At 51.9% G+C, this 59,148-nt stretch overlaps 3 protein-coding genes across 6 annotated transcripts in view; 2 read left to right on the forward strand and 1 right to left on the reverse strand.

Annotated features, from left to right (window-relative positions):
- Positions 1-2,461: 2,461 nt before the first annotated feature.
- ZBTB49 (zinc finger and BTB domain containing 49) lies at positions 2,462-28,562 on the reverse strand. Its single transcript, XM_054581931.1, has 9 exons — positions 28,455-28,562; positions 21,750-21,911; positions 20,773-20,941; positions 17,520-18,622; positions 14,029-14,075; positions 7,697-7,770; positions 6,497-6,579; positions 6,246-6,407; positions 2,462-3,563 (listed from the first exon to the last, which is right to left on the reverse strand). Exons 2-9 carry the CDS (start codon positions 21,757-21,759, stop codon positions 2,887-2,889), a joined length of 2,325 nt encoding a protein of 774 aa, XP_054437906.1. The 5' UTR covers positions 21,760-21,911; positions 28,455-28,562; the 3' UTR covers positions 2,462-2,886.
- Positions 28,563-28,613: 51 nt separating this feature from the next.
- LYAR (Ly1 antibody reactive) lies at positions 28,614-44,233 on the forward strand. Of its 3 annotated transcripts, none has more exons than XM_054581932.1 (9): positions 28,614-28,768; positions 34,450-34,624; positions 36,187-36,301; positions 37,750-37,857; positions 37,974-38,057; positions 41,226-41,655; positions 41,944-42,033; positions 43,335-43,420; positions 43,912-44,233. In XM_054581932.1, exons 2-9 carry the CDS (start codon positions 34,503-34,505, stop codon positions 44,044-44,046), a joined length of 1,170 nt encoding a protein of 389 aa, XP_054437907.1. In that variant the 5' UTR covers positions 28,614-28,768; positions 34,450-34,502; the 3' UTR covers positions 44,047-44,233. The 3 variants fall into 3 exon arrangements, with proteins under 3 accessions (XP_054437907.1, XP_054437908.1, XP_054437909.1); XM_054581933.1 differs by having other exon boundaries at positions 28,616-28,679; XM_054581934.1 differs by lacking the exon at positions 28,614-28,768 and adding an exon at positions 34,276-34,318.
- Positions 44,234-53,834: 9,601 nt separating this feature from the next.
- TMEM128 (transmembrane protein 128) overlaps positions 53,835-59,148 on the forward strand; it is a 10,214-nt gene continuing 4,900 nt past the window's right edge. For both annotated transcript variants that reach the window (XM_054581936.1, XM_054581935.1), the window contains exons 1-3: positions 53,835-53,944; positions 55,267-55,408; positions 59,053-59,148. The exon at positions 59,053-59,148 is cut by the window's right edge and continues 63 nt beyond it. In XM_054581936.1, the coding sequence (XP_054437911.1) occupies positions 53,848-53,944; positions 55,267-55,408; positions 59,053-59,148 (335 nt within the window). In that variant the 5' untranslated portion in view covers positions 53,835-53,847. The remainder of the gene's footprint in view (positions 53,945-55,266; positions 55,409-59,052) is intronic.

Consider the following 59,148-nt stretch of genomic DNA (forward strand, 5'->3'; position numbering starts at 1 on the left):
GTCCATTTATATGCAAATCAGGACTCCAAATGCACAGTTTAATTGGCCCAAAAAGCACTGTCCTGATTTGTCATTTTGGAGCCACTCTGATTGAGCCACTCCGATTGGTTTGTAAAGATGCTGTGCAGCTCTGATTGGGCAGGGCTGGTATCAGCTCATTGGTGGAAATATGACTCCAGGAACTCCTTTACGAGGGTGGGGCTCAGGCAGCAGCACCCAGGAACACGGTTCGGGAGGCCTGGCCACTCCTTCCCCAGCTCCCTCCTGATGCGCAGTGTGCTGAAAGCTCCCTCCCCCACCCCAAGAACGAAGGCTGCTAGACTCATTATGAACTCAGGCCTTAGCAGGTATGCTCTTTCCCCAGGGGGAAACCCCGAACTCATTAGCAGTCACTACCCATTACCCGCCTCCCAGACCCTGGCAACCACTAATCTGCTTGGTCTCACTGTGGACTTGCCTACTGTGGACACTTCATATAAATGGAATCCTACAACGGGTGACTGTTTGCATCTGGCTTCTTTCGCTTAACGTCACATTTTCAGGGATACCCGTGACTTGGAGCTATTTTTTAAGCCGCTTTGTACAGAGGAGACACAGGGAGCAGCAGGAAGGGTGCTGAGTTCGGGAGGCTGTGCGTGGAGCCTCCTCTTGGAGCTTCAAGGGCAGAGGCCTGGGCTATGGCTCCACCGGGACACCTCCTGCGGGAACAGTGGAGGCTGGGGTATTGTCAGCACCCAACACGGGCTGAAAAATAAATCAACAGTGATGTCTCTTCTCAGGACACATTCCTCCAAACTGGGGAAAGAATGCTACCTGGCCAGCAGGTTTCCTGGGAAGCTTGAGCTGGTTCAGGTGGGCGATTGCGCTTTGCGATTTACTGTGAAGGGCTATACCGCCACCTGGTGGCTGCAGGGAGCTCGACACCAGACCGCCGCAGGCCCGTAGGCTTCCTTGCAAAGTCAAGGAAAAGAGGACGTTTTTGTGGAGCGCCCCTACCTGCCCAGAACCGAGCTGGGCCCTTCGCAAACCCCCTCAAGCCGAAGGGAGCAATGGGAATGCACGCGGGGGCTCTGAGCGGCGATGTCAACACCCGTTTTCTTGACGAGGGAAGATGTTTATGATAATGTGAAAAGGCAAAGAAGTATGTGTGGCATGAGCTGATTGAAAAACGTTGAAGTGGTGAATTTATTTGTATGTGATTGCAGAGGAAAACGTCTGGAAGGAAATACTGAGAAGTCAGAGGGCAGCAGCTCCCGCGGTGCCGAAGGGTCTAAATGAGAGCACGCCTGGGCGGCACCCGATGGTTTGCTGCCCGAGCTGCGTCCCCGCCTCCAAGCCTTCCCACCCCTTCTAAGTTTTCCGTTATTTAGGTTAAGGCTTTGGGGCAGACTCGTAAGGGGAGAAAGGGAAGAGGTGGGAAACACGAATTAAAAGAGCTTTGGTTTAAATTATTTTCCTAAGGTTTTCTTCTACAACAACAAACTATTGTCCTTGTCAAGCAGACGTATTTCAGGAGCCTGGCAGGTGGTACTTTTGAGTCTGGGGCAAACCCAGCGCCTGGCATGCGGAAGGCAGTGGGGCATGGGAAAGGGGCGGGAGGGAGGAAGGAGGGAGATGACCCTTCACGTGCAGCTGCTGTGCGTCAGGCCCACACCTGGGGCCTCGGCTCTCGCCCGCACCGGCTGCCTGTTTTCACGCAAGTTGCCACGCCCACAGGAGCTCAGGCTCTTGCTGCACCAGCCTTGCAGCGCTGGGTGCAGTGCATGACTGGGAGAAGCAGGAATCGAACCTTGATTCTCTCACCTGCAACTGTGCTGTTTTCCCTGGCAATCCCCACTGACCACGTTTCCCTCGTTGGTTGTCTTGCTTTGATGATTCTGAGCGAGCGCTGATAATAATGGTGCGTACGGGTGCTTTCTCACATTCTGGTCCTCTGCGCCATTTCACAGGCAAAAACCTTCTGTCGTGCCCCCAGGAAACCACATCTTCACGTGCCTGACCCCACTTAGTTCGATCTTACAGCCCCGTGGACACGATTCGTTGTTTCACACAGGCCTGCTGGGCAGGTGGGGAGGAAATGCGCACCTGGGGGCCATCGAGCCGCTGGGCCCCCGCAGGCAGGGGGGCAGGGCATGTGCAGAGGACAGCGGGAGTGGGAGCGTTGGCGGAGTGCAGAGCAACTCACCTCGGGCTAGAAGGGCAAGCCCGCCCCGAGAGGGGCCTGCGGCCGGCAGCTTGCCCGCGGCCCATCCGCAAGTGGCAGCCAGGGTCCGGGCCCGGCTCCCGCGGCTGCTGAAGCCGCTGGCGCAGGGTAGCCAAGCCGAGCCCGGGGCCTGTCCTGGACAGGGAGCCCATTATGTTTATACCATTGCGGTCTTTAGAGTAGGAGAAATGCTGGAGGAAACACACGTTATATAGGAAGGCAAGTTTCATTTATTCAAATTAAATTATAGTATGAGTTTCTTATACAAATAAAATCTGTGTAAATAAAAATACAAAATGCGACAAATTTCAATCATATAAAAATGCAGAAATATTTGTATTACATATATTTTCCCCTTTAGCATGACCATACGGTACAGTAGTTGGTGCCATCTAACGCTATCATGTCGGCCACAGTGAGCGAGTGGCTCCTCCAGCCTCTGGCCCCTGTTGGTACCCAATCCCACGCGCGCGTCTGCTTCCCCGTGAGCCCGCGGCCTTTCCTCCCAAGCCCTGAGCTCACAAGGCTTCCAGCTAAGCCACATGGGGGGGGGGCGCGGGGAGGGGAACGATCCAGCCGGGCCTGGGCTGGTCAGAGAGGGCGCTGCCGGGAGCGGCGCTGCCCTGGACACGGGCCTGCTGAACTGAGCCGGCCCCGGGCGCCGAGGGGCACGGGCGTCGGCGTCACTGCTCCAGCTCATTTTCGTTCTGCAGCGTCTTCATCGCCAGCCCCCACAGCGTCATGCTGGAGAAGAACTGGCCTTCTGAGTTCCTGTAGGCTGTGGCCGACACCCGGCCACCCAGGGGGTCGCCGCAGTGATTGTCCAAAGTGGCCAGAGAGGAGCGGATGGTGGCCATGCCGTCGGCCGGCAGCGGCCCGTCGCTGGTGGAGGCGTCTGCGGCCGAGTAAGCAAAGGCCTGATGCTGCGCATGCTGCCCCGGGGCCTTGGCAAGTTTGCCGGGATCCAAAGTTAGCTTCTCCTGGTCGCCGACTCCATGCGGCTGAGCCGCAGGCCGGAATTTACAGTAGGAGCCGGCGGGGTGGCCGTCCAGCTCTGCCATCGACTCTTCCCCCGGGGGGCCGGGGAGCTTAGCAGACGCGGGCACCACAGGTACAGACACGTCTTGGGAAAACGAATCCGAGAGCTGGGCCCTGTCCAGGTCGGAGGCCTCGAAGGCGTGCGCGAGCTCCTGCAGGGCGTCCCGGCCCTCGTCGTCGGCCGGGCAGTGCATCCGCCGGTGCCGCCGCAGCACCGCCGAGCGGGTGAAGCACTTGTCGCAGATCTCACACGTGTACGGCTTCTCCCCGGTGTGCGTGCGGACGTGCCTGCGGAGGTCCCCGGATCCCCCGAAGCATTTTCCTGGATAAAGGAAGAGGGATCTTTTCAGAAGTGGGCACTGGGAGTACCCCCACTCCTTCCAGAACGTGGAAGAGCTTGCGTGAACGGGGCGGAGTCGAGCCTGCCACCACCTGCTCCCTCTGGAAGTCCTCCCACCGCCTGTAGCCTCTTGGTTCGGGGTACCTCTGTGGGACTCTGTCCCCTGCACAGGGGCGCCTCGCTGGGTAGGCCAGGCTGCCCACCCCCGCCAACTCTGGGTGCTGGGAAATCTTGTCAGTTTCATTTAAATTTTTGTGAATCTAGCACAGCCAACCTACAATGTAGAAACAGCTTTTCTAAAGGAATTTGTGTAGTCAGCTTTGGACATAATTTTACACATATTTCTCCTGGTTCAATTTCCCTTCCCTGTGTATGTGAGGAAAGCAGGGGACGCTTCCGTGATGAGAGAGGTAAGGGGATCAGAGGAGGAGAATCCATCGATGCCCTTACACACGTCGTCACGTGTTCACAAAGCGGTGAGAGCGGCACGGTGTATGTGCCCATATATTTCACTCCTCCCTTATTGTATGTAACTCATTTGAATCCTCGGCTCTCCAGCCCTGGTCAAGAATGGTGGACTTTCTGAAAAGAAAACCAAACAAAAAAAAAACCAAAACAAAAAACCAAACAAAAAAAAACCCAGCCTGCTCTGGCTGGTATGGCTCAGTGAATCGAGCACTTGCCTGTGAACCAAAGGGTCGGCGGTTCGATCCCCAGTCAGGGCTTTTGCCTGGGTTGTGGGCCAGGTCCCCAGTGGGGGGTGAGCGAGAGGAAACCACACACTGATGTTTCTCTCTCTCTCTTTCTCCCTCCCTTCCCTTCTCTCTAAAAATAAATAAATAAATTCTTTAAAAAACCCAGCCTTTGAACAAACTAGACGTCAATGCCCACGTGTGGGCCCGCAGTCCCCGGAGCACAGACGGGAGTGTTTCTGCCGGGACCGGGGACGTGGTGGCAAGAGAATGGACCTGGAGCCCCTTCACATCCAGCGTCAGAGGACCGCCCAGAGGGGCCACCGAGACCCCAACAAACAGGGTCTCAGACGAACCTGCGACAACACCGAGGGGTGGAGGAAAACAGATGCCCACATCTTAGAAAGTGCAGCACAGCACTGGGGAGCGGGGGGCGGGGGGAGGAGAGAAAGGCTGTAAACATGCAGAGCCCAGAATGTGAAGCCATCCTAAAACAGAAGGTGTCTTTTGAATTTAAGGAGGTGAAAACATGCCCACACAGAAGCTTGTACAGGAGTGTTCACAGCAGATTTGCTAAGTGAAGGACGTCAGCTACAAACCCCCAGTGTGATTCCCTTCCCATGAAATGTCTGGAACCGGCACATCCCCAGAGACAGAACGAGACAGACGGTCGCCTACGGCTGGGGGTGAGACTGGGGAGGGACAGCGAACGGGCGGAGTTTCTCTGGAGCTGTGAGACGGTCTACAGTCTGCGGTGGAGACTGCCCAGCTCCGCGACGCGAACAAAACCTCTGAACGCTCACTTGACACGGGGGGATTTTAGGGCACCGGGCTTTTACTTCACTAAAGCTGTGCCTAGCGTTTGGACCTGCCGCTCAAGAACACCCTCGCTCCCCTCCCCCCGCGGGGCGCGGCGGGAAGAGGCCCTGCTTTGCTCCCTCCTGCAGGGGCTCAGCCAGCAGCGGGTCCCTGCCGGGCAGCGAGGGGAAAAGGGGCCTTAAGTCAAGTGGATGGCGGTAGGAACGGTTCGGAACCGACTCTGTCATCGGGGATTAGAGGCTGCATTCGTGACAGAGAGCGACATGACTCTGCTTTCCAACAGTGATCAGAATAGTCAGGGAGCTGCCTAAATCTGTACCCAGGAGATCTGCATGTCACTGAAGTGGAATTAAAAACAAAGTGGTCTTCCGGTTGCATCTGAGGTCCTGCCCTACTTTAGATTCCAGTTACAGTTAGAATGAATGAGCTTCCCACAGCTGGGCTCGGGGCGTCTCCCCCACTTGTTCCATTCACACTGTCAACTACTTCCTGTCACAGGTATGCGCACACACACGCACACACACGCACACACAGCTCCAGTTCGTCAGAGGCTGGAACGCGCTGCGATCACAGGCGCCAGGCGACTCGGGTCGGGGTCCCCGTCTCCGGGTCCGCACAATCAGTGCCTCAGCAACGAGGGCCGGCAGCCTTCCCTCTCCTTCCTCGGCGACTTCACTGATGTGCCAAATGCCCGTGGCAGTGACCCTGGCTTCATAGCGCAGGACCCCACGAAGCCCTCCCTCCCGACCCCAGCGCGAGCTCCGGTACTCAGAGGGCGGACGCGCTGGCCACCCCGCACCCTGCTGCCGCCCGCCACGCTCTCCCGCGCCTCCCGCGGTCTGCGCCCCACGGACCGGGGCCGGAAGCCCCTCCTTGGGACTCTGTCTCAGTCACCCTGGAACCTGGGGCATCTTACCATCATTCTGGACACCCCAAAGACACTCAGCAAACGTCTGATACATGAACCCAGAAGTGAATGAGGAAGACCGTGTGAGCTGCTAGAGAAACAGTGTGGCTGCCATTTTACCCACGAAAAAGGGATGACTTATCCGAGACACCAACACAGCCAAGAGCGGAGCGGAAGGGAGACTGGCAGCCTCCCCACACCGGGGAGGACCAGGAACCGCCTGGTCTGCGACCGTCTGACGCTCACCACAGGCCGAACAGCTGTAGGGCCGCTCCCCCGTGTGCCGGATCCGGTGCTTTACCAACTTCCTCTGCATGTTGAAAGACTTCCCGCACTCGTCACAAGTGAACACCTTGTCGGCCGTGTGTGTCTTCTTATGCTCCTTCAGGTTGCTGAAGTTGCTAAACCCTGGGGAGGCCGAAGCAGGTGTTCAGGTGAAGGGCCGGGAACATTTCAACCCGCGATCCTCAAAGGAAAGGGAAAGCACGCAGCCATACCTCGGCCACAGATGTCACACAAGTGCGGCTTCTCCCCCGAGTGAATAATAATGTGACGCTGGACGTCACCAGAGGCTGCAAACCTGCAACGCAATTTGGAGACGCAGTTTAGAGCCTTTCCACGGTCCGCCCGTCTTCACAGCTGGGGGCCGCCGAGCGGGAGCAGGGAACGGCCCCGTTTCACCTGGAGTGTGTGTTGAAAAAATCTTTACTGTCTCCTTCTTTTTAAAGGCAAGTAGAAAACACTGCTGACATTTTTTTCTACCTAGTTGCATTCACCTTCCTCCCTCTGAGAGGCCGCCACCGGCTCGCAGCAGCTCCTGGGCGTGGAGAGCCAGGCCCCTCCCCTTCCGCCACACCTGACAGAGGAGCAAGGAGCACCGGGCTGTGCCAGCGGAAGGGTGTGAGGCCTTTGTTTTCTACCCACCGCAGCGACGACTGCTTTCCTGGGACCAGGTCAGGAGCAGCCCCTGCGCCCGGCGTTCCCGCAGGGAGCACAGCGTCCTGCTCCAGGGGACTCGGACCCGTCCCCGTGGGCGTCCCTCCCTCCCAGACCCGAGGATGAACTTGTCAGGGGCAGAGAACTGGTACTGTTTATTTGTACGTTCCTATCCCAGCACTGACACCCAGCAGCAGGCGGCTCACGAAAGCTGAAGGAACGCGTGGTTCAATGACTGTAGGGCCCATGACCAGTACAGCCCTGGCCGACGCCTGCTGTGTCCACGTGACCGTTAGGCAAGAGCACGTGGCCTCCCGTAAATGGCCCGGGGAGGGGGAGGGAGGGCTGGCTCCGCCGGCCCGGTCCACAGCACGGGCGAGCCCCCGCTCGCGTCCCGAGGCGGAACCCCACGGGGCCCACAGCGGGGCTCTTCCCGCCACCCTGTCCTGCCGCCTGGGCACTCAGGCTGCAAGTCTCACACTCCACGCTGGACACTCACCTGCGTGGGGCGTTTGTCTATGTTCTTAGCCATTGTTAGAACAAATGGAAATTTTAGTATAAAACAATTGTTTCATGTAAAATGCCCTAGATTCTTTCTTCGAATTCACACCTTTCCCTGTTACTCTCATGGGTCGCCCGCAGGCTCTGCGGAGGGCGGGCGGGGCACCGCCGGGGGCTCGCGCACCAGCGGTCAGAGCGCGCTGCTCTCCAGGGACCCGGCCCAGAGGCTCCCCACGGGTGAGGGGCCGGCCCGCACTGACCTCTTGCCGCAGACTTCGCAGATGTACGGTTTTTCCCCGGAATGCCGGCGTAAGTGAGTCTGCAAGTTACCTGCCTGCAAAAAAGGAGAAGAAGAGCATACGGATAATGAAAGGGCTTATAAAAAAGTTATATACATTCAAAGGGAAAACTGACAGATCCGGCCAGGGTCCCGTCCGACTTCCAGAGGAAGACTAGTCACGCACAACCCAGGAGGAGCCACGTGCAGGAGGAAGGACCAGCGTCTGTGGGCCTGGCGGGCCGCGCCTCCTGGGCCGGGCCGAGGCTGCACGGGAGCCCGGCCCCACCACAGGCCTGCCCTGTGCTGCTTCTTTCTTAAATGTGGAGGTCGCTGAGCTTGTGTTTTAAACAGACCCTGATGTATTACTTCATGTATTTTTAAAGTTGGGCCATCTACATGCAAGTATCACTTGGGAAAAAAGTAGCACTTGCACATGGCTATTTCAAATTAATTGTTTCTCCCTAAAAACATGCTTTTGTTCATAAAGACAAGACATTTCTGACAGTATTCCCTCTGCAGTACAGCTGTTCTGCCTGACACTTTGGTTTGCGATTTTGCTCTGTGTGCAAAAACGCGTAGCAGGAGAGTCACAAGAGTCCTCAGCGGCAGGGACTTTATGTTCCTAATTCCTGACACTAGCGGGACTTTACAAAGGGTAACTCATTTAAATGGAGGTCACAAAATGGACTTCCAAGTCCTAATCAATAGAAAATCAATCTTAAGTTGCCTACACTACAGTGAAGTTGAGGCTGCAAATGCCTCAGATACTAAAACTGCTCCTGGCTCGTGCTTCGTGTTAGGGTTTGGAGGCGAAATCGTCCCCTGCTGTACGGTGACGGTCTCAAGCTGTCACACCCACTTGATTTTTTATAGTGTTCTGTTAAAAAAAAACACTTGAGTTGAGCAAATACACCCAAGGGTAACAACGCACAGGCATTATGCACAAAATAAGCCACAAAGGGAGAATGACCAGCAATCCCCAACTAACACCTGGCTTTGTAAATTTGCAAATTATATTTTAAATAAAATGCAAGCATCGTTCATGGTTCTGTTTGAAGATAGGTCTGAAGTCCACGTGTGGGTGGAAATGCACAGGAATAAAAAGTGTGGTCTGGATTTTTCTGTTACGACGTGGAAGATTCTTTGTGTCTGTCAGACCCCGGGAAACACTGCGTTCAACACCACCATTTAGGGTGTGACATACGGGTCCAGCGCAAATAACGCCCCTGTTCATTACAAAATCTTTTATTACACCCTAAGCATGTAATTCTGTATGTAACATGACAATATCACGCTCCAGCACACCATGTGACATTTTAGGTGAAATGTTCAAATTAAAACTATAAATTATTATACCCACATTATTACTCTACCAACCACACTCAAGCAAGCCTTACACTGCATATGGTTTAGACAAAAAAAACCTCAGGTTTATTTTAGGTAACCAAAAAGAAAGAACTTGGCAAAATATTGGGAAATATTTTAATGAAATAACTATGAATCACAAGAATAAAGCAACAGCCGTCAATAGCAACATGTATGTGGTCTACGGCCTTTACCCGCATTACCGACTTACCCTTAGTAACGGGGATCAACATCTCTATTTTCTAGATGAAAAACTGAGGCTCAGACAAAGTGGCTGCTCCAGTTACGCGGTTGGGCCAGGAGTTAATAATTTTGGCTTGTGTGAGTCTGACCCTGAGGACGCGCACGTCTCTGTGCGTAAACCAGCTCGTGCCGCGTGTCAGCGTGACGAGGCACGCTGCCATCAGGAAAGGGCCGGAATTACGGTAACGCGCCACTGGCTGTTTTAGACCAGCCACTTCCAAATTCCAGGAAAGCGCATCGGTCGTCTAACAATTCAAACCCCACCACCTGCTCAACTGTTAAATCAGATCACTTGTTCCGAGTTATGTTGCAAACTGTGTTTTGAGACCAGATTTCAGCCTCTGAATCGATTCTTCATGATGCTGCATTTCTCCTTTTTACGGAAAGCACAAGCCTTGCTTGTTTTCCAGGCAATATGGTCAGTCTTCCACTCAATATTACAATAAGAAATAGTAAAATACTTTACAAAGTGTTTCTGTAACTATTTAATAATGGGCATGAATAATGAGAATACTGGTCCTTCCCCACATAAAGGAGCACGTATTAGTCTGATCTATGAGCACGTATTAGTCTATGATATAAAAGTAGATTAAATAATGAAAAAATTCTGGCAAAAAAGTCCAATAATGCACCAAATTACATGACAAGCTGGGGCCCAGACTGTGTGACCTTCAGTTGTGTTTTTAGTTACAGTAGACTTTGCTCTGCTCTAATTATAGGCTAAGTTCATAGATCATGCCTTCGAAATCACCTGCAGTTGGCGCTACGGAAAACTCTAGCGAGTGGCACAAATAATAGGGGCCGTCAGGCCCTACGACGTTGCTGTGAAGGAGGCACTGTGCTGAGCGGTCGCCAGCAGCACCTCGCTCAATCATCGCGACACCCTTACACAGCGGTGCCCTCACATGTTACGCACAGGCAGCCCCCGGGGGGCCAGCCTCGCGCCGTGGGCCGCACACTCACCGCGGGGCGCCCGCGGGCAGCGCAGCCCGGCTGCGGGCCATGCCGGGTAGCTGCGCTAGGGAAGGTCAACAGCCAGGAAGGGGTACTTTTCCTAAGCAACAACGGTTTTAAATCAGGATGCAGTTGTCAGAATTTTGAACAGAAACACTCCACTGTAGGAAAGAATATCTGATTTGTTGAGTGATTTTTAAAATGCTCTGAACTCTTTCTAATAAGTACTGGAACATCAGTTTTTGAACATGAACCAACCAAGCATGTTATTTATTCCCTACCAGAGTGCCTTTCTAACGGCAGCTGATTGTTTACACAAAAAAAGTCAGGAAATCATAAAATTTTAGAGATAAAAGGGGTCTCAGATCTTACAGGTCACCGGGTTCAGTTTTAAGACTTCAGTTTCACAAAGTAATAAAATTAAAAGGGGAAAAATCTGGTGATTAACACAGAAATATTGCCAAAACAAAAACAATCATTACACTGATAAAAGCACATTTAACACCGGAAGTGTGGGAACCATCACCTCAAGAGTCGAAAATTTAGTAACTTGGGGAAAGTTCATTAAACTCCTTATTTCTGTGTTTTCTCTGTGGATGGGATGCACTTTGTCACCTCTGGCTTGAGGCCACATCCGTGCCTGGGGACCACGCATCTAGGCAGCCTCCCACCGACGGCCGCGTCCCTCCCACCTCGCAGGGACCCTGCTGCCTCCACAACCCGCCCCAGCACCGCGGCCCCGAGTTCCCTTCTGCTTCCTGGGAGAGACAAGCCACTCGCTCCTCCCCGCACAGCCAGCCAGGTCCCCAGGGCTCCTCCCCCACTTCTCATGAGACAGGTGTTCTGTGCCTGTCACTTTCACCACCTTGGTTTTCTTCTCTGGCTGTGCCCAACGGTCCAGCTTCCTCTCCACACAGGAGGCTCTTTCTTACTCTAAAGCAGGACTCTTACTCCTTGAGACCTGGGCAGATGGTGTCCAGAATTTATTAACACACAGGTATATTCTGTGGCCCACCCTAGGATTATAGTAGCTTCTTAAAGCCCATGTCTCATTCTGCTTGTTCATTCATTAAGATTGTGGTTGACTTTTTTAAAAAAACTAACCCTACTAAATACTAAATGGAGCAAACAGCATAAAAGATCAATTCTCGCTGGTAAATCTATTATCTGACTTTCAAATCTTCCAGAAGGGAAAATAATTGCAAACTCACTTCTACCCAAGCAAGCACTGTGCCGGCTGCACGGGGCCATTCCGATCCACTGCAACCACGGGCATTCATTCGGGTTCAGTGTGAGAAACAACGCCGGCGCGAGGCCGGGACGGGCGGGGGGCGGGCCTTCCTACGCATCTCCGGGCGGATGGCGGGACCGCCCCAGGAGGGCCGACCAGGTCGGACCTTCAGGCTTACCCACTGTCTCCCCGTCCTGAGGGCCCCCTATATAAGCAGGCTCTCTATTCGCCTCACGTCCCCACCGCACACACGGCGTTCACGGAGAAAGCACCACTCTTTCCTCCACACACTCTTCCCTGTGGGGACTCCCGCCTCAGCACTTCTGAAGTGCCGTTGTGCCGTATGCTTTACACGTCTGTTTCTCCCTCTATGCTGGGCTCATCTTTCCCTCATCTCTGTCCCCTGCAGAGCTCCCAGGGCACTCACTGGAGGCTTGCAACAAACACGTACGGAATGAAGTTTTTACAGAGTCTTGGTTCACAAAAACTTCATCATTTCACTATGAAATAAAACTATACACCTGAAAACTGTAACTATATGTAACTCTGCATTCATAAAAATCTGACAAAACTATAGACACCGGGAGAGAAAAGGGGGACTTCTGTAGTGTCCACCAGACAGGGCTGCCCGGGGAAGGACTCGAGAGGGAAAGGCAGGCGAGGTCTGACGTGGTCCTCCACCTTAGCTGCACATCGGAGCTGCTGAATTAAATCCATGCCCGCAGCAGACGCCGCCCCGAGGGAGCGGAGTCAGAGCGTCTGAGGGCGGCCCGCATGGGGCGGGGGAGGAGGCTGAAGGCAGACCGCGAGGTGCCTGGAGGTCTGCTTTCATGACCTACTTGGTTCGCAATGAAGTGTCGTGGAAGGGGTCCAAGGAAGGAGGCAGAACTAAAATTATAATTTAACTTAATATTAAATTAACATAAATGAATACAGGGTTTTCTAGTTCGTATTTTCATTTAATCCTAATCATATTCCCCTGCCATTGTATTATCCTCATTTTAAGAATTATTTAAATGAGGCCCAAAGAAGCTGTGATGGCTAAGAATTACTGGTCATTCGCCCGGTCTTAGCTTTCCCACGACACCGAAGCTGTGAGATGGAAACGGTGTGTGGGGGGACAGGGCGGCGGGGGGCTGCCAAAGCAGCGAGGGCTGAACAGAAGGGAAAGGAGGTGCCGGCAGCAGGACAGCAAATGCTGTTTCCCGCGTCCTGAGTACGTGCCAAGTTCTAAGCACTTAATCTTATCAACGCATTCACTCCTCACGCACTATCGGGGTCCGTCCTGGTTTTACAGGTGAGGAAACTGAAGTGCCAAGAGGTTGGGTAGCTCGCCCGAGGTCGCAGAGCAGTAAGCCACTGGCGGGATTCGGATGCGGACCGTCTGGCTCCGGAGCCCTGGCTAGAAAGGCAACCAGAGGAACGATCGCTTGGTCCAGGCACCGGACACCACACGCTTCGTGGGCGCTCGGCACGCTCCTGGATGACACAGAGACGTGGCCCCGCTCCGACCAATAACCCGAAGGGAGATGAAGGAACTTGCTGAATCGCCGCGCGCAGGGCACAGGCAGAGTGGAAGCCATCAGGGCTGCAGGCCCGGGCGCGTGGGGGCGCGGAGGAGACGGCGCTGCCCTGGCTGTTTCCTCGGCGCGGCAGGGCCTCCCTCCCCGCTCTCCCCAGACGGGCCGTCTCTACTCCCGATCCAGGCCCCGCCCGAAATCCTTCCCCCCGTGAAACAGCCCCGCAGGCGCTGCTGCTACAGGGTTCACCACACCGCGTGTCCAAACAGCGGTGCGGTGACCGGGCCCCGGCAGGACTGCGCGCCTGGGCCCGCCCGCGGCCTCTGCCTCGGCCACCTCTGGACACGGACGCTGGGGCCCCGTGTGGGGCGATGGACAGTTTCCTTCTGACTCAGAAGGAAAAGAGGTTCCCACAAGCCTGATGCAAAATTTTCTCTACAACATTACATCTCCCGGCTCCTTGAGGTCTAATGCCCAGCTCAGCGCAAAGCCCACCGGAGGACACGCCAAACGTTGGCTGAATGAGAGAATCAACGCATGTTGTCTCCACAGAGGTTGGCTAAAGGTGGCAAAAGCAGGGAATGAGAATTGTTTGGTCTGTTTCCAAAATGCCAACATCTACAGTCCCAAGAAGAAGAAGAAGACATTTGTCTTAATGTAGCCCAGCATAATTTGCAGCCTCCAGAAATGAGCCCAACACGGTCTATTTTACGCACGAGAGAGCACGCCGGGACCGGAGCCGCTGTGGGGCGGGGTGGGCGGCAGCTGTGAGAGCTCTCACACGCACAAAAAACGCTCTTTCCCCCGCAGTGAACTAATTTCCCCCAGAAATTTGTTTTCTTAAAATCATTTTCTCTTGATACAGTCTAAAGTCCTTAAAGGTACAGATAGCCTCAGAGGCTTCTCTTACAATCCCCAAAGTATGTCTTGTTTGTAATTAACATTAACACTGGGTTTCACAGGTTTCCAATTATTAACAATAAATAAAAGTATTCCCACCTGAGAGAAATGTTTCCCACAAATGTTACATTCAAAAGGTTTCTCACCTAAAACAAAACAGAACAATAACTTGTAAAATCAGTCATGGCATTTGCACAGTAGTTTTGCATACAGTGTTTCACCTGGGCCGCCATTCACAGCCGAGGTTACAAAGTAGAGACTCCCCATCAGTGGGAAAACCGCGTCTCCGCACCCTCCTCCTGGTCTCTCGTCCTTAGATGGTAGTGAGCAGAGATGACAGAGTGAAATCCACGACTACTGATCGCTACAACATCAGATTGTTCTCCAAATATAAACCTGTATTTGACTTCTGTGGAAGGCAAACTTACTTATTTGCCATTCAAACCCTGCCTAGGTTTTGGAGAGTCTTTCCCTTCAGCTGAAAATCAAATGTGAGCTTTCGGGCTGGAGGACAGGGCCCTCCAGCCTGACTCCCGCACGTGACCACCGATTCCTCACAGAGCCAGGGCCTCGCTCTCACCACGTGCGGTGTGGGCACGGGACAGCCCCACAGAGAGGGACCTCCTGCCAGAGGGACAAGGAAAAGCCCCAGCCCCCTGCCTTTTAGCCTGGGCTGAACCCGCTAACGGGGGAGATGAGATAACACTGTGGGAGCCACCTCTGCTGTCAGTAACTCTGAGTAACTGCCTTTTCATATAGAATAGATTGTAGAGGATGGGAACTCTACTACAAAGAAATCACAACAGTTCTGAATACAGTCTCTAGAAAATGATCGGTTTAAAAGTATACTTCAAGGTACCGCCTTCAAGCTGGCTAACTCTAGTAAATACACTTGGAGGACCAAGAGCCTTCCACTTCCCCTTTCCCCTCAGACAAGTGGCTTCATTAAGATTCTCTTTAAACAATAACCACCTACGCCTTCCTTCTGCATTGCTGGGGCTTGCAAATTTCTGGGCTCCTCCCAAGATACTTTTATTGGGTTGGCCAAAAAGTCCATTGCATTTTTTTTGGTAAAAGACACATTTTTCATTTTCACCAATAACTTCATTTTGGATGAGTCGGCCATCTCCCGCTATTGGCTTCTGGCGGGCAGAGGCTGGGGTGTTGCTAAACGTTGCCCGGTGCATAGGACAGCCCCACAGCAAAGAATTATTTGGCCAAAATGTTCATAGTACCAAAAAACTTCGCAAACCACTTTTAATGCATTTGATCAGTCCCAGCATCTTCTCCATACACTGAAGAAATCACTTTTTTTGCATTTCAGTGGCTTTTTTACCTTTCTTGAAATAATAAAGCATAATATGACAAAAAAGTGTATTTTCTTCCCTCTTCAATATTAAAATGGCTACACAAAAATTCACCAATTTGATAGGTTTCTGTTAAATGCACGCTGATATGACAGCTGTCACAACACAATCTAATGAAATTGTTTCAAATGAAGTTAAAGACAACTAAGCACTGCTAGAGCCATCGTAGGAAAACAAACACACACACACATATCTTGGCCAACTTTGATTTTTCTCCTGAAACAGTTTAATGGCTTTGTCAAGGATGGGGTGGGCACAAAGATTTTGACTCTGATGAACTATAATCATATTAATTTGGGGCAACGTTTATGTCTGAAAAAATGGGGATAACAGATGACACTAAGTTAAAGCCCCCATTATGAGATCTGGGAGTTTGAAAAATGAGGCCACCGACCACTAAGACTCCTACGTGACCAGAAGGAATCACCCCACTCCAGGGTTGTCACGCGTTCTGCTCCTTCGCACGGGGAGGACCCTGAGGAGCCCTGGCCTGTGCGGGCTGCATCTGTCAGCGTGGTCCACCCTGGAAGGGGAGGGGGGCAGCGGTGAACACGCACGACCGGACGTCTCCTGGGCCACCAGAGCGACAGCAGCCTGCGCCGACCCCGCTGACCCCGCGTGGGAGGAGGGGGAAAAGGCGGGCAGCGCCCTCCACTGGGGTGGGGGCAGCTCTGGCCTCACCGAGTCCTGGGAGGGGGTCCGAGACCCTCACCCCCGGGCTGCTGCCCTCGCAACGGAGGCCTTATGTCCAAGGGAGTACCTTCGCTGTGATGTGTGGCTACTGTTGCTCACGAGATGTTCTCACACAATAAATAACTTAATTTTTATTTCCTTCCAAACTAAAAGAGCCTCTCAAACAAAAAGTATAGTGGTCGTTAGGTTCTAGGAAATTTAAGCAAACAGAATGACCTAAATTAAGTTTTTTCCAGGGCAAAATTGAGTCAGTGATACTGCCTTCATATGGCGTGTGCTTGTGAACTACCAGCACTAATAATGGCGGCACTTTATACTCAAACACACTATGAAGGGCTTTCATGAATGCTGATTAAGTCTCTCAGCAATGCACGGACGTAGTGGACACCGAGGCCGCCAGCAACCACAGCGGTAACACAATGTCACGTCAATAACTGCGATTACACAAGCACCTTAAAAGCAGTTATTTTGGAAGCATCTTGCAGCCTATTACTTCTCATGCCTACAAGACTGTCTTTCATTTGTAATATGTATTAGTCATCATGTTTAAGTGTAGGGAGAAAAGTTATACATATTGTATAATGTAATATATACATGCTGCATAACACTTTTTAGAAAGCTTTTAGGAAAAAAATAAATATTTTTGGAAAGGGGAGGAGGTATGAATTAAGGAAATAAAACTGAAAACTCAAAGTTCAAAATGGAAGAACTTTCATTTGAAAATATCAAATGGTTAAAAGCTGATCCTTATTAAAAAGTTTACCTCCCAAAAATCACACTTTTTAAAATCTGATATTCAATTTACTTTCCAGAGAACTTTTAGAATTACTCAAACTATTTTAGTCTGAATTAATCTATAGTATCTTTTTAAAGAATAAACTTAAAGTAAAGGAATAAACTTAACTGAATTCTAGAGACAACTAACCATAGCTTATCTGTTTTACAACTTGAAATTTTCAATGCATCAAAATAATTTACTATACTTCTTTAGAGATGGAAAGTTTATCATATGAACACAATTAGCCCTGACTGGTGCGGCTCGGCTGGTCGGGTGGCGTCCCGCAAAGGTCGCTGGTCCGACTCCTGGTCAGGGCACGTGCCGGACCTGCAGGTTTGGTCCCCAGTCGGGGCACATGTGAGAGGCAACCACGACAGGCAACCGATCGCTGTTTCTCTCCCTCTTTCTCCCTCCCTTCCTGAACTTTTTCCCATTCCCCTTTCTCTAAAATAAATAAATAAAATCTTTTAAAAAGTAATGTAATTAAAATAAAAATGAAAAGCATGACATCTTTTAAAACTGGTTCTTATAAAACCATCTATTGAACTTTAAAATTATTCCTTAAGAGGCAGCACCAAAAATAGAAATGAAAAAGTAGCTAATGCTTTTTTTTTTTTTTTTCCTTTTGGGCAAATGTCAATGGCATCATCAAGCAATAACAAAACTTCTTACAAAAAAGAGGGGCAGGCCATGGCGTGTGGTCGCCTGCACCATTTCCTTCCCTTCCGCCTGCGGGTACTGAATCAGTGTACCTGTATGAGACCGCTTGTGAAGCTCCAGATTGCTCGGGTGTTTAAAAGGCTTTCCACACAATTCGCATGCGTACTGTCTCTGGGACTGCAGCATCTGGGACTGGTCTTCTAGTGCCACAAGCTCCTCAGGCCTCTCCGTGTCATTAACACAATTAAAATCCCCAGAACCGACCGGCTCTTCCCTGCCTTTGTCTTCGGCACTTCGACTGCTGGCTTTCTCTGCGCTGTTTTCACTAGCAGAGTCCATCCTCTTTGTTAAGCCCTCATCCGACTTAGGTGCAGAAGTTTGCTCTGCACATTTCTGTGACTTCAGGAAATTGAGCTTCTTCAGGTGAATGGCCTTTTTGAGCCTCATCTGTTTGGTAGGTTGCTGGCACGTGTCGTCCGACTCGGGGTCTGGGGCAGGCTCGCTCAGAGGCTGGGCCAGGAGGTTGGGAGGTAAGCGCTCCGCGGCCGGCAGGGCGCATTCGGAATGACCGGCCACACAAGGCTGGCTTTCCGCAGCTGTCAGGTCTGTGGACGGGCCGACGGCGAAAGGCTGCTCGACTATTCTCTCGTGACTGGGACAAGTGGCTTGTTTGTAGTACTGCTTACTGTACAAGTTTCTGAGCTTGTAGTAGTAATTTGGCTGTTTGAACGGCAGTTCTGCGCAGCCGCTGTCTAAGGTCTCGGGGGCTTGTTTCGACGTCTCACCGGCGGGGCGGTGAGGGGGAATGGACGGTGCAGCCCGCGAGTGCGGCGCGCCCGAGGCCTTACTGTGCTGGGCATCCGCCACGCACTCTGGCAGGACGTGAGGGGAGTAGCTTTCACTGACAACACAGCTGGCGTCCGGAGTCGGGGCGCTCTGCAGGGAGAATGCACTGCTGCACGGCAGGCCCGGGGGCTGTTCCGCAGTGGCTGATTTTAAAAACGTGTGACACAGATTCAGAACGTTTTGAACTTGCAAACACTGCGCTATGTCCAGCATCACCTGTACATTGTCCTGGTTAAGCTCTAGATGAGACGTGTACATGAAGTCCAGGATCTGCCCAATGCCGCTTACGTTTTTAATATCCAAGTGAAAAACATCATTCTTCTGGCCTGAAGAATTCTGGAAGAGGCTCCTGATAAAAGAAAGGACATCTGTTTACACTGATAACAATTCATACATGCTGATAACTTTTTCTTATAAACAACACTCATGTTAATATCCACAATTACTAGCCTTTTATAAAGGCCATGATTTTAAAATTAAGTATGCTTTAACCTTTTAAAAAATTTGGCAAGGCATCCAATAAAGTAATTCAGATAAATGAAATTAGTGTGTCAAAGATCCAAAGTAGATATCAAAGAAGACCAAAGCAGATATCCAAGTAGATATCAAAGTAAAATTTTGCAACATACTCATGGCTCTTTTTGTCAAATGTGATTACCCGTACGTATTATTAATTACCCATAGAGTAGGGAAAACTAAAGGACACACATTTTTAACTATTTCATGTTTAGTCTGACAAATCATGTATTTTAGGCCATAAAACACATGTAAAATTATTTCCCCATCTAAGTGCCTTAAAAAGTCTAAAAATAAAAATGGCTATAATGAACCAACCCTTGATATACACTCATTTTTTAATCTCAAATTTTACTTGTGACAATATATTCATAATGTTCAATTAAACAACTAAGTACATGTGCAACCATCACCTCTATCCATGTCTGGAAACTTCCCATCATCCCAGAGTCCCCACCCCCATCAGACGCTCACTCCTCCTCTCCCCCTACCCCGCCCCTGGCAGCCGCCATGGTACCTTCTGTCTCTAGGAAGGTGACTGCTCTAGAGCCCTGACACATACTTACTTTGTCCGCGGTAACTTATCTAGCTGTCAGAGGTTGTTTTTGAGCCACCCCAGTGGTCTGTAAATCCACAGTGAGAAAAGCCCCAGGAGCTGATGCGGGGAAAGGCACACGCCCATAAAGCCCACGCTCTACTCTGGGCACAAGGCAAACCCGCCAGTGACAGAATCGGTGTTGTGTGAAACACCAAGCTGAGTCAGGTAAATTGTCTGGCAACGTTGTTGAAGACATTTTATCAGATGCAGTCACCTGCTTCCCCCAGCTTGTTTTTCTTAAAGAAAGTCCAAATTAGAAGCGGGGTGGGAAAAATACCAGTCAATGTATCACAACATCTAAACCCCGCTGCCTGGGGAAGACAGAAGAAAAGGCAGAGCCTGAACCCGGGCCGTTCTGCAGAAGGACAACGTGCGCTGCCTACCGCAATGCAACATGCACGCACAGCGCCTACGGCGGCCGAGGTGAGCCCTGCCGGTCCGGGGTTCCTCAGGAAAGGCGAACCCCTGTTCCATGAGCTGTTGGCAGGGCGGGTGCGTGCTAGGAACAAAAGGTACTGGAAAAAAAGCCTCGCTGCTTACAGGGCCAAACCCAGGTCATGAGCACGTGTACGGAGGACACGTAACTCTAATGTTAAACATAAACGAAACCCTGTTGCTTGATGTTACAATTTACGAGTAAATCTTTCATCTAAGGCAAAAGTGATTACAGGGGAAAGTGAACTGAGTTTTCAAAAAAAAAAAAAAAAAAAAAAAAAAAAAAAAAAAAAAAAAAAAAAAAAAAAAAAAAAAAAAAAAAAAAAAAAAAAAAAAGAAGGGGAAGGAAAAGAAAAAAAAAAAAAAAAAAAAAAAACCCCCCCCCCCCCCCCCCCCCCCCCAAACCTGTTTTCTTAGATAGTCAAATGAGAAACAAAAGTAAAATGTTTTAATTAAAACACAAACAAACCCAGCATAAAGGCTGTTTCTCTTCTCTGATTCCTTATCAGAGAAATGTTTTTACCAGAAATTTTATTTCTCAACCTTCTTATCCTAAAAGGATAAAAAGTATACATAAAAGACTGACATTAATTAGGATGATTAAAATTAAAGTACCAAAATGCTTTCAATCACCCCAAATACATGTATTTTCATTCAAAGGCTCTTTTGCTCTCAGGTTACTGTAAATACAAAAGCAAAGAACCCACAATGTTGTATGGTGAACACACAATACAATATACGGATTACGTATTATGGAACTGTACACCTGCAACCTGTGTCATTTTATTAATCAGTGTCCCCCCCAATAAATTCAATTAAGAAAACCCCACGATGCACTACAAAAGAAAAGTAGAGTGAAATCCAAGGAGCCAACAAAGCGGAGAGACAGCACTCCCCCGCTCCACGCGGCCCTCGGTGCGCGGCGCGGAGCTCGGAGGCCGCGGCCGCACCTGAAGCGCTGGCTGAAGGCGGCCAGGACGTTCTTGTGCGCTTTGAAGCAGACGCCCCGCACCACCAGCGTGCAGTCGCAGAGCAGGCCCTGGATGCGCTGCTCGTGCAGCTGCTGCAGCAGGTGGCAGCCGTGTGCCGCCACCGGGTCCATGCTCGGGTGCAGGAGACCTGCAGGAAAGGGCGAGACAGAACAGTGGTCCCGATGACAAGGCGGGGCCGAAAGGGCACCGGGACCCAGGGGCGGACCTGTGGTTCGCTGCCAGGGTTCCCTGGCGCAGCAGTTTAAAAACAAACAAGCAAACAAAAAACACAGTTTCTTAAGCATCTTGACCAGTGGTGTTCAAAAGAACCGCCTACAATGATGAAAACGTCCCCTACCCGCGCTGTTAGCCACATGTGGCCACTGAGCGCTTGAAATGTGGCTAGTATGACCTAGGAACTGAACCTTTAACTTAATTTAATTTATGCTTAAACGGTCCCATATATAAACGCTTCTAAGGGTAGATAAAAGCCAACTGGAAAAGGTCAAATCAGTATTTCCTGAGCACTTGTATAAGGGGCACTGCGTTGGAAGTTGGGGAGAGCCCGCAGCGTGGAGGTAGAGAGGGACGAGGGAGCGAAGAGGGCCGTGTAGGGCCTGGCGCGGCTTTTAAGAGCCCTGTCTCTGCCTCTGAGTGAAATGGGGAGTCATCGTGTGGATGCAGAAAGTGTCACATTCACCGTCTATTTACTGACTGACTACTTGTGCCAGGTTCTAGGGCTACAGCAATGAATGAAGCACGCCGACTCCCCACCCTCGTCAAGCTTCAATTATGGGGAAGCGAACACACACACAAGTACATGACACCCAACTACACAAAACAGTCTGCACGGGGCACCTGACGACACGTGAATACAGACGAGTTAAGGCATGGGCTGTGTGTCCAGGGGCGCAGTCTAGTAAGAGATGACTTCCGGAAGAGGAATACGGGCGTACCTTGTTTCATCGGGCGTCACTATCTTGTACTCCACAGACGCTGCATTTTCTACAACTTGAAGGCAAGGCCCTCTTCACCAGCAAAAAGACTACTCACTTTGTTGTGATACTCACTTTATTGCGGGGGCCTGGAACCGAACCCACAATAGCTCCGAGGTGTGCCTGCAGCGGGGAGAAACGAAGTCAGGTTGGGGTAAACTGTGGAGGCTGACATGGCAGTGTGTCTGATACACTAAAAACCTAAAAAGTCACTACCTGCTTTATCTGCTTTCATTCTCAGCGCAAAAGCATTACTGGAAACAGTCACTAAACCAAGGGGTCAAAATCGAAGCTTTTCAACATGGCCCCTTTTCTCTTTCTTTTTACTATTATTGCCTTACCGCCTGTGACTCCCAGACGTGCCAGCCAAAAGCAACAGGCCGTGGTCCTGGCCAGCGCTGGGGCCCAGCCCACTCTCGCTTGCCCTGCGACTCTGCGCAAATGGCTTCTCCGCGTCCAGCTTTCCTCATCCCACCTCACAGGTTACTGAGATAAGTGTGAGAACCCATGTGACCATTCAGAATAGCAACTGGCAGGTGAAAGTACTCACAAATGTTGTCTGAAAGGGACGCCCGGGGAGCCTGTTAAAGAAGGCGGACTCCCGGACACTGCCCCAGGGTTCCGGTCTGGTGTAGCCTGGGGCGCAGGCATTAGCACCGTAAGCGCCGGGGGATCGGGGGCAGGTGGCCTGGGACCTCTGCCTTGCTCTCTCTCCCAAAAGGCTCTGGTTCTGGTAATCCCTGTCCTGGGAGAACTCTGTTTACTTCTGACTCTCCCACCTCCCCCACGAGGGCTCAGCTGGGCTGCCACCGACTCCGGGAAGCCTTTTCTGCCTTTCATAACCTATCCCCTCTCCCCCACTGCTCCTCCTCGAGTCTGACTCTGGACACTTCCCTGGGATCTCACAGCACCCCGAACGCACTTCCGTAAGGTCGCTTGTCACTATGTTCTGTCACTTGTGTCTCCAACTCTGCCGTGGGCTCTGAGAGTACATCTTACTCCTCTTTGCCTGGCACAAAGCAGACACTCGGCCACGAAAATTCATGCTGGCAGCCGCTGCTGACAGCGAGGGACGGCCGCGACGCTTCCATCCATGTCTCTTTGATCCCCTCTGCGTTCCCCAGAAGAGCGTTCCTAAGTCCTCTGCATTCTCTTCATTCTCACCCCGCCTGTCTCCGACATTCACAGAAATGCCTGGGACCCCGACTTCACTAAGAAGGCTGAGGTGATGGGTAACTTGACATAACCTGAGTGTCTCTAATTTCTTTTCTCAGTTCTATAGTCCCGCCTCCCCTCCCTCAAGCCCTTCAGCTTCAGGGGGTGAGGTGCGCCTCCTTCTTTCCAAAGCAACCTTCCCCCTCCCCTTGGCCCCACCCCCTCCCGCCTCCGCCAGGGCTTCGCGTCACCCCCTCCTCAGCCTTCTCCTTGCTTCGCTCTGTCCTGCACTGGTTCACCAGTTCTTACAAACATACCCAGATCACGCCGTGTGGAAACAAAACAAACCAGGACTACAAAGCTCTCCTACTAGGTACGTCTAGTCACCTCAGGCTCTCATACAGTGTATTTTTAATAGAGGGAGGAAGGGAGGGGAAGAGAGAGAGGGAAAGAAACATGGATGTGAGAGAGAAACATTGATTGGTTGCCTTCTGTATGCGCCCTCACTGGGGACCGAACCTGCAACCCAGGCACGTGCCCTGACTGGGAATCGAACCAGCAGCCCTTCGGTGTGCGGTACAACGCCCACCCACCTGAGCCACACCGGTCAGGAAGCCTCTCACACACTTTCAAAATAGCAACCCCCACACACTGCTTTGCTGAGGACCCTTCCTCTGGCCTTGCACCCTCGCTGCCGTCCGCGCTGGGCGAGGCAGGCTTGCCCGCCACGCTCTGTCCTCCGCAGCGTCCGCTTCGGCTTTGCAGCGACGTGCACGAGCGCAGCCTGCCTGCCTCCGCCTTGGGAGCCCTCCGCCCCGAGCTCACCTCTGCTCCTCTGCCCGCGGCCCTGACCCACTGTGCTTCTCCCTCCGCAAGACGCCCCGCGGTTAATGTCCTTAACACCCCGCACCTGAGCTCTCGTCTCTTTCCCTTGACAATCACAACTGTTCCTGCCATCTGTTCTAAGCAGACAAGTCCTAAATTTGAAACTTTAGCTTCAAACACCAGTTCCAAATGTCCAACTTTCTGCAGAACATCTCTAACTGTATGACTCCTCCACGAAGAATCTCCAAAACTTATCCCCAGCCACCTCACTGTCAGCGCCACTCGTTTCTGTACGGAAAGCTTAGTTCCGGGTGTGCGGGGTTTGGGGTAATGGCGTGATCTCCTGGTCCGAGATCAGGGTGGGATTCGAGGTAACATCACCTATAAAGAGAAAGATCACAGCACCAGGAGTTCATAATATCACCCGAAACGAGAACTCAGAGAGGGCAGCACTCGGTCAGGCGGTGGGGCACTGTCCCCAGAGCTGAATCCTCGCGGGGACTAAACAGTCAAATGCCCGAGCAATCAGTTCCCTGCCCCTCCCTCCTGGGCTGCCTGAAAAGAAAGGGCTTCTTGGTTATTATCGCCAGCTATCATTCACAGACTGCGCACTACAGGCTGGGCACTGTGCTAAGTGGGTTATACACGTTATAATGCCACAAGAACCTTCCTATCACCATTTTACAAGGCAATTAAGAATTGGGGAGCTTACTGGCTGGTGTGGCCCAGTGGACTGGGCGCCGGCCTCTGGGCCGGAAGGCCACCAGTCCGATTCCCTGTCAGCGCACCCACCTGAGTTGCAGGCCAGGTCCCCAGATGGAGACGTGCGCGAGGTAACCAGTCAAAATTTCTTTCACACATTGATGTGTCTCTCTTTCTCCTGCCCTTTCCCTCTCTCTAGAAACAAAGAAATAAAATCTTAAAATAAAAAAACAAAGGAGAAATGGGGAGTTTAAGCAGCTTGCCCATGATCATAAAACTTATATTCCAAAGCCAGGATTAAATAAATCCTGGATCCTAAACCCTGCTGTCTGTGCTCTTAGACTCCCCTGAGAGTCTGTGCTCTCTCCCATGAGAAAAGTAATGCTGGAAAACACAACACAAAACCTTCCTCCACAGACTTAAGTGGTAAAATGCAGCAAATGTTCTAAATCTGCATTAAACATTTTCTAGGTATGTAAAGTGATAAAGGGGAAAATTCTTTGGAATGACCCTTAGAGTTATGATGATATGCGAAGTTATGAATCATTCCATAGTTTCCTTTGACAATAAAAAGTATAACTAATCTATATTATTTAGTGTTATTCTCTAATTGCTTCATGATGTTAATCCTGTAAATCCCTTATAAAAAAAAAAAAAAAAACCTCTAGAAAAAGAATTGGTAGTTTACGTTTCTTATGTGTCCCATGCATAACAACTCTAAGTAATAAAAGTAACAGTAACAAATATTTATAAAATGTTTCCCATATGCTACCAGGCACTACTCCAAGTCTTTTACATGTTAACTCCCTTACTTATCAGAATAACGGTAAGATAGGAACTACTGTCAACCTCATTTTCTAGATGAGGGCAACAGAGCGCCTGGCAGAAGGCAGATGGCCACAGCTTCTTTGACACCCCCCCCAAAGGGAAGCGGGACCTGCCGTGTGCCCTTGGATCTGAGCCGCCTCCGCCGAAATCACCAGAACAGCGGGGGAAGGGCGTAGGTCTGGGCTCATCCCCGGGCCCGGGCCCTGGGAGCTGGCAGCCCCTGCCTTCCACCTTTGGGAACACAGGTCCGGGAGGCCCAGGCGGCAGCAGGGCTGTACGATGCCCGTGCAGAGAAAGCACGAGGTCGGGGAAAGGCGCAGCTGAGCGCAGCCTATCAGCCACCCTTCCCTGGGGCCAGACACGCAGCGCAGCCACAGGAAACTCTCCAGACCAGCCCCAGCACAAGCCAACACCACTCCCAGCTGACGTCACAGGGGGCCGAAGAGCTGCCCAGCAGGGCCCTGCCTGAATTCCCGACCCACACAAATGCGGGATAAGACAAGACCGTTTTAAGTCACTAAGTTTCAGGTAATTTGCTGCACAGCGATAGACAATCTGCCCAGGTACAGAGCAGGTGGTCGCAAAGTTAGTAAGTAATAGGTAATCAATAAGGGGCAGAGCTGTAATTTAAGCCCAGGAAATATGACTTGAAAGCCCACAGCTGAACCCCTACTCCAAGAGATATGTGACGGATCAGGGGCCTTCCCTGGATCAATCAGTTGCTCTTCAGTCCACTGCAATGCCAGAGTGTGCGGGACACCCCACAGACAAGCACCGCATGTGAGGACGCACGCAGGCAATACCGGGCGCTGCGCTGAGACGCCGGAGCACGGCACCCTCTCCCGCCTTTGCAGCTAAACCACTTTGTGACAAGGAGCAGACTCTCCTTTGGTGAACACATGGACACCTGTCTTATTGATCGGTGTATCTCTCGTACCCAGAAGAGTGCCCTGGACACAGCAGATGCTCAACACACAGTTTCTGGATTGATGTGTAGGCTTCAGTTTATTCTTCTAGAAAAATGAAGGGGTCCCCCAGTGGGTTAATCTCAAAAGTTTCTTCCTGTCCTGAATGCTAAAAATCTATGCCAAGAACGTGATAGGGGAAGATGAACTGAATGGCACCAAAAATAAATAAAATAGCTAAATAACTAAATGAAAGAAAGAAGGGAGGGAAAACAGAAAGAAAGAAAAAAGAAAAGGGAAATATCAAAAAAGAGAACAAGAAAAGCACAGAGAAAACCTTAGGCAGATGTAAACAGGGCGCTTCTACAGGGAAAGAGTCAGCACGGAGCTTCGTCCTGCGCAGGCGGCCCCTGGAGCAAAGGCCCCTCCGTTCGTAGGACAGTTTACCCACCGGCCGGCCCCAGACAGACGGACCTGTGGAGGGTCGGTCACTGGGGCCCAGAGAGCTTCCCCGGGGCCCGCCGCCCACGCACCTGCGCACCGGGCTTGCCTCGCGGTGCCCGGGCTTCCCCTGCGGCCCGCGGTGCTTTTCCGATGGCTTATCCCCCACCCTCCACCCCCGCCCCGCCCCGCCGCACTGGCAAACACCCCGACTCCAAGCCCACCCGCCTGGATTGCTGTCCTAGCGCTCACTGACTCCACGATGCCGTCCAGGCCAATTCAGTTAAACCGGTGTGTGGGCCCACTACGTGCAAGACACTGCGTGAGGACACAAGGCTGACAGACTGCACGGGTCCGCTCCTGGCCCTCCACAGGCTGTGTCTCTGTTCACGTCGCTCCCTTATCTTCACAAAATGTCCACTCTGTGCCAGGGACTGGGGGGACAGTGGGGAACAGCTCAGTCCCCGCCATCAACCCTTTGGGAAGTGCCAGTCCAGCGGGACGGGCAGGCACAGATCTCTCCGGGAGATGCCACATAGAGGAAATACAAAGTTAACTTGGGGGCGGAGGGTTGGGGAAGCTCCCGAGAGGAGGCATCACGCTGGAACCTGGAACCGAGCCTGCCAGAGGAGTGGCGAGAGCGCACCCTGAGTTTTCAGGGGACGCGAATGAAAACTGCAGCGGGGCGCAGACAAGAACGAGGCCACCCTGTCACTTCTGTGGGGGACTGACCCCTCCTGGTCCATTCCAGTGAGCTCCTGTGATGGGCTGAACTGTGGCCCCCAAATTCCTATGTTGACTCCCTAGCCCCAGGACCTCAGAACGTGACTGTCTGAAGATGGGGCCTTTAAAGGGGTGATTAAGACCCAATGAAATGACGTTACCACGCTAGCCCAGCTGGACGACGCCCCTCCGAGAAGAGGAAATGGGACGCCGAGACCCCAGGGGCGCTCACGCACAGCGCAGAGGCCCGGTGAAGACGCCGCGGGGAGGTGGCGCCCCCGCGCCAGGAAGGGCCGCCTGGCAGGAGCCCACGCCGCCGACCCCTCGGTCTCGAACTTCGCCCTCCCAGAGCCGGGAGCAAACAAGTGCCTGTGGTGTAAGCCGCCCGGTGCGCGGTGTCTACTTAGAGCAGCCGAGCAGAGGCGCGCACACACCGCCCGTTCCCGGCCGGGCACGGCTCCCCCGAGCGAAGCCCTGCGCCGTGCGCCGCTCACGTCCCGTGCGACTGCGGGTCACTCACCCACGCCACCAACGCCGGGTGCCCGCCGCGGTCGGCCAGGCTGGCTAAGGCAGAGAAGGCAGCGCAGGCGCTCGGCGGCAGGCCCCGGGCCGGGTGCCTGCCTTCCGCCACCCCTCCGAGCACCCGACGAGGCAGGTGCGCTACTGTCCTCGCCCACGGAAGGGACGGGCGCCGGGGTTCACAGGGTCACGGGCTGAGCGGGGCGCCGCGCTCAGCTACAGGGAGACAGGTAGACGGGACCCGCGAGCCGGGAGCGCAGAGCGGCGGGGCCCGAGTAGGAGGCCGGAGGGGGTTTCCAGGCCGGGGGAGCTGAGCGAGGGCGAAGGCCCCGCTGCAGGGGCGGGATCGGGCCTTTGTGTCCCCGAGCCAGAGCCCGGCGCCGTCGCAGGTTAGCCCCGTACGACCCGGCAGCGCTCCGCCACCCTCGGGGAGCCCCGGGAGGCGGGGGCGGTGGCGGGTCCAAGCCCCGTCCGGCCCTCAGGCGCCGGCCTCCTTTACGGGTCGCTCCCGCCCCGCGGGACCCACACGCCCTGGCGAGGCCGGCCCCCGGCTCGGTGGCCACCTTACCTTCGGACGCCACTCCCTGACCCGCCGCCGCCTCGTCACGGGCCGCCCTCAGCGCGGCTCACGGAGGTCCCCGGGCTGCGGAACCATCGGGACAACGCCCCCTCGGCGGGCCGGGCCGGCCCGCCCTACGGCTTCCTTACCGTCACTTCCGCCGGGGCGCTGTGCGGCCGCGGGGCGCACGCGCGCGGGGCTCCGAAACGAATTCTGCGCCGCGAAGCTGTGCAGGTAGGTGGTAGCTGCGCTGGGCCGGCGGCCGCCGCGACTCCACGTGCTCCCCGCGGCCCGTTGCAGCCGTTGGCGGACGCCGGCTAGAGGTGAGGAGCGGTGGCTCGGAGGTCCGACCTAGGAGGCTGGGCTCAGAGCCTGAGGAGGGGAGGGCGGCGTGGCCGCTGTCTGCAGCCCCACCGAGCGGGTCCCTCTGCTTTACACGCATGGGAGGAGGAATAGATCCATTCCTGATCTATTTGTGCCCTAGGGAGGTGGAGGGAGTCCGGACTTAGAATGCCCATTGCTTTTCGGTTTTAAAACGGAAAGGTTCTTGTGCGGGGAAACCCCCTCTGTCCTGGGCGAAGCAGGACGGTGGGTCACCGCCGGGCTGCGTGCTGGGGACAGGGCTTTTGTCTTCTCTGAGACATGGGGAGCTCGGTCTGCGAGGAGGAGGCATCAGAGCACGAGCGTTGAGAGCACGGACTCAGGGCCACGTGCGAGTCCATGTTTGCCACCAACTGGACGTGTGGCCACCTTAAGCGCTTTGTGCCTCAGTTTCCTCGACTGTCCGAGGGGAACGATACAGAGCCTAACTCAGGACTGTCGTGAGGGTTACATTAGCACGAACGGGCTGACCACCCAGGACGGGGCTTGGCACATAGTAGGTGCTCTGTAAATATCAGGGTTTTCTGCAGCTCGTATGTCTGAGGAGGCAGGTAGGGGAAGGAGGTGAGCTGTGTTTGCAAGGCCGACTTTCCTGCAGAGAGGCCCCGCTTGGCACTGGTTCACACAGCACCCCCGTCCCCGGCCTCTAGCAGAGAACCTGACAGGTGTCCTGCCTCCACAGAGCGTTATGACACCAGCGAAAGGGTGCTGTTGGAAACAATACTGGTGACGATGTAGCGGATGAGGTTGAGTTCACTTCTCCCAGCCTCAGTTTGCTCGTCTGTTAAGTGGAGATAGGTGTACTACCTTCTCGGGTTTTTGCAGAGCCCAAGGGAGAGAGAGGCCCTGTGTCAATGCACGTGGAGGCCCCACCCCACACACCAGGGTTAGGCGGGATGGTGGACCGTGCAGACTTGTGTGTTCTTCCCTGCACAACCCCTGGTTTCTTGAAACTGTACCCCTGAAAGAGGCTCAGGGCTGGTCCAGTTGGCCTGACTCCTTGTTTCTCAGAGGGGAGAACCTGAGGTTCAGCAGGGACAGTGACTAGCTTGAGCTGGGAGTGCTCACTGGGGACTGGGCCTGAGTTGCCAGCCTGGTCGGTCAGATGGGCTCTTTTGGTGGTCGTGGTGGTGATGGGGTTTAGGTCTGTGTGTATATGTGTGTGAGAATGTTTTAAGAATAGTGAATGTAGTTTTTTTTTGGGGGGGGGATCAAAAACATAGAGGGAGGAAGGTAAAAAAAAAAAAATCACTCCAAATCCCAATCCCAGAACTAAACCTGAGGTCATGTTTTCAGGGAACATGGTGGTAGAGTAGCACCTGTGGGATAGGGAGCCAGAGGAGACTGAAGTGATTTTATGAAGATCAATGGGTGGATTGAAGGTCCTGTTTAAAGAAGCATGGGGTTAGGCGGGGACCGGGTGTCATAGCATTGATGTGCAAAATTACAGGGCACAGGAAGCTGTACCGTTGGGTAGGGCTGAACCTTCCACGTCAGGTATCTTATTTAACTTTGTGCACAATGCTCGAAAGCTCATTTTATAGGCAAACAGGCTCGAGTTAGGGTACCTGAGGTCATTTGCTTTGCAGTTGGCAGATGTGGGCTCCAGCTCAGCTCCCCTGGCCCTCCGTCCACCACATCCAGCTCAGCGGGACAGGGCTTTCGTCTTGATAAGCGCCTCACAGTTCCCAGCCCCTTCCTGACGCCGTCTCTGCCCTCCGTGCAGCATCACTGTTCCGTACCTGACATCCTCCACTGGGACACAGGTGGTTTTGCACAGTGTGGCCTGGCCTTGGAAATTAGTTAAGGCTTGGGCCCTCGTATTTTGAAATGGGAGGTCATTTGTAGAGTCTTTGAGCTTTTTTGGATGAGGGTCTCAAGATCCTAGATGCCAAGTGATGGCCAAGGACAGGACAAGTCAAGATGGAGAGGCAGGGCGGGACTCCGGCGCATCGCCCGGCCGCCTGGCTGCCCCTGCCGTGTAGCGTGCCTCCAGCCAGTCGCTTAACCTCTGCGTCTGGGTGCTGGCGCGATCAGGCCTCTTTGGACGTGTCGGTGCCGTCTGACCCTACGTGTGAAGTGGCTTCATGGAGAGCTAGAGGTCCTGTTCTGTCATTCCTCACCCTTTGCTCGGGTCATGGCATGTGGTGAGAACTCAGCAAACTGGCCAGACAGACGAACAGGCAGGCGGAAGCTCACAGAGGGCCTGGTTTACTTTGGGGGAGGCACCCGGGTCTGTATAGACCCCAGTGCACACTTGGCATTTTGTCAGCGCCTACTGAATTGAATCTCAGTGACTTACCTGGGACTGGAACCCGCATGTGCTCTTAGCCAGTCCAGAAACATTGCTTTTTTTGCTGGCCGTTCTCTGCTATTGCGTACCCACATCTCTACAAGGAAGGACACACAGAATCTCTGTGGCTGATAGGGACCCTGCCTTGGGCACAGAGAGAGAGGAGCCAGGGAAGGGAAAGGGGACCCTTATTTAGGTTCAGTCCTGTGAAGAATGCCATCCTTTTACACCTGGGGCCAGACACTGTATGACATCTGAGCCCAGCAGTATCCTAGGTCTTCGTGTGGCATGCTTTCAGCTGCCCTAATTTTCCAAAGCAGAAATGTTACAGATTTACCAAACACGTCATTTGAAAGTTTAATTACTTAAATTTCTTTCATACTTAGTCTTGTGAAATTTTAATAAGTTTAATTTTTTAAACTCATTAAATGCTTGCTATCTTCAGTCAGAGGGACTGACTTCACACAGTGCGTTTTTGTAAGTTTGTCACATTTGCGCTTCTGAAGTCGTTGAGCCTGCATGAGGACGTGGGACAGCTGCCAGCTGCCTGCTGTGCAGTTAGGATGGTTTTCAGCTTGCTGTTCTTTGCGACCGATCCCTCATACATGCGCGTGCGCGCGCGCACACACGCCGGTGTTTCCTGCAAAAGTGACTGGTGTTTCCCCAGGGGACTAGGTCAGGCGTGAGGCCCAGTCAGGGTGGCCCTCGGCAGGTGCTGGGGTATCCTCTGGGCTCTGAATACATGGGGAGCAAGCTCCTGACAGGCCTGATTGATCTCATTAGCAAGCAGGCCGCCACAGTGTTGCGTTTCTCGCGGAGGGTAAAAATGCAGCGAAGGCTGTAAAAACCGCAAGGAAGGCACAAAGAGCCTGAGTCCGGCCTCACTGTGCAGGCTGCCCATCCTGCCTGTAAACGACAACGCACAGATTAAACACGAGCACCTGCCGTGCAAGACTGAATGGACGGCTGCTGATACTTTTCCTGCGCACGCTTGATCCAGTTCCAGCCGTCTCCTGAACCGGTGTTTACACTCTGCGTGGCTGATCCCTGGACGGATGACATGTTTCGCACAGATACTCCCAGCATCTTTTTCGTCGGCATCACCGGCTTCTGCCAGCCCATACGTTCTGTTTCCACCGGTCCTTCCCGGGCCTTCAGTTGCGCACCGCCCATGACGAGCCGAGTCTCCCGAGGGGCTCTCAGTTTGCCGAAGCTGTACCGCCTCCCCCTTCCCTCTCAGCCGGGAGACAGAAGAGACTTCAACAAGGAAGGTCGGAGAGCTCTAGGCCCAGGCGTGTCCCAGCTGCGGCCGTGGGCCGCGTGCAGCCAGGATGGCTGTGAATGTGGCCCAAAACACAATTGTGAATTTACTCAAAACATGATGAGATTTTTGGGGGATTACGTGTTGCAATGTATTTAATGTGTGGCCCACATCTTTTCTTCTTCCAGGGTGACCCAGAGACACCAAAAGGTTGGACACCCCCACCGAGGCCACAATGCCTAGGCCTTGCTTAACTCTGAGGGGGTACTTTTCATTAATGAATTTCATTAGGGAAGCACGCACACGTTTTTCAGCAGATAACTGGACTTACCGCGGCTGCTTCCGCCTTGGGTGTACGACGGCCCTCTGTTTCTTGCTGCCGAGCTCGTGGTTTGCTCTTGTTCTTGCGCTGAAGTGCCCCCACTGACTATTTGATAACACGGTGCTGGCTCTTGTTCTGGCCTTCGTTCCCCCGAGAGGCAGGGCGGCCACTGTCCTTGTTGCCTGTCGTTACTGAACGTCCTCCTGCCACGGGCAGAATGCCAGTTTGGAGGGAGCTGGGTCAGAGTCCCCATGATGCCAGCTCCCCAGGACTTGTGACCATTCCACATGTCCTCACTGTAGCCCGATGAGAAGGTGGCACGGCTGCTGCCCATCCCGGGACAGACAGTCATGCTGCCCCCCTCTGCGTTCCGTGCAAGGCTGTGGCTGACCGCGTGCCCTCCCTTGCCCACCTACCTTGGTGGGGACTGAGGCGGGACCCTGGGCCGGGGCCTGTGTGTGTACACAGCCTGCCGGGCAAGCTCATGTCCAGCAACGTCCCGAAGAGCCAGGGGCCCCCACGCGAGATCAGCCGGGCCTTTGTCAGCCCCAGAGCTGCGGCCAGGACGTGCATTTCCATTCGGGGCTGAGTGGCCAGGAGCCGCCCCGGTCTCGGCTTAGGCGTGACCTCCCCAGCAGGGGCCCAGCACAGGGCGGTGGGGGAGGGAGTGACTGGGCGTGAGTGTGACTGGGCACCGGGAGCTGCTCGCTAGGGCTGCAGGATTTGGGGCTGGTCGTCCCCTGAAGCAAGCGGCACCGGTTTACATGATCTACCCTCATTTTCTCAATGAGCAAACAGGTGTCGGGTTAAACAGTTTTTGGTGGCTTTGCTGCGACATTGACTTATACTCTAAAACAACAATACTCTTTAAGAATCTAGTGGTTAAAGCATTATATGAGCATGGAAAAATTACCGGGACTTCTGTCACACTTGAGATAAACCTGTGTTTTTTGGAGCAGAGGAGCAGCTCCGTGAGTTGTAAAGGGCGGTCATGTATCTGTGCAGATGTGTGTGGTGTTGACCCAGTGCTGGGGGCAGTGGGTCTGCGCGCCCTCCAGTAGTTCCGTGCCCAGCGGTGAGGATGGCCGCGGCGGTTCCCTCTTTACTGAGCCGACAGGAAGCCACACGAAGGAGACGCCTCACCTGTTCCCGTCTGCAAGCCTGAGGGCGATCCTCCTGTATTAATGCCGGAAGATGCATAGTAATGCCCACCTGAGTGTCTTTTGTGCTTCTAGGAATTGTTCGTAGGTCTCTTCGCTACTTTCTAAGGCTCCCTCAGCTCCCCCCTCATGATGCCCTTACTGTATCAATATTTGGGGACCTGAAATAGTCTGCAGTGCACACCTAAGGGTGAGAGAGAGGCGCAGGGGGCAGGAGGGGAGAGAAAGTTATTAGAAAAGGTAAGGTATTTCACTTAATGCCCCCCAAACTCGTCATCTTTAGAGCGAGCCTCCTAAGTTAAACCCTGGTTCTGCTGCTGTGTGATTTCGGGCAGGTTACTCAGTCTCTCTGCGCTTCAGTAGCTCGTGTGAATTGTGAACATCAGTCTCTCCCTCATCAGGTTGCCGTGAAGGTTAACGTGGATGAGTGTAAAGCTCTTAGGGGCCTGGCCCACGGTAAGCAAGCGCTCAGCAACTCTCAGTCATTAGTATCTCTGTTATTTATAATTTTGCTTACCTGATGGTAGAGTTGTGTGTAGAACGCTAATCTTTTCTTCCTTTATTTTTGATTTTTTTTTTTTTTTTAGGACAAGACTTATAGTCTCTCTTGGATAGAGAATATTACATCATTTAGCTAAAAATGGTATTTTTTACATGCAATGCATGCGGTGAGTCAGTGAAGAAAGTACAGGTGGAAAAGCACGTGGCCGTCTGCAGGGACTGCGAGTGCCTCTCGTGCATCGACTGCGGTAAAGATTTCTGGTAAGTTCCCAGTAATTCACGTGGACCCAGACTAAAGGTCCAGGCCAGTTTTGGGAGTACTGTTTCTGCAGAGCTTTGAAAAATAAGAGGCATATTTGAGGAAGGAGATTGTGAAAAAAAATTAAAATGGGTCACAGGACCATTTGTGCTGTATGGACGATTTAAAGGGAAGACAGAAGGAAGGGGAACTGCAGCGACGCAAGCGTCTGCTCAGCCAGGGGCCCTCGCGGCCGCCTCGCTGCCGCCTCGCGAGACCCCGGGTGGCGACCACGGAGCGAGGTTGCAGGGGCTGGAGTGCGGCTCACACTGAAGAGCTGGGTTTTTAAACCAGGAAAGGAAGGCACTGACTCACAGTGAGGGGTGCCCGAGAGAAGGGGCCAGGTCCTGCCCCCGAGTCGGGGTCGGGGCAGGGTGAAGCTCCTGCTCCCCCGTGAGTCCGGCGCGCCCACTGGACGAGGGAGGACGGTCCCGAGTGCCTGTCCACGGCGGCCGCAGGAGGGGCGTCTGGCGCTGGCCCGCTTCCTCCGTCTTCTTCTCCCCTCCAGCCTCGGAGGGTCCAGGGAAGAGGCGGCTTTGCTGTGCCTGCCGACTGCTCTCTGTGGCAGTTGGACGATATTTGCCAACAGTGCATTTTAATTTTATTCTAGAGTAGTGATATCTAAAAAAATTTTGAAAACTACTAAAGTCCATGTTCATACCTAATCCTAGGAGGAAGCTTGATATATAAAACAGGTGAAATTGGGTTCTCTGTCATTAGGGGTTGTGCACCTGATCTTGCCCCACACATTTCCCCATACAACCTCCAAAGGATGGAGACAGAATTGAGTTTCTTTTTTCCCAAGACTCTGAGATCCAGAACTTTTTAGTGATCTAACACCATTTTTTTAAAAAATATTTTTATTGCGGTATAATCGACATACATTATATTAGTTTCATGTGTATGTTAGGATTCAATATCTATATATTGCAAAAATGATCACAGTAAGTCTAGTTAACATACGTCCCCATATATGGTTACAAGAAGTTTTTTCCCTTGGGACGGGGACTTAAGATCTGACCCTTAGCCCCTTTCAGGTGTGGAGCACAGTGTTAATCTAGTCACCGTGCTGCACGTTAGTCCCGCACAAGTCTTCAGCCTAATTTGTTACTTATTTTTTTGAGGTGTATTGATGTGTAACATTGCGTTAGTTCTGATACCACAATTTTACACCAGCTTTTAACTTACACTCCAAATCATGTTCCCAAGAAATCTTACAGGTCTTGTAATTTAAGATAAAGCCACCTGTTGCAAAGAATTGTTTTTATTCATGCATAGTCACTTATGACTAAAAACAAATACTGCTTATCAATTTGGTTTAAGTCATTCGGATATAAAAATGTGTGTGGAAAGTTTGGTGGTGGGTTCATATTGGCTGGTTTGGAGGAAGCAGGACATGGTTGTGAGCAGGTCGCGAGCAGAGCGAGGGAACTAGGTGGGGCGCTTGGGCAGGGGGCCAGCAGGAAGTAACCAGGGCTGACCGGAGAGCATCAGTCTAACGGGGGAACCCTCTGTTGCTTCACAGGGGCGATGACTACAAAAACCACGTGAAATGCATAAGTGAAGATCAGAAGTATGGCGGCAAAGGTTTTGAAGGTAAAACTCACAAAGGCGATATTAAACAGCAGGCGTGGATTCAGGTAAGGTCTAGCTTCCTCTGACACCTTCCACTTTTTTTGAAAGCCTAAGAAAGTGAGAATAAAGGCATCATCCATGCAGACTAGAGCTAGAAACAGTGTGTCTTAAGATAGACTAAGGCTGAGCAACTAAGCCTTGCAGAAGAGCAGTCAGGACAGAAACTGCCGGCCTGTGATGCCTGAGATCTGTGCTGTCGGGCCTCTTACGGAATCGGGCGCTCTGGTGACTGTCTTTTCTCTACGCTCTCGTTTCCGACCCTCCATAATTACCTTTTTTCTCGGCCTTCCCTGTGATCGCCATGAGCATTTTCTCTAGGACATGAATTTAGTCTTCATTTCTGGTCTGTTCTTGTTGTTTTCAGATTTATTTATTAGATGTTAATGCTTTTGTCTTGGTCCTCAATTTATTGCCCAGTCCTTTTTGCCTGTACTTTGCAGTATCCATTTTGTCTGATTCTTTGGCTCACTTTTGGTTTGTTCACGTCCTTTTTTTTCCAGTTTTTAAAAATGGTAGTGAATTATACATGATATAAAATTTAGCATTTTGACCATTTTTAAGTCTCCAATTAAGTACTTCACCATTTGTTGTCCTTTCCTAATTGAATGATATTGACGCCCTTCTCAAAAATCATTTGACCATATGTGCAAGGGTTTATTTCTGGGCTCTCTGTTCGTTGGTCTGTACATCTATCTTCATGCCAGTTCCATACTGTTGATTATTCTAGCTTTGTGTGATAAGCTTTGAAATCAAAATGTGAGGCCTCCAGCTCTGTTCTTTTTTTCAAGATTGTTTTGGCCATTTGGTGTCCCTCTAGAGTCCCATGTGAATATTAGTATAGAGTTTTCTATTTCTGGGAAAGAAAAAAAAGTCACTTGGATGTTGACAAGGATTACGTTTGAATCTGTAGATCACTTGGGTGGTGCTGACATCTTAGTAAGTCTTCCAATCCATGAACATTTCCATTTATTTTTGTCTTTTTTCCAGCAGTGTTTGTAGTTTTAAATAGATAAGTCTTTCATAAACTCCTTGGTTAAGTTTATGCCTGAGTAGTTTATTCTTTTCCATGCTACTATAAATGGAATTATTTCTTAAGTTCTTTTTCAGATTGTTAGTTTATAGAAATGCTCTTGATTGTTGAGTGTCAACTCTGCAACTCTACTGACTTTGTTTATTGGGTCTAAAGGTTCTTCTGGTGGAATCTGTAGGGTGTTCCACATACAGGAAAGACCATGTGGGCTGTGAACAGAGATCATTTTACTTCTTTCCAATTTGGATGCCTTTTATTTCTTTTTCTTACATGATTGGTCTGGCTAGGACTTCCAGTACTAATATGTGGAATTTGTAAGCTTGAACATTAATACAGAATCTGGACTTGAAATATGAATTCTGTAGCCATGGCTACAAGAAACTCATGTGTCAGTTTATTGCTTTTATCTTCCTTTTTTTCCAGAAAATTAATGAATTAATAAAAAGACCCAATGTCAGCCCCAAAGTGAGAGAACTTTTAGAGCAAATTAGTGGTTTTGACAACATTCCCAGGAAAAAGGCAAAATTTCAGGTATGTATTTGATAGGACTTTCCTGACGGAAGGGCTGTTGGTCCATCAGTGACAGCTTGTGGGTTCCTGTCAAATGGGATAAATGTGTTTGTTTTTTTTCTTTTTGTTCCTTATAGAATTGGATGAAGAACAGTTTAAAAGTTCATAATGAATCGATTCTGGACCAGGTGTGGAGTATCTTTTCCGAGGCTTCCAGCAACGTAAGTCCGGTCTAATTTCAGATTCCTAGTGTGGCCGGATGAGCAGTAGTGAGCAGTGGGAATGTCACAGTTTGGAGGTCAAGGCAGCCTTCTTTTCCAGAGAGCCCCTGTGGGCCTTCATTTGTGGGAGGGGGTAACCTGAGGGCCTTGCAGAGAAGAGTTCTTTATTGTGCACAGAAAAGTGCTTAATCCCAACGGTTGGTCATGGCGGCAGCTAACACGCAGTGATTTGCCTAGAAGTCAGGCCGCGGGCACGTTGGAAAGAGCGGGAGCTTTGGGCGTCTGGCAGACCTGGATTGAATCCCTGTTGCTCTCTGCCGAGTGATTGATCTTGGGCATGTTAATTAACTTCTCTGAGCCTCAGCTTCCTGTTCTTTAAAAAGTAGATCGTGTTCATTCGTTCATTCATTCATTCGGTATTTAGGGAGTGCCTGATCTGTGCCAGGACGTGATCAAAACTGTAAAATACCTCACATGGTGATAGTGGCCCCTTACACGCTCTAGCTTTAAAATAGACGGGACTGCAGACGTGTTCCACCGGGCACCCAGCTTTCAGTCGGCACTCGCCCAGCGCCTCTTCCCTCCTGGTGGAGGGAGAGTTCCGCGGAGTTAATGCTGTCAACTACCTGTCGGTCAGAGCGGTTCTCTATATGCCTTTCCAGATGTGGAGGCACATGCAGAGGGTTTGGGTGTGACATCGTGTGGCCACATTGTTGGTTACATGGTTAATTTGATTTTTTCACATTAATTCAGTTGCACTCTCTTCCTATTTGGATCTTACATCCCATTCAGAGACTTACATCATTAATAGTTTAAAAAAAACCAGTGGGTCTGGCTGTCTTTTATTCTGGCCACATTCTTAGGAGTTGATTTGCTTTATATAGAGAGAATGGTTTAGACAGCAAATCGAGATAAAAATGAAACTATCTTGGCAGTCTATCTAGCATTTGTCTCAAAATACACAATTTGGGCCTTTGAAACCTTATAACCGTTCGTTTAATTGGCCTTTATGTGGCACCAATTTTTGAAAGGTTATTTCCATTGATTTACTAAGAATCAAAGATTTGAAATGACTTAGTTCAACTACAGGGTTTTGTTTTTTTTTTTAAAGTTCTTTCCAGTTTCCCTTTTGAGGCTCCGAATATTTGAAGAATTAAATAAAGCAAGCAGCAAAGCCCACGCAGACCGTGAGCTTGTCACCGCCTTGCCTCTGCCCCGTGAACGCCACAGCCCGCCCCAGCGTCAGGCCGAGCAGAGGTCCTGAGGCCCTGTGTGCACGGGCGTGCAGTTGTATCCCTCCCTCTGCTCTGTGCTGGGCATTAAGTGGGCGGCTTTCTCTGCTCTGCTGTGAGACTCTCTGCACCACGCACGACTTGCGCCTGGTCCCTGGACCCAGCCATGACCAGCCAAGGCCTGCCCTCATGCAGCCATATCCTAGTGCGGGAGACAGACAGCTATGTGTGTGGGCTTGCGCTGTGACACCAGGTCACAGTCAGCACCGGGAAGAGATAGAAGGCAGGAGGGGCAGAGAGCAAAGCGGGGTGCTCTGTTAGGTAAGAGTCAGCGAAGGTGGTGCTGAGGCGGCCGCATTGGAGGAGAGCCTGGAACGAAGGAGAAGGGAGATGGGGAATGGACTGGCCACTCACTGCTGAGTGGCTGCTGGGTGGTGCAGAAGTGTGTCCCCTGCCTCCCTCCCCCTTCCCTCCCGCCTGTGGTTTGGATGTGGAGGCAAAGCACCAGCCAGAGACTTAGTCTGAACTGGGTGGACAGTGGGCTGAGGTCCGTGGCCCTTGGTGGTTATAATAGTAACCAACATACAATAGGGACAAAATTGCAGGATAGATGGGAAGCTTCTTCGCCCCCTTCTTCCTCATGAGTCTGTTTCTGAACTCACTCTCTGCCCCTCCCCTGTGGGCATGGGCTACTTTATTTCCCTGAACTGCTACTGGGAAAGTCCTGGCAACTTAGTGTGACCTTCATTTCCCAAGTGCTGCTCCTTCTGCCCGAGGGTGAGGGCTGGTGTCAGAGCGAGGCGTGACTTCGCAGAGTTCTGGTCCTCGAGTTAAAGCCAGTCCTCCTTTATTTGATCCAACTTGGGGGCAGTAACTCCCTTCTTGTGACCTACTCTCCGCAGGGGAGATGGGAGGTGACTTGTCTGAGTCAGGTGGCTGGTAACTTACAGAGATGGAACTTGGGCAAGGTCTGCAGACTCATCAGTTGAGTGACTTCCCGGAGCTGTTGCCGGCACCGACCCGCTCTCTGCCCACCAGGCGCCTCTGGGCTCACAGCAGTTCCCCAGGCGGCTCTGCGCCAGCACGCAAGCAGGACTGGTGTAGAGGTTTCCAGCACGTTCCAAGGCAGGGAGTACAGCAGGCATTGGGATGAGCTCTGCTGAAGTCATTCTTAAAACAGGGCGCACGTGCCGCTTTGAGTAAGGCAGTGCACGCACGGCGTGGGCGGTCCCCCTTACCAGGGGGCGGAGTTACTCGGTTTCCGCGCCCCCTTACCCACCGCGCTTCACTTCGCCCGCCCGGGTGACCCTGGCAGCCTCCCAGGGCACCGTCTGGTCGGAGTGATGATTAGACTTTGCTTCTGCCGGGTACTTGGTCGTTCACGAAGCCCTTCGCGCCCGTCGGCCTGGCGCACTGAGCAGCCTCTGCACGGGGCTCAGGACGATTCCTGTTTTATCGCACGTCGAGGGTGCGAGAAGGGGGTCGCTGCCTTCGTGTTACAGGTGAGGAGGCAGGTTGGAGCAGAGACACAACGTGCCCCGAGTGGCCTGGCTAGTCCTTGGCATAGCTGGGACTTGAACCCAGGTCTGCGGACACGTAAATCTTCTAGCTTCTACCACACATAAGAGCTCGCCTTTCACTGAAAAGAAAGATGAATAGTGAGCCAAAATTAAAGGCGTGGCTGAAGTGACTTAAGGACTCCTTGCTGTTCCTGGGGAACGGCAATGTCTGTTAATGCAGAGAGGGGTGTGGGCTGGGGGCAGTTCTGTCGGCGTACCTGCCGCTGCGTTCAGCTGTGGGGGTGGTCACGGTTCTACAACGGTGTGTAGTGAGGACATTTTTCTGGGAACAGTGTGTTCAGTGGATACACTCAGTGAGCGAGCTGGTGTCTCTGGAATGAGCACTTACGTGTTTCTTGGTTTTGCTTCATAATAAGGACCCAGCTGGTAAAGGGCAAGATCAACAGCCACTCAACCAAGTGGCAAAGCTACCTGCAGAAATCTCCACCAAGGTGGCACCTTCCAAAGCAAATGACACCACGGAAGGACAAGTAGAGGTGAAGAAAAATAAGAGGGAAAGGAAAGAAGAGCGGCAGAAGAATAGAAAAAAAGAAAAGAAGGAACTAAAATTAGAAAACCACCAAGAGAATTCAAAAAGTCAGAAGTCTAAAAAGCGCAAAATGAGGCAGGAGGCCCAGCAGGAGGCTGGGGGCGTGGACGCCCCCCAGGCCACTGGCCCTGAAGGGAAGAAGGGCCGGAGGAAGAAGAGCAAGGGCCAGCTTGCAGAGGAGCAGGGAGAGGATGGAGCCACGGACGAGGGACAGACAAAGGCCGGTCCAGGAAAGAGAAAGCGGAAGCTCTCCGAAGGTGTGTGGTTAGCTTATGCTGTGGGGTTTGTTAAAAAAGTCCTTGACGCTATGAACTTGGGATATGTGCAGTCTGTCAGACCTTGCATTTTGAACCAAGCACGGCAAGGAACATGAGCTTTGGGGGCAGGCCATCCTGGGCTCAGCCCGGGTAAGTGACCTCACCTCCCCGCTCTGACCCAGAGGAGAACGGCCGTGCTGCGTGCCTGGGAGTGAGCGCGATGACGGGCCGAGGTGTAGCTGATGTCATCAATGCCAACGGCTCTCTTTTTAAAAAATCTCTGTTTAGCTGAAGCAGATTCTAAGAAGAAAAAGATGAAGGTTCCAGGACATTCCGAGGGCGGAGAACCAGAAAACCATGAAGCTGCTCCTGCCAAAGGTATCACTTCCAGCTCTGGCCTGGTGGGTCAGTTCATTGGGGTGGCGTCCCATCCACCAAAAGGTTGTGGGTTCAGTTCCTGCTCCCAGCACACATCTAGGTTACAGGTTCAGTCGCCAGCCAGGGCACATCAGGAGGCAACCGATCAGTGCTCTCTCTCACGTCTCCCCCCACCCCTCCCTTCCTTTCGGGTGAGGATTAAAACAAAAGAAAAGGCATCACTTCCATCTCTTGGAAAGCTCTGCCCTCTTTGCATTGGGGGAGGAGGAGGTGAACCAGGGCCTTCTGGCAGATCGTACCCTCCAGAGGCGTGTGGAAGAGTTTGAAACTAAGGTGTGACTCCAAAGTAATCACCGAGAAGTGTGTGAGTCGCCCCTACAGGGCCTGCCTTGCTGTGAGGATAAAGGGGAAAGCGGCCTGGAGTGGGAACAGTTACCATCTCCAGGACTGAGAATGAACCCGGCACCGCTGTCTGGGGTTCCCTTCCTTCCTTCCAGCCAGACCCGGCTGTTCCCCTTCTTATCTCCGGGCCCGTCCCTGGTGTCCCCTTGCTGGGAACTCTGTGGCCACGCCGCTTCCTCAGCTGGAATGTGTACTCACCAGAACCCAGTCCCTGGCCTTTAAGGTTCCCGTTAAGTGCTGCCTCCTCCACAGAGCTGCTCCATCCCTCAGGCCTGACGGGCCCCTGGGGTCCTGCCAGTTAAGAAGAGATCCAAGGACTCGGTGGGAATCGAGGCGTTATTAATGGAGGGTCAGTGACTGCCCAGGTCGGGTTAGATCTCTGAGCTTGGCGCCCACCCTGCAACTTACTCTATATGTGAGGCTTTAAAAGTTTGTTTTGAGGTCACTGTAGATTCACAGGAAGTTGCAGAGTGAGTCTTTTAGCCCATGTGTAGTAATGTTTGTGGCTGTCCTCTTGAGTTCCAAGTTAACAAGCTCCTTCTGCTCATCTCTGTCTGGCTTACTCTGTTTAGATAGCCCCGTGATCCTAGTGATGCTTAATCTTGCTGAGGTCATTCAGTGCAACTCTGTCTTTTTACAGGAATTTGTAGTGGTGATGGCATTTTACGATACTTAGTTAACCTGCTCACTCAGAGAACAAGGACGGTGAAGGGTAACCGGTGCTTCTAGGCCAGTGGGATTGGACAGGTCCAGTGCCCGCTACACAGTACTATGGTGTCCTTCCCATCCAGAATTGGCTTATTTCCTGGGTAGCAAATAGATGATGTAGAGATCATTTCTTTACCCTTCTGGTAGTACAACAAAACAAAATGTTTTGCATGTTATTCTTTGTATTGTAGGTAAATTCAACTGGAAGGGAACCATTAAAGCAATTCTGAAGCAGGCCCCAGACAACGAAATAGCAATCAAGAAGTTAAGGAAAAAGGTACGGCCCATGAACCTAGGTATATCAGCTGGGGGGAATCGGTTCGTTATTTTAAAATGTAGTTTTTAAAAAAATACCTAATGTACCATACATTTGTGTGCGCGCCTCAGTGACTTGCATGCTGCTCTGGGAACCGCGCTGGGCTGGAGGAGAGCGACGGGCCAAGTCCCATTACTCCTCCTCAGCCCGAGCAGTGCAGGCGTTATTTTGGAATTGTTCTAGGTAGTTTGGTATCTTTTGATTTTTCCAGAGCAATGGTTTGTTCTCTGTTAACTTTTTATCGATGTGTGGCCCCCATGTGGCCAGGTGATCTCAGACGTGCCACCGTCTGGATTGTCACAGGCATAACCCTGTGCAGCCGGCACCTGGGTGTTTTTCTGTTTTTTTTTTTAATTTCTTACTGTGGCCCACCTTCTGGATTAAAGAGGGAGCGTGTTAGGTAAATTTTCAGGACAATGACCCTTGTTTGACAGTTGCTCTTCTTTGTGAAGGTTTTAGCTCAGTATTATGCCGTGACAAACGAACACCACAGGTCTGAAGAGGAACTCCTGGTCATCTTCAGTAAGAAAGTCAGCAAGAACCCCGCCTTTAAGTTACTAAAGGACAAGGTCAAGCTTTTGAAATGAACATTTTTATATTTATAAATTGAGTCCATTCTGTTGATTTCTTCCTTTCAGTGCTCTTTGTAAAACATGTCATGAATAATAACAACTCACATTTTGCTTTCATAACTTGTACTTTTAAGTTAAGAAGAATATATATTTTTGGTAGAAATTTTATGAGAAAATAAACTCTATTGTCCAAAATTCTAAATTTGTGATAGTGAAAATAATTACACATACCCCTATGTGGAAAGTGTTTTTAGGTGTCACAAGTCAAAAAATAACTCCTCCTTTGGTCAGACTAAAAGTATTTGTCTTAACTACAAGTTTTTTACACAAGGTTATTTGTGGGTCTGTTTGTGCTGTTAAACTGCGTATGCGAGTTACGGTAGTTCCTCCAGGCACGGAGCTCACAGCTGTCGTGTGTGTGGTGGCCCTTCCTTGGCCAGAAGCTCCAGTCTTAGAGGGGACTTCGCTGGATGGCATGTCCACACTTCGGCCCACCCCGTCCCCCTTCAGCCAAAGACAGATCTGTCAGCAACTAGACTTGGGTGTGGCCCGTGACCAGGCGCTGGCGAACAGCTCATGTGCCGGAGCCCACTGTTGTGTGGCACTGTGGTCCCAGCGCCCTTGCTGGGCCAAAATGCTTCCTGAAGTGCTGTTCAAGCCCTAGCTTGCTGTGCTGGAGAGCTGCGCTCTGCCGCCTCCGGCATCTGAACAGGTTTTGGCCACAAGTCCCTGAAAAGTGGAATCGGCCTTTTATGCAGTGCTGACTTGTGGCCAGCACCTCGTCCGACAGGGGAAAGGCAGACTGGGACACGGTGACAGGTTGGGAAGAGGGGGATTAGCAGGGGAGGGACAGAAGGGCGGATGCCGTTCGGGATGGGCCTGAGGAACCAGCTGCTCCCCTGGACTTGCCGGCTGAGCTGAGCAGCGCCGTGGTCAGCTCTGATTTGGGATGTGCTGCTGGGAGGTGACGGGTGGGCTTTGGTGGACTGTGTCCAGATACACGAGGACCGAGGCCTTAAAATCAGGTCTGCAGTCAGGCCTTGGCTTGGTCCCTCCCTCAAGGTAATCTCTCTGGCCCTCACTTACATCTGGACAGTGGGAGAAAGGTCCCCTCAGGGGGTGAGTGAAGGAACTCACTTGTGTACAGTACACGGCATCATACCCACAACCTAGCCAGGGACACATTCAGTGGTTGCTCTCACTGCTGTCACTGTCTGCAGTGACAGTTTTTGAGCCATGAGAAGCTTTAGACATTCCAGAACACGGTAAAGTGAATCCTGACCCAGATCACGTAATCGGGGACAAAAGCAGCGCCTGCTGCGACTCCCAAGGCCAGTCCAGGAGGCGCTCTGCGCTCGTGCTCCTCTGCCCGTGCGCAGTGGCAGGGGGCAGGCGGTGGCTGGTATGCAGAGCCGCTCCCTCAGAGTCACGGTGACGTACAACACCTTAGCTTTTCAAGGTTCGTGTTGATTTGATTTTCTGTCAGTTCCACTGTGATGCATGTAAGGCAAAATCTGGCAAAATTAAAACGTATACTTAAACTGTGAGAGGGTCCTCGTTTCTGTCATCCCTGCCAGCCGTTCCCCATGGTCCTCAAGGGTTAGAACCCGCCGGCAGCACAGGGCAGAAATGCGGCGGGCCGGGGGCGGCAGCCTCCTGTCCCCCCGAGCTCCGAGGACGAGGCAGCCAGGGGAGGGGGCAGTCCGTGGGACGTGGCGGCTGGAGGCGGGAAGAGCCCCAGGGGCCTGGCTGCAGAGCAGGACACAGCCATCCCCGCGTCCTCGCACCGGGACTGCCCTTCGGCTTTGGCAGCTGCCTGCCTGACTTGGCTCGGACACTCAGTGTTGGAGCCCTGGGGGTTTAGAGTATCCCCAAGGATGTCCTGGTCCAAGGATATTCGAGTCTGCCTTGACAGCTTCATCTGTCTACGGCGAATGTAAGGTGGAATTCTCCCATGTTCTGCCTCCCCCCACACAGATCTGATGGGTCTGGCACTTGAGTATCCCCCGATCTGCCAGGGACACATTTGACACCTTGGTTCTCTTAATCTGCTACCTTCTGTTCCGGCGTCCCTGGCGTCTGTCACTACGTCCTGGCCGTTTTCCATGCTGCTGCTCACGGGAAGGATTGAGGAGGATGGGCCGTGCCGCGCCTTCCGAACTCTGAAGGTGCGCGACTGTCGCAGGCTGGGGCCCTCCTTCGTGTCAGGCACGCCTGGCATTTTGCAGTCCGATGAGGCTACCTATGGGGGCTCAGGACGGGGGGGCCAAGCAGGAGTGTGCCCTGGGCCGCCTTCCCTCCGCCCGGCTGTGACAGCCGGGTGCGGGCTGCTGGCAGATGTCCAGGAATGCAGCTGCTGATGGCAGAGGGGTGTTCTTACGGGAGAACTTCCACCCCCACCCACGTGGGCGGCAGCGGAGAAGGCAGGCTCCGAACAGGGCTCCGCGCACCACAGCGAGGCTTGACGTGGGGTCTGACTGTGTCTGCTTAGCCAGGGCCTCTCTCGGGTATGTAACCTCCCTGAATCTCAGGGGTTTGCCTGCTGACTTCCTAAAATAGAGTGAAATTAAAATAACATAGACGGGTATCTGGCACGTAGGAGGTGTCTGAAAATATTTCCTCTTCACATGCCCGAGTGCATAGACTGCGCAGCATTTGCCACTGAGGCACTGGCTCCAGGGAGAGGCCTGCCCTCCGGGCACCTCGCTTTGTCTGGCACATGGTCTCCATGGGCCTGGGCTGCCCCCAGAGGACCCATAGCAACCAAACTGGGCAGGCGCTATGACTGCGTGTTTAAGGAAGAAATCCACGTCAAATCTGAGGTGACACTAGTTTACAGTCAACAGGTAACCATTTTGCAGGACACAGATACAGTCATTTTTAATGTAAACTTTCTGTTGTAAACATACAGAAATGTGTAAAAACCTAAATGGACAACTTGGAAAATGCACATACCTGCGCCAAATCAAGGAAATGGACTATTTATAGCCCAAGGGAAACCATGTCTTACTTGGTGTAGCCTGCTATGAACTTCCTGTAAGTGGAGTCATGGGGTGCATAGACATGGACTCTTTTACGTCTGGCTTCTTTTTCTCAGCATTCCCTGAGATTCATCCGTATTACTTTGATGCCGTCTTGATGTGTACAGTACTTACCCATTCTGCTGTCGAAGAGATGCTGGGCTGTTTCCAAGGTGCCTGGATTTCTGATGAAATCAATGTCTCCTGCCCTTCTCCTGGTGCCTGTACTCTCCTTCCTGCTGCATGTGGACCTAGGGCTGAACTGCTGCGTCCTTGGGTGCATTTCAGCTTTGATAAACGCAGTCACAACGGTTTCCCAGAGCGCTTTGACCTGTTTCCAGTGCTGCCCTCTGTGTGTGAGGCTAGATGGGGTTTATTTTGCCCCCAAATGCATTGAAATTAAATGTTTCCCAGATTTCCATCTCTGTATCTCTTTTCTCAAAATAGCTGTGTTTTTTGATGCTGTGAAGTGAACTCACTGGGGCTTACCACTCAATTATAAAGCTGGAAAACAGCGTCTCTAAGTTTTCATAGCAAATCTGTCTTAAGTGATGCTAGAACTAAGAGTAGCCGCTTCCCCAGCTTAACAAAAGGAACCTTCTCAGATACTCCACCACTGTCCTTTTGACATTTAAAGGAACTCGAGATCTTGTTCAGCTCACTTATCATTAGATCTTTCCACTTCTGTAACTCGGGCGTGGACCACTCTTCTGTCTTGGCTTCAAAACAGTGAAGGTTTCTGAGAAACAGCCCTATGCACCCTAAAAAGAGCAGCTTCTTTGTCTTCAGTGCAGAGGCTAGTTGAGCTTTTTCTCTTTCTTTGCTATGGGATCCAGGGAAACTTTAATTTATTCCCTTTGATATACGTGATTATGCTGCCCTTTTGGTAGTTTAAATTGTAATTGCATGGTGAATACACGTTTGTCAAAGTTGAGAGGTCAGACGTTGCGTGGAAGGGGAGGCCTTTGTTTGGCCACAGAGCCCTCACTGTGAGCTGCAGAAATCCTACCTTTGCTGCTCCCCCCGCCGGGTGACCCCGGCCGACGGCTCTCGGAGGTTCCCCGCCGTAGATCTAAGGTAGTAAGGACTCAGCCTCTCCTGGGTGGTTTCCAGCAGCTCTGCTCTTGGGGTCTGCTGGCACGTTCGCATCAGGGCACCAGGGGTAGCTGTGCTTTGCCTGGGGCAATCCTGCACCGGGGCATTTTGTGGCTAAAATTGAAACGGCACTCTCTCCTCTAGATTTCAGAAAATAGTTAAGGTAATAGAATTTTCTTAACGTGAAGGGGTTTCTGCATAAAATTTCTTAAAACTCTTGGCACTTGTCACCATACAATTTTAATTAATTAGTTATATTTTTCTAGAGAACCATCAATTTGTTGTTCCACTACTTATGCATTCATTAGTTGGTGCTTGTACCTTGTACGTGCCCGGACCGGGGATGGAACCCGCAACCTTGGGGTAGCAGGATGACACTCTAACCAACTGAGCCACCTGGCCAGGGCCTACTGTACAGTTCTAATTTAGATGCTGAGAGTTGGCATCAACCTGTATAGCACTTGGTTATTTGTTCACTTAATTTATCCACATTTCGCGACGTTCCCCCGAAGTGCCTGGTGCTCTACCACCCGACCAAGTGTGAGAATCACGGGTCTGTCTGTGAGGAGAGGCGGTTTCAAAATGCTGTCACGATGGCCGCCACTGTGTCCGGACGGCTCTCCGCCAGCGCCGGGCGCCCCTGACACCAGGACTTCCAGCCTTGCCGGAGCCCGGGCGCCGTGGCCCTTCAGGCGGCCCGCTCTCCCCTCGCAGCCAGGCGCTCTGCTCCCCGCTGCCAGTGCCAGTCCTGAAAGGTCACAGGGCTTTGTCCGCCCGCCTGGCTGTTTTCCAGCTCCAGGGCCCATAGGTTCCCTAGAGAGTCGTGTCTGTGGTACTGGGGATGACGTCCAAGGGCAGCTCGGAATCCAAGTGACCCTCTGCGTGCTGGCTCCACCTTCCAGTGGCCCCGTGGTGCCTGGATTTCCCTAAGGTTGGCAGGGGAGCCCCCCGACGGGCTCCGTTCACGCTGAGTGTGTTTGCACGCCTACCTCTGTGACTTTTCGGACATCTAGATGAGCGACGTGTTGAGGAGTTTAAGGCAGGCCGCCCAGGTTCTTCCTGGCCTGAAAGCAACCCCCAGCTTACACTTCTGTACTGTGGCCTGGCCTGCCCTGCGCCCTCAAGCTGGGGACAGCGAATAGATTTTATCGGACCTGTCAGATCCAGTCACTGGGTGATGATTTTCTGGTTGTTCTTCAGGATTGTTCCTCTTAGGAGGAGGAGGAAGTACTGTGATTGATTAGCAATGTCTACCTGGGTCTGGGTGGGAAAGGGCCAAGAGGGGAAACTAAGTTGCCACATAGTCCCTCCCTGGCTTCTAGCTGAATTGGTGGCCCAGCACCATGCAGCCAGCATTCAGCAAGAATGAGCCCAGGCACTCAGATTTTTCCACTTCCATGGCTTAAGGCCTGCAAGACTGTGCCTCAGCAGAGGCAGCTTGTAGCATGGCGGCTCAGAGGTAGGCCCTGAAGCCAAGCCCGCCAAGCCCACCTGGGTTCAAGTCCCAGCTCCCACTTCACTAGCTGTGAGGTTAGGAGCAAAGACCTGAGTAATGACGAACCTTTCAACTCCCAGAACACTTGGCACTTGCTCAGAAATTAAACTACCAAACAGCCAGTTAAATCACTCCCATCAAGGGAATAAATTAAAGCTTCCTCAGATGCCATCATAAAAAAATTTGTGCCTCAGTTTCCTCGTATACAAAATGGGAATCACAACAGTTAACAACCTCACAAGGTTGCTATGAGGATTAAATAGTTACCGCGTGCAAGGTGCTCCAGAAAGGACGGCCATTTGTTTCCTCATCATCAGCCCCCGCCCTCCTACAGCCCGAGCTCTTCCACCGGCACCGGCCTCGCCCCTCCAGCCTGTAGTGCTACGACCTGCTGCCGAGACTCTGCTTCCCCAACGACAACAGTAATCGCAGTTCCTGTTTATGGGGCACTTCCGCTGTATCAGGCACAGTGCTGAGCCCTCTCCATATACACACCAGCCCTCTGAGCAGCTCTAGGAGGGCGATGTCAGTGGGCCACTTCATGGGTCACGAGGTGCAGGGCGCTTAAGTGACCTGCCCCAGGTCACACAGTAAGTAGCAGCATCGGGGTTTGAACTCTGGTGTCTCCTGGGTAACTTAGGTTTTTTCTCTTGGCCTTTGGTCAGGACCCCCGTCCTTGTTTTTACTTGCCTCTCCTTAGTACTGATGATATAGACCATTATTATGAAGATATTCCAGGTAAAGCTTTTTAAAAAAATGGCCAAGGCTAGGATTCCAAGTAGTGTCCTCAATGGGTCATGTGATCAGAAAACCCTTTTCATGGCTTTATCCAACATGATAAATAAGTTGAAATTATAAATTCACCAACAAGCTAGAGCCCGTAGTTGGTGCGCATGTGCCCACTGCTGGAGGGGCTGTCAGGGAGAACCGTGTGTCCTCGTTCTGCAGCTGGTTTCAAGATAGCAGTCAAGGCCTTTCAAGTGTTCCGATCTTTTCACCTAGCAATTCCAATTCTACAGCTTTGTCAGTGAAGTGGGGTTGTGTACAGACACATATTTCATTGTATTGTTTATATAATTAAAGGCTTTCTTCTTAGAACAAAGGGCAGTATCCCAAGTGAGAAACATTAACATTTACGAGCCCTTTCCATGTGCCAGGTGCTTTCCTAAGGGCTTTCCACGTGTGAACGCACGTCTGGAAGGACGCAGCCCAGCTGGGAACTACGGGCTGGCTAAGGGCACAACGAGAGAACAGGGCTGCCTGCCTTGGTCTGGCCTCAGGGTTGCAAGTAACAGAAAACAAGTCAAATTGGCATTGATTTCTTTTAAAAAAAACAACATTGTTCTTTTGGTTGAGAAATCTGTGCAGTCTCAACCATGGATAACAACAGGAAAGACTACCTGAGGGCTTTCCATGGGCCGCACCTGTTCTTAGCACTTTGCGTGCATTAATACTTTTACTCTTGATCCGATCCTATGAGGTAGGTACTATTCTTAACCCCATTTTGCAAGTGAGGAAACTGAGGCAAAGGAGAGCGTAAGTGGCCGTCCCGAGGTTGAAACAGCCAGTAATGACAGAAGCACTATGACAGCCACCAGGCGGGCTGGCTCCAGAGCTCACGTCCTCACCTAGGTGAACTAGGGCTCGGCTGGACCTAGGAGCGGAGGCGATGCTGCCGAGACCTCCTGGCTTGTCTTGCATCCCACAGCTTCCTTCCTAGGTGGGCTCCCTCCCTGTGTCCCCACGAGGTCAGCCCCGAGCCCGCCCTGACCTCACACCATTTCAACAGCTCGCCAGGCCTGGGGGCTGACAGATGCTGTTGGGGTCATGAGCCCTCCCCGCCTCCTGAGGCCTCCGCGGGACTGCTGCAGAAAGCGGGAAAAGTGGTTTCTTGGGCAGAGGGCGGGGGTGCTGGGCAGACTCATGCACGGCCACACTGAAGGCCAGTTCATTGTGATCAAGGGCCATAGTGAAAACCAGGCAATGGAGCTCCTGCTACGTGCCAGGTGTTTGCAAGGCGCTGGGGAGCTACTGAGACATGGCTGTTGCCTCCGTCAACTAAGGTGAGAAGCGGCAAAAGGAAAACTGCAGCAGAGAGTAACTGGAGCCTGAGGAGGAGGGAATAACTAATTGAGAGGCGAGCGGGAGCCCGAGCTGGAAGGCCCGGTTAAGTATTGATGAGGTGTAACTACCACTGCTTGAACACATACTACATGCCAGGCACTGTGCTAAGCAGCTGGTATGCATTTATCTTCACTCTGGTACCTGCTGTGTCATAAATGAGTAAACGGATACTTAGAACAATGAATAACTTGCCCAAGATCCCACGGTGATGGAGCCAGAATTGAATAGTCTACAAGTGCCTTAGCCTTAATCATGTTGCTAAGGGGAGGCCAGCAAAGGTCACAGTCAAATTCATTTTCCCCCACAAGTAATCCACATTGCAAATAAAAATGTCTTGGTTGGTAGCGTGCTGATATCATATATCTGTCCTTAAGGTGCACAGAGCACACATTTAGGAACTTTAAGACACAGTCATTAGATATTGGCTTTTTTCCAGTCTGCTTTTAAGTATCATCACTATGGTGTTCAAGTAGCGCCATTTGAAATATCTGGGGAAAAAATGCTGGAAGGAGTCCAGATCCAAATACAAAGGCCCTGAAACCGCCACAGGGGAAACCAGATCTGCCTTGCCTGCACTGCACATGGGGGCCCTGGGGTTGCTGCAATGCTCCGGGAGTATCCAGTTATGAGGGAGACCCAGCACTGACCTTTGTGCGAGGAGACGGCCAACAGAAGACTATTTGATAGGAGGGACTCACTTCCTGTTACCAAGGCTTCTAACCCTACACAAGAGAGAGAAGAAAGGAGGGTGAAGACCCTAGTTGGCTTTGCAGAGATGAACCCTGGTTCTTTCGGAGTCTGAAAAGAAAAAAAAACAAAACAAGAAAAAGGAGGTATTGTGTAGAAAGGCCATATGATCCAACCAGCTGTTAAATCCTTTGCTCCAATGGGTTTGCTAGAAAGGCTGAAGAAATGACAAGAAATAAACCAGTAGAAACTTGATGTTCTTACTGTATTTCTTCTGCAAATACCCATGACATATAGAGGATAAAAAGGCAGCCAAATAACTTTTATTTCTTGGGTGGCTTCCTGGGCTATCCACCCCTGTGTCTGACACACCTCACGCCACTCTCTGTACTCCCTGCACCTCCCAGCAGAACACACTGCCCTTTATTCTGTGCGGGAGTAACCCCCTGTGTACAATGTTTCTATTACGACATTGTATTGAAATCATCTCCTCCACTAGATTCTAACTCACCTCTGTCCTATGCATTTTAGCAGATGTAGCTACTCAGGAAATGTCTGTTGACTTAAGGAAATGCTTCCGTATGTTTACAAACACTGCAATGTACTGTAGTACAACTCTGTGCTCCTCTTTGGCCCAGGAGCTCCTCAAGTGTAACATCGTGTCTTATTCATCTTTCTCTGCATTGTCTAGCATGGTGCCTAACAGCGCATGAGTGATGGGAGATGGCAGTTTTCTGGGACAGTATAAATTTAGGTCCCACATTCCCAGCCGGTGAAATTTCTCAGATGTTGGAAAAAGGGGATTAATATGAACACTATACAGGGGCTTCGCATTTAAACTTCACAACAAATCTAGGAGGCAGGTATAATCCCGGGGTGCAGAGGAGGAAAGAGGCCCAGAGAGGTTTACTTCTTGCCCAAGTCCACCCAAGTGGTCAATGCCAGGCCTGAGGCTCAACAGCTGGTGCCCGCGGTCCTTTCCTCCCCCGAGTTCCCGCTGGGGAGAAGTGAGAAAGAGGCTGGGGACTGAGAGCCGAGGCCTGCCCCAGGGTACTTCTCAGCTTTGGAGCCAGGGGCACCCGCGGAACCGTAGGGCTAACGGAGCGGCGTCGCGCATCCCCGCCCGTCCCTCCTTCTGCGGCACCCGTAAGCTCGGCCCTCCGGAAGAAAATGGGATGTTTTCGACCGTGAGAGGATGCGCATTTTGAGTTCAAATCATTTTAGGATTGGAAGGCGTAGCCTGCGAAACCAACTCCCCGCTAGATTCTCACCAACTAAAACCCAGACACATCACGATCTCTAGCGCTCACGGAAAAGGACGCCTAACCCCGGAAGTCGATGCCGGAAGTTCCGGCTGTCTGACGTCACTTCCATCGCGTTACTAGGGGCGCCAAGATGGACGCTCTCCGGGCCCGGGAGCAGCTCCGGAGGCGATACCTGTTCCCCCCCGACGCCGAGGCGTCGCTGGACGGCGAAGGCTACGCCAGGCAGGGTGAGGCGCTCTTCCGGACGCACTCCGAGGCGCGCCGGGGTTCCCGGGGCTGAGACGCCCGAAAACGGCCGGCCTCGCGAGCCTCGCGCAGCCCTGCCCGGGCAGGAGGGGCCGGGTTTAGTTTCTCAAGGTTTAGCAGTAGTTTTCAAGGAGGTTATTTAGTGTCCTAAAAGATTCTTAGAGATCACGGAGTCCTGCGCGTCTCCCTCCTAAGCTGCGCTTTAGGATCCCCCGGAATGATCATCTAACACCATTAAAAATACCCACCGGTTCTAAGAATCAACCAAACATACTCGTACCGGTACGCCAGGCCGTGTGTGCGAAGTGTCACACCTCAGCACTGCTTGTAGTAGCAGAGAGCTGGTTGGAGACTCGCAGGCAGACTTTTGTCTACCAACGTGGGTGGTTTTCAAAGGGCGGCGCAGAACTGAGTGGTGTGCCACCCACCACTTGGGTACAGACGGGATGCCGGGCGGTGTGTGCTTTCCTGTAGATGCGGAGGGTGTAGAAGAATCCACGGGAAGTGGATACTGGTGGTTGCTTCTGGCCAGGGGAACTGGGAGAGATGGATTTCATTTTAGATCTTTTTGTCCTGTATGTTATAAGCCATTTGCATTTATTATTTTCTAAAAATAAACAGAAAGCATCATGTCCAGGCATGCTGGCTTATAAATTTGGAGGGTATTATCTTCCGGAACTTGTATTATGAACAAGTTTCTTAGACATCCTAAAGGTTGACAACCTCCGATGTATACCAGTGGATGTCAGTCACTTGGGGAACTTGTGAGAAATAACTCAGTAGATCCAACCCGAGCTGCCTGTTCTTTCATACTGGGTCCCAGGGCTAGACCTAGTGTGCCCTTTCCAATTTTGAGCTGCCTTAAAAGGTTGTGCTTGTTTAACATAGTTACAAGTAGTATTTTTGGGAAATCACAAGTTTGTTTCGTGCTCTAACGTTTGCCCTTTGCATTTTCCTTAATAGGATAATTACTTTCCTAAATGAAATATGAAACATAATGTTAAAATTCTTATATTACCAAGTGCCATCATTCTTTCTGAAAGACTGAATATGTAGATTTGATTTCAAAATTCATGTAGAGGAAAAAAGGTGACTATGTAGAACATGTTTTATAGTGAGCTCCTAGTAATTATTTCTGCAAATATAAACCGATATTGGTTTTACAAAAGAACTTCATTCTATGCTGGGAGAGAATCTGGTTCTTAGAAAGCTCTAGGAAATTTTTTTATTTGGCTTAAAAGATGTTAATTTCCCCACACGAACTTATGGTAATTTAATAAGTTGAAATCTCCCTTATTTGCAGGAGCCTCTGCAGCTGTTGAGAAAAAGCAGAAACCTCTTCCAAGACTTAATGTCCATTCTGGATTCTGGATATTGGCCTCCATTGTTGTGACCTATTATGCTGATTTCTTTAAAACTATTAAAGAAAACTTTCACACTAGTAGGTAAGAAAACTTTGCTGGCGCAAACGTTAAACACTCTTGTCTTATTCTTCATGTTTTATTTTTGTCTGTTGAATCCTTCTAGTGCTTAGCAGGGGCCTGGTTTCTGCAAGGCATGGCGTTGGGAGGGCGGGAGATAGCCGGGTGAGTCGGAGGGCGCACGCTCTGCGTGTGTGCAGCGGACGGGGTGAGACAGAAGTTGTTTCCTCGTGCCTTTCAGCACAGGGGTGTTGTAGGATGGGCAAGGGGTATATTAGAGAAGGACCTAACCCATCTGTAAGTCACAGAAGGAGAAAGTCTGCCTGTAGGTCTTCGTGAAGGTAAAGCGCGGGAACACTAGGAGGAGGGAGTGAGCGCTGTGGTGAGTAAGAGTAAGGCCTTAAGGCTTGTGCTCACGGCGTAGGTGCCACTAACAAGGTAACAACAGGGAGTGGCTGGGTTACTGTCGAGGTGAAGGTCACTAGTTAATCTTAGGCGTTCACGTGGAGGAGGAGGCTGTGGGTCGTTCCAGAGTCCTCTGAACATTGGAGAGTGTAATAGAGGCCCCTAGGTCACAGAAGACAGAGGAAGAGATGTTGGCGAGCCTCAGAGCTGGCATTGGGGGGGGTCTGATCGTGTCGTGTGCAAGTATTTCTGGAGGGACCAGGGAGGCTTGAGAGGCGTGGCTGGGCCGTTTGATCCTGTCTTGCAGTGGCTCTGCAGAGGCCTTCGGGAGGAGCAGTGCCGGCGGGAGGGGCGGCCTGGGAGAGCGAGAGCGCAGGCAGCCAGGGGAAGGGAGGCCGAGGGGAGTTTATTTAAACTGCGGGAGGGAGGAAGCGGGTTCCTCTCTTTCCTTATTTCTACAAGCGGGAACTTGCCCTGAACACCCCCACCTTCTGCCCTTCTGCCTCACTCGCTCCTTCCCCGGGAGGTGGTGTGGCTTCCTGATTGGGTCTGTGATGAAGAACGAGACATGTGCCGCTCAGCACCTTCTCCCTCTTGCAAGCCAAGCACGGATTCCAGCCTGCTTTTCTGTGCCATCCTTTTGTCGGGCAGCCCCAGCATGGGGTGGTCGCTAGGTTTCCACTGCATCTTGGAAGCTGGTGGGTGAGTTTGTCTGTTTCTGGGTGTCAATGTTAGGAGGCTCTTTGTCTTTGTTCCCCAGAGCCATGTTCCCACAGCTCTGTGCAGACGCTGGCAGCTGATCTTCATTAGCCTGACTCCTGTGTCCCTCGGTTGGTTTAGAACTCGGGCCAGGAAAAGGAATAGTTACTTCAAACCCCGCCAGTAGCAGCTGCCCCATCATTCAGCAAATACTTCACGAGAGCCTGAGATGGGTTCGGCTCTGGTGGGGAGATAAAGGAGGCCCGGCTGCTCCTTCTGGGCCCAGCCAGCCAGGTGGACAGGTCACGTGGGGCGCGCACGTAAGTGTGCGCACAGGATGCTGTGTGAGCACCTGGAAAGGACGCCTAGTCCGTGCCAGCCTCCAGCTGTGGGCCTTTTTGAGGTTAGAAGAGATGAGAGGATTTATGTATTCGCGTTTTTATGTTCACGTTCTTTCATGAGATGGTGAGAAAAAGAGTAGGTAGCGACACGTGTAAGGAGCCGGGCGCCTGCAGCCGTAGCACAGCGAGCGCACCGCCACTGCCGTTGTGGGAAGAGCCGGGACTCGGCCTCTGGGATCATGGAGCAGGGCAAAGAAGTAGAAGTCGCAGGCCTGGCCTCAGGTACATGTCACCCCTAGAAGAAATGGTGAATGCGGGCACAGAGGCCGAGGCCTCTGTGGGCGTGGGGGCCTGAAGAGCAAGGCCCGAAAGCCGCTGAAGGTGCCTCTGCCTTCTCGCAGACGGTTCGGTCCCCTGACACCCGAGGTGATTTCTTTTTCTGCCCTGCTCTTAGCTCAAGTTCAGAAGCCTGGCGAGGCAGTAAGATTCTCTGAATCTGTGCCAGGGTATAAAATCGTATATTCGAAGTCAGGAGGGACAAGTCGGCATTAAAAACAAAGCCAAAATATCGGATGCTTTGGAAGTCAAAATTTAACAAAAAAAATCCTGGTTGTGCATGTCAAAATCAGCTTAGGAAATAAAGGAAAAAACAACTGACCATCCCAGATGCTCAGGGCCTTCCTCAGAACCAACGCCCCCCGCCCCGCGCCCCATCAGCTACAGAAACGGGCGCAAGATCGCTTCCCTGAGAAAGCTGCGAGGCGGCTGACGCACAGCCAGGGCGGAGGGCCTGCGACGTACAGGTTCGTTTTGTTTGGGCCGGTTTTTAATTTCGTATAGTCTTTACCGTATGTGGACGTAGTAGCCACATAGGATCCGTGTGCAGAGGAAAAGCTGAGAGGAAGAGAGGAAGGCCTCTGACGAAGTGAGGAGCGCACCGTGACTCGAGCCCTGTGTCCTCAGCCCTTCTCTACCAGCTCCTCCTACGGAGGCTTTTTAAAGACATTTTTCCCCTAATCATTCCCTTCCATACTACATGAATATCTGTGCTTTATATGTACAAAATCGAGTGCGCGCCTCGCTTTGGAGGCGGTAGCGCGCCTGCTGAGAATGCACAGGCCGGCAGGAGAGAGTCTTTGGGGCCCCTCCAAAGGGGCACAGAAGCATTTTCCGCAGAGAGGAAGAGCGTCAGGGCACAACAGGGACCCCCGCTGGGGGTTCAGGCCCTTTTCTGAACGCGATCTCGTCGTCGCGGCTGCTCTGTGCATAAGCAGCGTCACTACTGCTGAAGCACGCCGAGGTGACCTGCTCGGCCCGGAGTCACAAAGCGGGTCACGCGAGGGCTGAGGTCGGACTCGGATTTCGAAGCCGTGCCCCTGACCGCTGCCCTCCGCCGCTCGCAGCTGTGAACCCCAGAGTCGTCATCACAGGAATCCGGAGCGTTGCCGTCGTTGGGAGTCCGCTCAGTGGCTGTGAGCTTGACGGTTCCAGGCCCTGTTCCCCGTCTTCTACGTGGGGTCCCAGTCTTCTCCCCGTGGAGAAGCAAACGACACGGGTGTCGGGTTGGGTTGGGGGACTGGGAAAGGGACTTTGTTCCCCAAACCTGGTCCCCTCCCATGACCAGCAGGGGCCGGAAGGAAGGCGTCGGTGGGTTCACACACACAGAGTCAGGTTAGGTTCAATTAGGAGTGAGGAAAAAAGACATTGCCTCTTGGAGGGGCATCGGAGATCTTCTAATAATGCGAGGGTTTATTCAGAAATATTTTGTGAGAGACAACAGGAACTAACCATCCTCCACACTGGTTTTCAGCGCTCTAAGAGAGCCTGCTTGGGGGGGTCAAGGGCGCCCTGTTTACCGCTCTCACACTCAGCGCTTTAGGAGCGAACAGAAAGCTGCTCTCTGTCCTCTACTTTCGCAGGAAGTGTGTTGCCGTAACCAGGGGTCTTTTTTGGTTGGGTAGCTTATGAAAGCACATGTGCGTGCGTGTATTTAAAGTCGTACTTTCTCGTCCGCCATGGATCCCAGGCTCATCCCTTCCTGCCCCTGCTCCCAGGGGATGGAGACTCTCTGAGACCTGGGACGGAGTAACGGTGGGTCCCTCTGCGTTCCTTTTACGGTCAGTGTTCTCACTGAAACAGAGGTTTGGGCTGTCACTGAAGGCTTTTAAGGTGTCTGCTAATTGCTAAGTGCTGTCCACCCTGGCATCGTTTTTGTCTCTGCAGCTGGTTTCTCTCTGGCGGCGCCTTGTTGCTTACCAGCTTGGCCATTGCGTTCTACTGCATTCTCTACCTGGAGTGGTATCGCGGGATTGGAGACTA

Source organism: Pteronotus mesoamericanus, unplaced genomic scaffold (assembly GCF_021234165.1).
Source record: "Pteronotus mesoamericanus isolate MK-2021 breed Mesoamerican mustached bat unplaced genomic scaffold, CSHL_Meso_final contig_68, whole genome shotgun sequence".
In the NCBI taxonomy this organism is placed as follows: Eukaryota; Metazoa; Chordata; class Mammalia; order Chiroptera; family Mormoopidae; genus Pteronotus; species Pteronotus mesoamericanus.

Bases quoted from the DNA above. Each gene is read 5' to 3' on its own strand.
- ZBTB49 (XM_054581931.1), bottom strand. The intron at 6,580-7,696 runs GTCAGTGCGGGC...ATTGCGTTGCAG, and splicing joins TGCGAAGTCTGCGGCAAGAG to GTTTGCAGCCTCTGGTGACG. The intron at 3,564-6,245 runs GTGAGCGTCAGA...TCCTTTATCCAG, and splicing joins CTACAGCTGTTCGGCCTGTG to GAAAATGCTTCGGGGGATCC.
- LYAR (XM_054581932.1), top strand. From the start codon at position 34,503: ATGGTATTTTTTACATGCAATGCATGCGGTGAGTCAGTGAAGAAAGTA. The intron at 37,858-37,973 runs GTATGTATTTGA...TGTTCCTTATAG, and splicing joins GGAAAAAGGCAAAATTTCAG to AATTGGATGAAGAACAGTTT. The intron at 41,656-41,943 runs GTGTGTGGTTAG...ATCTCTGTTTAG, and splicing joins AAAGCGGAAGCTCTCCGAAG to CTGAAGCAGATTCTAAGAAG.